Source organism: Thalia democratica, chromosome 3, assembly GCF_965202585.1.
Source record: "Thalia democratica chromosome 3, ktThaDemo2.hap1.1, whole genome shotgun sequence".
NCBI classification, from domain to species: domain Eukaryota; kingdom Metazoa; phylum Chordata; class Thaliacea; order Salpida; family Salpidae; genus Thalia; species Thalia democratica.
In genome coordinates this window covers 38412530-38484618 of record NC_139167.1, presented here as the reverse complement: position 1 = coordinate 38484618, position 72089 = coordinate 38412530, and the positions used below count along the sequence as shown (strand labels likewise).

The 72089-nt window shown below is 25.7% G+C and overlaps 5 protein-coding genes across 7 annotated transcripts; all 5 read left to right on the top strand.

The window, feature by feature from the left end:
- The first annotated feature begins 2583 nt into the window (after positions 1-2583).
- Positions 2584-12618, top strand: LOC145831722 (beta-1,3-galactosyltransferase 5-like). Its single transcript, XM_082939033.1, has 6 exons — positions 2584-2770; positions 3935-4090; positions 5233-5464; positions 9287-9532; positions 9842-10034; positions 11959-12618. Exons 1-6 carry the CDS (start codon positions 2599-2601, stop codon positions 12121-12123), a joined length of 1164 nt encoding a protein of 387 aa, XP_082795159.1. The 5' UTR covers positions 2584-2598; the 3' UTR covers positions 12124-12618.
- An 11916-nt stretch (positions 12619-24534) lies between these two features.
- Positions 24535-27754, top strand: LOC145831726 (PRELI domain-containing protein 1, mitochondrial-like). Of its 2 annotated transcripts, none has more exons than XM_082939038.1 (3): positions 24535-24788; positions 26496-26626; positions 27151-27754. In XM_082939038.1, exons 1-3 carry the CDS (start codon positions 24562-24564, stop codon positions 27405-27407), a joined length of 615 nt encoding a protein of 204 aa, XP_082795164.1. In that variant the 5' UTR covers positions 24535-24561; the 3' UTR covers positions 27408-27754. The 2 variants fall into 2 exon arrangements, with proteins under 2 accessions (XP_082795164.1, XP_082795163.1); XM_082939037.1 differs by having other exon boundaries at positions 27148-27754.
- Positions 27755-35174: 7420 nt separating this feature from the next.
- Positions 35175-47504, top strand: LOC145831234 (proton myo-inositol cotransporter-like). The gene is made up of 14 exons (XM_082938388.1): positions 35175-35224; positions 38990-39127; positions 39445-39640; positions 39860-40019; positions 40168-40294; positions 41793-41868; positions 42088-42196; positions 43619-43782; positions 44845-44959; positions 45377-45491; positions 45734-45854; positions 46141-46293; positions 46997-47140; positions 47307-47504. The coding sequence occupies exons 1-14, from the start codon at positions 35183-35185 to the stop codon at positions 47363-47365; spliced, it is 1719 nt and encodes a 572-aa protein (XP_082794514.1). The 5' UTR covers positions 35175-35182; the 3' UTR covers positions 47366-47504.
- An 8328-nt stretch (positions 47505-55832) lies between these two features.
- On the top strand, positions 55833-58323 carry LOC145831496 (uncharacterized). The gene has a single exon (XM_082938771.1). The coding sequence runs from the start codon at positions 55846-55848 to the stop codon at positions 57838-57840; it is 1995 nt and encodes a 664-aa protein (XP_082794897.1). The 5' UTR covers positions 55833-55845; the 3' UTR covers positions 57841-58323.
- A 392-nt stretch (positions 58324-58715) lies between these two features.
- On the top strand, positions 58716-70720 carry LOC145831329 (partitioning defective 6 homolog beta-like). 2 transcript variants are annotated; one of them, XM_082938542.1, is made up of 5 exons: positions 58716-59005; positions 60910-60942; positions 63439-63693; positions 68860-68985; positions 69552-70720. In XM_082938542.1, the coding sequence occupies exons 1-5, from the start codon at positions 58742-58744 to the stop codon at positions 69765-69767; spliced, it is 894 nt and encodes a 297-aa protein (XP_082794668.1). In that variant the 5' UTR covers positions 58716-58741; the 3' UTR covers positions 69768-70720. The 2 variants fall into 2 exon arrangements, with proteins under 2 accessions (XP_082794668.1, XP_082794670.1); XM_082938544.1 differs by lacking the exon at positions 60910-60942.
- Positions 70721-72089: the final 1369 nt, after the last annotated feature.

Here is a 72089-nt window from a genome sequence, read left to right as displayed (position 1 = left end):
AGCTATAAAATAGCCTTAAAATAGTTGTCTAACGAAACATAAACCAAAACACACTAATTGCAAAGCTTTCGTCCTACTTAGACAAGTGTTTTAAGGCTATTTTATAGCTTTTTTGTATTTGAAAATTTTAGTATAGCTTTGTCTGAAACAGTAGTTAATTGGATTTGTTTTCTGGACCCCGGTGTACGGTTTATCTGTTTTCTTAATTAAAACACTTTAACAAGTATTAATTGAGACAAATTTGCTTTAATTACCCAATATTTTGTTCTTTAAAAGACATACGTACTTATAATTTGTTTATCAGTTAATAATCTTTAATCAAGGCCAGCATAATCATAAAAAAATTAATACTATTTTTAATTAAATTAGTTTTTGTTGGAAGTATTCAATTGTTTGTGTATTCAAGTGGTAGTGTTAGCTCCTTTTAAAGCTCTTGAGTTCTTTAATAGAACAAAGTTGATTTGTGAGAGAAGCTAAAAAAGTGTCAGCAGTAAAAAATTTATCGTTATCATATTTGTTTAAACAGACGACTAGAATGCTTCTTCTAATATTTTAGCAAATATTGTTTTATAAGATTTTATTTGTTTTACATATTTAGCAAATTTTTATAAAAACTTCAGCTTTTTTACCGGTAACAAAAGTAGTTTAAGCATCCTAACGCCTTATAAGTTTCTAAACAAAAATTAAAAAAGAATTTTATTTTTAAAAGTAAATTAAGATTACCATACGAAAATTACGAATTAATCAAAAAGTTAGAAAAGTAAAATGCTTAGTTGATTTATTTTCATGTTAGACAATCAAGAAAAAAAAACTGTTTGTATGTAAAATGCACTTTTCATGAATACACAATATTATTTGATAAACTTTAATAAATAAAAGACGTGTGCTTTTACCAACTATTTTGGTACTGAATATTTTGTATTAATTATTATTTTCATGAAGTTAATTTGTTAGTAATAACTAACTTAGACAATACATTTTAAAGGTAAAACTTTACTCTGTTTCACTATCCTAAAAAATCAATAAAAAGCATCGATATGCTTTAATATGAGATTAGGTTGAAGTACTTATAATAGTTTTAACATTTTACAGATTAATTTATTTTGTGTTTGCTAAAATAGTCCTATACAAATAATACTTTTAGTTAGTGTCGTTAAGTATGTTTTGTAGTTAATAAAACCAGACAAGACTTCTTACATGCAAAATGTTACAAGTATAGATGTGAAAAAAGTAACGTAATAAACCGTATTTCATGACTTAGTCACAAAAAATTATATCCGGTTGTTACAATGTGTTTTGAAATAAAGATTTAGTTACTGTTTAATGAATGATTTTTTTTAACAAACGTAAACTTTATAACTTGTCTAATTTAAAATTCAAGTTTAGTTCAGCTATCGCTTGGAATTGCTATTTATGCTTATTAGCAAAAATTCTCTTAAAAAATTGCAGAGTTTGCTGGGAAAATTTAAACTTGTTTTTTAATACTATAACAAAAAAAAGTTATGACTCTCTCTACTTCGACTTTTATTTGTCAGAAATGCTAAGGAAGTATTTTTTAGTGTTTTGTTTTAAAATTTATTAATAATAACGTTAAAATTTTTTTATTAAAGTTTTATTGTCAAAGAATTTTTTTAAAGATATTCAGGTAAACAGACTTTTCGTTTAAAGAAGTAGAGTTTTTAAACTATATGTATAACATATATTTCAGTATATACAATATTTATTTTCACATTTATCAAAAACAGGAAATGTATTGTGGTCTATATACCAATGTCGGTGAAATAAAAAGAAAAACTTTAATGTCACTTTTGAAGTTTTTAGTTTTCTCTAAAGTTTTAAAATGCCATTTAAAAAAATTAAAGTACTGCAAATTAATATAACATAACATATCTTTTTTTTTATAAATAAAGTAAGGTAGTGAATTATAAATTATAGTAGAATAGTGCAGCTAATTAAAAAAATGTTTCTAATTGCAAAGTACTGCTCAATAATTATTCCAACTATCCACCTTAATTTGTGAACATCACTAGTTGTTTTAACTTAACCACTTGTTATGTGCATTTTTTTGTTTATTCTAAAAGTATTTTGCATTTTTATGTACTCAATTACAGTAAATTGGCTTTATATTTTTTAGTTTTGAAGTTAGCTATCAAGTTATAGTATATGTAAACTTTTCAAATTAAATCAAGTAGTTAAATAACAAAATTATTACTAAATGTTAATAAAAAATCTTTATTTTAAATATCTAACATCAGTAGTTGTGAATTTTAGTACGTATTTTTATAGTAATACTAGTATTAATGTTTAATGCAAATCAACTCAAAATAATGGTATTTTACATAAATTGTATTACATTGAATGCAAATCAACTCAAATAATGGTATTTTACATAAATTGTATTACATTGAATGTTTAACATATTGTAAAGTCTAAATATATTCTTGAAATTTTTAAGTATCTCAACCACAAATTAAGAATATGCAGAAATAAATGCATACTAAAATTGACTGTTTTGTAGCTAAAAATTTAGTCTTTTACTAATGTACTCGTCAATTTCATTTGTTTTTATACTTTTTCAGATTGTTCAAACCATTCTAAATGAGACTTAAGCAGTATGAAAAATTTTTGATAGCTTCCATATTTTTGACTTGTTTATATTTTTTCAATTATAGCAGACATTCAACTAAAAAAAAAACTAAAAAACAAAGTTTTAAATACGTTTTGGATAAGTCGGTAAAATATAGCCATGAAAAACTGGAGGTTAATAAAGGTAAGTTAATTTTTATATAATTTGATTTAAAACTTTTGATATTTAGAATATTTATAGGTACACTAATCACAGAGTTAACTAATAAAATACAAAACATAATTGAATTTTTCAAAACAAAAGATTGAATTTTTACTTCGAAGTATAAATTATTCATACATGATGTGAGCCGTTAGAATTTACCTAGGTTCTAAATGGTTATGAATAGTTGAAAATAATATAACTGTCCATTTTTTCAGCTTAAGTACTTAGTATAATTCTTATTTAATCTTTTGTGTAGATGCCAATATCGGACATTTATAAGGTTGACTATAATAAATAGTGAAAGCTTATAACTGTTGCCAGTAAAACGTAAGCTTACTTTATAAATATTTTTGTCTGAAATGTACTTTGAACTTAAACTATTTCAGTTGTATAGCACATCTGTATACAACAATTGTAGGTTATTAGGCTACGTTTTATGTTGAAACTTTTACAGTAGATATGAAATGATCAAAGCATGTAAATGTTTAACTTTTTTAACCTTTATCCATTTTTTTGAAATAAGCAAACAGCCTTAGTTTTTCTAGTTTTAAAAAACTGTATTTGATTTTGTATCAGTTTTAGTTTGCCAAAACGCTTTAAAAACTGCTTTCTTTTTTACTGCGTGACAAACAGAGAAACTTGCAAAAAACTTTTATATACTTTTTATTACTTGGCAAAAGCTAAATTTAATAACTTAAGTTGTAAAAAGTTGCATGAGAAAACATAAAGTACTTTCAAAAATACATACACTTAGAAAGATAAGCTGTATTTACGTTAAACGAGAGAACTAAAGCATAAATTTAGCTAAGTTTATATTATTCTTAAAAGAGAATATATGATTTAGTTTAAATGTTTTTGTGTCTGTTTACAATACTTATTTTATATTAGCTAAACTTTTAGGTTTAATTATATAAAGATGAAAAAAATATAGTTTAAAACAGGTTTTTTTTTACTGAAAGCACACAGCCATAAGTGTTTACAATTTTATTTACTTTAAAAAATTAACAGACTAGTATGACCAAGTTTTTTATATTTACAAGCAAAAATTTATTTGCCGTTTAAATGTTTTTATTAATGTAAAGCTATTTGTTTGTAAAGCTTTGTTAGTTTTTTTTTTCTTGTAAGAAAAAACACTTTTTACAGACTCTCAGTGTTTGGAGCTTCCAAAACTTTTGAATAATAATGAACCAAATAAAGAAGCTGTTGAAAAAACTAAATTTAAAACGATAGAAAATCTTCGGGATGATTTCAACTTTATTTTACTGCCTACGACAGTCATAAACAAAATAAAAGAAATAAGTTAGTTTTTCGTCTAGAATTTTACAGAATTTTTGGTTGTACCATTATACCTTTTATATTAAATCAAAGTTTTTATATTTAAAAAACAAGTTGTCTTTTGTACATTTGACCTATGTTTTAAACTTACTAAACATGTTATAAATGTTTTAACTTAAGTCTAAAAAATTATAAATGTTGTTGTAATAAATGCTGGTTGATACTTTATTAAGTTTTTACAAAATTCTAGTAAATGTTTAAAATATTAGTTTTCAAAGATTCGAAAACACTACGTTTTTTTAACTAGATTTATAATTTTTTATGTTACATGATAATTCAGAACCTTAGAAAATTTTTAATAGGCCATATCTCAAAAAGTAATAAGTATTTGAAATAAGAAAAAAAGCGGCTGTAGATCTAATAAATAAGTAAACTGAAAAAGGTTATTAAAAGAGAATTTTAAAATTACTGTATTTTGGAACTTTTTTAGTCATGTCTCTAAAAGTATTTAAAGTTTTGCAAAAGAAAAAGTGGTCTGTGAACATTAATTAGACTTACATACATATTTTTTATCTTTTTCAAACATACTTTCTTTTCGGGTTGAGACCATTTAAGTTTATTTTGAATATTTTAAATTCTCCGAATGTGAATTGTCTTGCACCAAATTTTATAAACGTTCGTAAGCGTATTTTATATTTACTTAACTCAGGTAAGTAACTTAACCTGGCGTCGTGGAATTTGACAATTGAGAATTAAAAAAAAAATGGAAAAACCTGGAATTTTTACATCTTTATTATTAAAATTTTAATTTGACACGAAAAATCTATCATATAGATAAAAAAAAATTGTCATCATCAAAATTTTTTTTGTTAAAAAACACATTCAAAGTAGCTTTATAGTATATTTTTTTGTTGTTGTGCTATTTTACACTGTTTTTTTTTACCTTAAACTACTAAAAGTAGACCAAAAAACGTGTACTTTCAAAAACCTGGAAAAAATTTCACAAAAACCAGTCCCTGTTAACAGCTTTTGCGTTAATAACTGCTCTCGTATGTTGGTATAACTAAAAAAATAATTTTGTAGCCAAAACAATTTAAACACTTTAAGGTTGCCAAGTTTCATAAAAAAATACCAAGCAACAAATATTAATTGTAACAACTTTACAGACGACGACTCGATGACGGTGGTTCACATGGTGAAGAGCTCGTCGGGCAACGTCGACCGCAGAAACACCATACGCGAAACTTGGGGAGGAACGCACGAGGTGAGAGTGAACAAATCGGGTTCTCGTCATTTCCCAGTCTTCGTAGTGGGGCTCAACGACAATTACGAGGCTTTGAGAAAAGAAGGTGAAGAACACGGCGACGTGCTGATCGTAGACATCAGTGACACGGCCAAGTTAGCATTTGTTTTGTTATATTTGTTTTTTTTTATTTTATCATGCAAGCGGTAGTAATTGGAAAAATTTAAGTAATGTTTGTTTTCCGTGTATAAGTATATATCAGTGATTATTGATTTTTCAAAGCAACAAATAATGTTACTTCTGTACGAGTACCAAAGTCAAAACTAAAGTGTTAACCAGAAGCAGGTGCGGTTAATTTTGTGCAGCAAGTTTATATAAAGTAAATAAACATTTATTTTTAATTTAATAAATTTATTTTTTTAAATTTTACGTGATTCCAAGTCATGAAAACTTTTTTTTGTTTATAAAAATTGTCTGTGCTAATCCAAATAAAGTGTCTAGGTAGATCCACATTTACTATGAACTTTAAAACACGGTCAGGCTTTTAGCTTTTTAAACTATTATTGTTTTAACAATGTTCTTTATTAATAAAATTTTTGAATAAAATTCATACTTTGTTTTATTAAATTTATAAAAAATAAGTTTAGAAACTTTAATATGTTTTACTATGAAGAACTTTTAACTGTTAGTTAAGTTTAGTGGTCGTATTAGTTTCAATGTTGTACGACTATAATTGAGGTAATACTTTATAATTACAAGGAAATATTCATAATAACATTATGATCATAAAACAAAACGATAGTAAATGATTGCACTTAAAATTTTTGTTATATAATATTTGTTGTTTATATTTAATTTTTTTGGGGAAGAAAAATTGAGATTGTTTAATAAAAATAATAATTTTAGTTTGTTAACCTCACTTTACTTATCACATCCTTTTTTAAAATCATTTACTTTTTAGTACAAAAATTTTGCTGATTTGACAAAACAAAATTTTAAAGTCAAACTAATTAATTTTTTTTACAATTTTTTTTTCTTTTCTTAATCTTTAAATTAGAAAACAAAGACTTTTATATTATTTTTTCTCCATATAACATAAAAACATGCTGGCATATTATTATTTGTACACAAAGATGTAATGTTTTTTTATCATTTTGTTGTATTAGTTTCAGTGTTTTATGAAGCTTTATTTTAGGTAATTTGAAAAAAACATTTAAACTAAGAAAAATAAAGAAGGTTAATGTTTAATAAGTTTAGTATTATTTTTTATAGAAAAGTTGTTTGAATAACTATTATTTAAAAGATAAAAGTTCTTTTAAGCTACATATGTTTCCTCCAAAAATAAAATCATAAAAACAAAAAATAATTACAGTTGATAGTTTATAAACTTTTATAAGCCACTTAAAACTTTCGTCTAAATAAAAATTAAAAAGTATGTATAAAAGTTTTTTTTTTTACAAATTTTGTAGACTTTAAAACTTTGATTCAAAAATCAATATAGTATGTTTTTTTGCGTTAAATTATATATTTTAAGAATCTATCGGACCTCCTCCTCTGTGGAGTACTCTTCAAAAAACTTAAAAATTTAAATTTAAAATAAAAAAGTAGTTTTAGCATGTTGTTAAAAAGTGAATAAGTAAAGCTGAAAGTTTGTGTAAGCTATTTTTTATCAAGTCTATGTGTAGCGACTGCCCTAATTCTCCACCCAAGCGCCGTACCTGGTATATAATTAGGTTAAAACGTCTGAATTATAGTTAGTTAAATGTTTTTAAATCAAATCTACAATTAAATTTTTTTCTGGTAAAAGTGACCAAAACTTAAAACTGTTGAATCTAGTTCAAAAATAGTTTAAATATAGTTAGCTAAACTGTCAAGCTATTAGTTTAAATGATTTGTAATATATACGGTTGTTTTAAAAAACTAATTTTAAGATATACACAAGCTTCTACTAGCTGTTCTAGTTTTATAAATTATTATATTTATAATTTGGTTATTTCGGTTTTTTTTTCATAAAACAAGAAGTTGCAATCACTTTAAAAGTTTTCAGTTTTAGGTTAAATAATGCCAATCAGTTTATTTAGTTTTAAATTAAAAAGCAATGAAAATATATAAATAAATAAAAGTGGTATTCATTCTGAAGGTTTAAAACGTTTTAAAGAATAATGATTTTATAAAATAGTATATTTTACTAATCCAAATAAACTTACGATGCTTCTGAGTATAAGTATAAAACTGTAGTGCAGTGTTTTACAACCTTTTAAAAAGCTTTACACACTAAATTACTCAAATATAAACTATGTGCACACCAGGCTATAAAGAGTTATTACTTTTTATTAGAAAAACATTTTTATTTATGTTTTGAGTGCCTCAATATATAAATTACAAGTTAAAAACTATTGATTTATGTTAAAATTTATTTTTCTTACAGAAAAAGGCAAAACACTTGTCATATAAATAAATAGTAAACTTTATGTGCACACTTAAATAATTTCTATGCACACAACTGTTTTTCATTACTTTAAAATAAATTCAAATATGTAGAGCAATTAAAATAAATTTTAAAACCGATAAAACTTAGTTAGTTTTGTTAAAGAATACTTATAACAATCCATGAAGTAAGATTACTTTAAAATTGACTCTATGAGATTTTTTTTGTAAAATTTTTAAAATTTGTTTGGAACTGGTTGAATGATATAACTACTAATTTAATATAACTACAGTTGCTTCAAACTTTGTTTGTTTTAGTTTTCTGTACAGTCAGCACCTTTGTGTCTAAAATTAAAATCTGCCGTTGTATTTCATTATTTTGATTTTCTTATTTTTTATTTAGTTGCATTTTTTTTTGACTTGATACCAGTTTTACTATGTTTAGTTTTTATTAATTTTGAATTCTATTTTTATCACTTTTTGTACAAATACTGTGAATTTTTATCTGCATATAAACTTCTTTTTAATTGGTAAAAAAATAGCCTTATCAGCTTTCATGTTTATACTGAGAGCTTTAGAGTTGTCTGAAATTACATGTTTATACAAGTAACATAACAACAAGCACCATTATAGTTTTAGCCTGCCTCATTTACTTCTACACACGTGTTTTTTCTAAATGTATAAAAAATTTAGTGCAAATTTTTTTTACTGAAAATATTTGAACCATAAACATCGATAGCAATAAAAAAATGTTAACTTTGTTAAACTTCGTTCAGTTAAAAAAAGTATTGTTTTAGAAATACAATTAAAAATGTTTAATGAATGTGATTTAAAAACTAACCCACGCACAAACTTAAAAATTAAGTTTTGTATTAGCCCACGACTTTCTTTTGTTATTTAGTACAAAATAAAATAGAGTTTATGTTTAAAACTAAGTTTACATAGTGTAGGAAGATAAATTAATATTATTTACTTTAGTTTTTAAATTACAAAACAGCTTAAAATCTATAAACAAATATTCTAATTAAATTTTTGAAAAATATGTTTTTTTAAATTATTATTATATTATATATGTTTTATTTAATTTACGTAGAAAAACTTTTAATTTTACTAAAGTTTGATAAAACATATCACCTACTTTAAAAGAATTTATTTTTATATCTACTTTAGTCAAAGTAAAAATGGATTTCGGCTAATTTTTTTATCTTTTACTCTACAATATTAAATATAATTCTCTACTACATTATAAAAAGTATTGAAATATATAATGAATACAAATCATCTTAAATACAAATATTTTTTTAACTAAACAATTAGAACAACTTGAACCTCATAAGTTTCAAACAAACTGGTTTTAAAGAACTTACAATTTATTTGGTTTTATAAATTTAATATCTATACAGCTATCCAATACATATTAAAATTGCGTACTAAAACTCTTTAAATATGTAGTGAAATATGAACTCAGTACTTGTAACTATTTTGCACTTTAAAAAGTTTCAAGTGTCTAAAGTATTCTTATGCTCTTGCTAAAAAAACTATTTTCGCAGGAACGTGCCACTCAAAGTGCTGGCCGGGATGCAGTTCGCGTCGCAACACCTCAAACCCCAACACGTTTACTCCTCCATGGACGATGACGTGATAGTGAATCCGCTCAATCTTCATCTGTTGCTGCGTCGCATGACGTCACGTGATGACGAGTCAGTTCTCAGGCCTTGTTACGAGCAGTTGCCCGTCGTGTGTGTTTACAGCTATCAGCCAGAAGACATCCCGGCTCGAAATCCAAATTCAAAATGGTGAGTTGACGGAGAGAAAAGTCTGTGCTGAAACAAAATTCTAGTTAGAATGTTTTTATACAAGTAGTTGTTTTGATCAACCTTTGGTTGTGTTATAAATTTTTGTATATGCTTTAAATGTATATAAAACACGCTTGAACCTAAAGTCGTAAAACAGTTTTTGTTTGGTGTTTAGTTTTTCCAAAGTTCAGCAGTTCAAACTCGATTATTTCATTTGATATTGTCAACTAATACAAGTCAAAACATTTATTTTTTCTAATGGCACAGCTCTGACCTCTATCTTTTGTTACACATGAATAATTCCCACAGGTACATATCGCACGACTTGTTCGGAGGCGAGCGATGGCCCCCCTACTGCAGGGGAGGCTTGTACCTGATGCCCGTCCTTATGACGTCACAACTGTACAACGTGAGCCGCACCACGTCATACATGCACCTCGATGACGTGTGGATCACCGGCATCATGCGGAGGAGAATCGGCGGAGGAGACGCGAACATTTATGTTAGTTTGTTTTTAAGGAACAGATGTTGCATGTTTTTGTTTTATGTTTTTTAGTTTTAAGATAATTTATATACATTTTTTTTTATAATAGTAATATGATATTTATATGTAAAGATTTTTATTGTCTCCTACAACGTTTCTATTACTACTTAGTTTTTTTAGATACGATTCATCTTTTTTTATCGAAAATGTTTCTAAATTTGTAAGAGATCTTTAGATTCTTTAAAAATTATTTTAACTTTAAAAACTTTATTTAAGTTTTAAGATAATATATATATTTTTTTTTTTAATAACAATAATATAATATTTATATATAAAGTTTTTTATTGTCTCCTACAATGTTTCTATTACTACTTAGTTTTTTAGATATGATTCATCTTTCTTTATCGAAAATTAAAGCTGTACAAATTTAGTATATTTTTATCAGATTTCTAAGTATACTTTTTATGCTTTCTGTGAGTTTATATATTTGTTAGAGATCTTGAGTTACTTTAAAACTTATAAAATTACATTTTTGTTTGAATATCATTTGAACCTTTTATAACTTTGTCATAAAAGTTTTAAGTCACATTAAAACTTCCGTTGTTGTTTAATAGCAATACCTAAAAATTTATAAAATTATGCTTTGTAGTAAAAGGTTCACTTAAATTTGGAAAAACAATGAAATTGTTTACTTTTGAAACTGTTAATAGAAAACTTAAAATTGTTTGAAAAATTGTACAAGCTTCGTGATTAGATTCGTGTATTTTAGTTAAGTTTTATTGCTATTTCTCAGTGGGTCCGCGATTAACAATAGTAACAAATTTTATTCATGAATTTTTCTTTGAAAAATAGAGATTAGAAAGCCAAGATTGCGGCGCATTTAGAGCTTCAAACCAAGTTTTAAAATTCCGTTTACAACTGAATATGTGCCATTTTAGGCGATTTAAAGTATTTTCATATATATATAAACTAGACTCTAAAGTAAAAAACAACCGTGAAGTCAAGAGCCTAAAAATATTGGTTTTGTACAAATTTCTAGTTCAGTACGATTTTGACCCCTGTGTAATGCGCTTTTAGATATCAGAACTAAAAGTTTTATATGTTAGTAAAACATTACTTTGTTTAAACAAACTTTTCTATCACGATCGTACATGTTTCTTAAAAAACTACTTTTCAAAATAATTAACAAACGGACGTGACCTTGACAAATACACGTACAACGAAAGCTGAAACAAATATTTACTTTTGTGTGCAAACAGGAACAACTGTACAGTACTTTTCTTTATTGAACTAACGTAGGTTTGTCTATGTTAAACAAAATAACACAAAGAAACATATGTCAGTTAAATAATGAATAGTACTGTGCAAATTCTTCTTACTAATGTGTATTCCAACGAACTTGTTTTGTCAGGATGTGTATTAACAAACTGTTAGCAAGTAAATTTTGATTATTTTTGTTTATGAAAAGTTCATTTTACTTGCGACTCTTATCCACTTGAGCACTTGTAGTGTAAGTGTCGTCTTTTTATCAAACCAGGCAGCTCCATACAGCCAGCGTAGAAATACTGTTCAAAGTATTAAATATGTCGACAGCGACCTTTAAAAAAAACTTATACAACGAAAGCTGAAACAAATGTTGACTTATATGTACATAGTTATTGAAAAAAACAATCTGGACAGTACTTTTCTTATTTAAACTAACGAATTTTTCTCTGTATTTATTTGTTTACCACAGAAAAACATGTTTTAGTTGAATGAAGAAAATCACTGTACAAATTGTTGTTACTCTTATGTATTCCAACGAACTTGTTTTCTTAGGATGTGTATTAACAGATATATATTTTTTGATTATTTTTGTTTATAAAAAAAAATTTACTTGCGACTTTTATCCGTTCAATCACGCTTGCAAATATCTTTTCAATAAAACAAGCTGTTCAACCAGGCGGCACCGTACAGCGAGCGCACGGACATGGAGCTCATCCGCAACACGGACGGCTTGCTGTTGAGCGACGCCGTGATGAAGCACTTGTGGGGAAACATCCACGACATGAAGGTGAACGTGGAGGAGGAAATGAGGAAAGAGTGGAAGCAGATCGGTGGGGAATAGTTGAGTTGGTTACTTTGTTTTTAAAATTTTCTCACGTTGTATGCTTGAAATTTTTAGTGCAAGAAGATTTTCTTGCAAGCTGTTAAACTTTTTGTTAAAAACGCTTGCTTTTTTTAAGTACTTCAAAGTGAACTAAAAAAGCCTAACGTGCTGACTAAGAAAACTAAGAACTTTTGTTATAAAGTATTAATTGCCTTTTTTAGTGTTTTATTTTTGTTTACATTCTTTTTTAAAACAGTCATGCTATTGTAGCACAACTAGCTTTTTATCACAATATTTTATTTTCATTAATTATTCGTAGCTTGTTTTAAAGCTTAAAAATATCATGTTACGTTCTGATTTATTTCTTGCATTTTAGTAACTAGACTTGATAACTTTTATCTAAAAATTCTAAAGTTTCTGAATTAAAATAAAATGTTATAAAAACTTTTTTTAAGAGAGAACAAATTGCTCATTTTTTAACAATTTTTAGCATTATATGCTGAAAAGTAAACTTTTAATCATGCTGCTAAATACTGTAACATCTCAAACCAATATCTTCGTGTTATTTTATGTAAAAACCTCATCATTTATTATCATGCTGATTTTTGAAAACTTTTACATGAATAATTGATGACTTATTACTTTTTAGGTATTGACTTGTTTCTTTAAGGTATTCTAACTTCAAAGCTAACAGATTATTTTTTGTAAAGTTTTTCATCAATAATACTGTAAATTTCGGTACTAAATCTTTTATTTTTCGTTGATTAAATTTTCAGTAGTTTAATATATCGTTTTTTTTTTAATTAATAGTACTTTACATACTAGACTTCAATGAGATTCTTTTTAGCAACTCCAATTTAATTTATTAACATCAGATCTAAACTGTGTTTTTGAATTTATTTAAAAGTTTCAATTATTGTGTTTACTAAACTAATAAATTGACTTTCCAATTTCATTGTGATTTTTGTGTATATTACTATTTTTTAAATCTTATTTGAAATAAAATTACTAAATTTTTGAATGTTGTTGTTTTTGTAATACTTTGTTTTGACTCTTTTTAACTAATTAAGTTTATATTTAGTTAAGCATTTTAACAGTAACTTTTTTTTTAATAAAGTACGTATTTTAAAAGAATTCATGATTCAGTAAAATTTTTAAGCTAAACTAGTAGCAATTCAAAAATCTTCACAAAAGATAAGACTTTTTATTGTTTAGCATTGTAACAGGAAGGCTCTGCTATAAAAGTTTTGTTTTACAAGCAAAAATTTTAAGAGCTTGCATCTAATAAAAAATTAACCGTTTTAAGTTAAAGTTTTACCAATAAAAAGAAAATTTTCAGTTACAAAGTTAAGCAAATAAAACAACATTTTTTGTTTTATTTTTACACAAACAAGTTTTAACAATCTTCTCCAGTTTGTATACAGTTGCAATAGTACATGAAATATTCATAAACTTGTGCAAAAATTGAATTCATCCAATTTTCAGTATCCTAAGAAAGTGTACTAATTATTTGACTTATATTAAGGTAAAGATATTATTATTCACGTTTATAAGCATAATTCATGCAAATATTTTAAATGTACGGTTTCCTTGTAAAGTTAATTCTCTTTTTTTGGTAGACTTTGAGATTCAGTTGCATTTTTTTTTCGCTTGATATAAAAAACACCTTTTTTAACTTTTTTAATTCATTTACGTTTAAAACAGCTTATGTTTTATTGCTATTGTTTTATTTAGCTGTTAATACACTGAAGAAAGTTGTTGAAATATAATTTTCAAAAATAAAATGTTGTTTGATTTGTATTAATAGAATTGATAAACATACAGAATATTCAGAATTTAAAAAGCTTACTTTATTTTGGTGATTTTCTACACAAGTTTTTGTTTTGATTTTTTTTTAATTTTATTTTGAAATTAAGCATTTATTTTCAAAACGAACTATGAGTGTTTCATTTTTTATAACACCAAGTGTTAGTTATTTTTTAAGAAAATATTGTACATTAAAGCATCAATAAAAATTAAAACACATGATTTATGTAAGATGAGTTTAGGTCTTCATTCTATAATTGGAAAAACTCAATTAGTATATTTTAGTGCTTGCATTACATAACAACAATACTTTTTACATTATGTATGATAGAATTAGATAAAATACTTTATTAGTATTAAGAACATCTTTGTTTAAAAGTTATACTTTTGCTTAACTATAATAAAATTTATATGTATTTTTTAAGCAGATGATAGGATATTTTAAGATATTATAAGTAATACATTGTTAATAGTTTCTTTTTTAGTAACTTTTCACTATTAAATGTACTTGCAAAAAAGTCCGAATACTAACGATCATAGAAACGTTTAGTTTATGTTTCTTATAAAACTTACTTTCGATAAAAATTTTGAGAATGCACTGTTTGTTTTTATCATGCGATTGTGACTTTTTTACGTTAACATTATTAAGAAAAAATTCCTCTTTGATTTGTTTGCTAAATGTCAAGCTTCTAGTTCCCATCTGCATTGTGATTGAATGTAAACATTAAGTTTTATTTTTGATTAGACATGAAGGTTTTCAAAGTATAAAAAAAATAATATTTGCTTCTTTCACAATTCAGCTATTGTTAAAGAAGTATTAAGTATCCTTCAACGGTTTTCAATCTTTTCACCGTATAGTAAAGTTTAAAAATTTTTTGTTTGTCTCTCGCCTTAAAAACTAGTTTTTTTTCCCAAAGTTTCCATGAATAAGTGCTTAGAGTTTTTCTAATGGAAACAAAAATTTCTTGAGTTAATGAAATTAAGATTTATTGAATTGTACCCTACACATGTAAAAGTTTCAAACTTTGTTATTTCTAGATAAAAATTAAGATACTTTGTACTAATTAGGAAACTAATACAGTACTAATATTCAGTGTTTTTAATTTAATACACTATAAGTCATGTTTCCTAATCTCAATTTCGTACTCGCCCTCTTGGAAGGCATTTAAAAAATAATGTCCCTAATGAAACATATCCTATACTATACAATTTGATAAGATATTAGGTTTTAAAATTAATTACCTATTTAATTTTTCGTCCCTTATAATTTATCACCCCCCGTATCCGAAATCGCCTCAGAAAAGATATCGACTTCTTAAGAAACCCTGCTCTAAATAGTCTAGCTTGCAACGCACAGAACTTTTTTACTAAACTACCGTAAATAGTTTATTTTCTATGTATCTATCTACAAATATGTACTTTTAAAATTAGTATGTCGAAAAAAAACATGTTTAGATATGAAATAGCTTTTTAAACTTTGCAAATCTAGATATTACGACATAATTTTCTATTTAAGTTTTGTTGGTTTACTTAGTAGCAACATAGATAATTATAGACAAGTGTTTAAACTTAATGCGCAAAACTATTTTAAACCTAAAACTTTTTAAGCTTTTAACTGTTTTTAAGGAAGTTAAAAAAAAGGCAAATTTAAAAGAAAATTTTTATTTATTTGTTAGTCAGGTAAAAAATGTGAATTAATTGTTTTACTAAAAAGAATATATTTTTCATTTTATTAAAAATTAAAAGTATTTTGTAGTTAGAATTTATTTCTGTAAGAGTTAAATTATTGCAAAATTTTATTGTAAATCTGGTCTAAGTTACAGCCTTACAGTTTTTAATATAGAATTTTATTTAATCACTGTTTACACAACGCCTTAACTGTAGTTTCTTGTGTGTTTCTCATTAGTATTAAAACTTGTTTTTAATTTGCAAGCGGAACTTGTTGAGCAACGAAAACAATGTAGAAATAAGAATATTTTAAATACTTTTAAACCTATTACCAGCTTTTTAAAACTTACAATATATTATACTCTAGTTTAGTTGTATGCTTATAGTATTCATATAAATGTACAGTAACTTTTCTTTTGACTTGTTTACTAGTAAAAAAGGGTGGACAACGTACAGTCTAAGATGTGCTTTTTGCACGAAAACAACAAACAAAATTAGTGTTTAAAAATTTTTCAAGTCTGCAGTTTTATCTTTTGTACACATCAATTCTAATTATGATATAATTTTACTTTATAAAGTATGTTTTTAAATATTATAGTCAAAACTTCTAAATTAAAACTTTTTTAACAAATCCAGCCCGCGAAACTGCTTTTCTGGTGAATCAACTCTTGCCGACAAGAAAAGTAGAACAATTCTTAATTTTTAAAAGTTGTTTAAATTTTTGGTAAACAAAAACAAAGCTTCTTTTATGTAAATAACAATAATATTTATAGTGTCATGCTTTAAATGTTTGGAGCGTTATCTCAAAAAACAGATTGTCATTTATTTATGATGGTAAAGAATTCTAACAAATAAGATTATGTTCTTTAAAATGTTAAACTAATCTAAACAGTTTTTAAGAAAAATTTAAAGAGTTTTTTTTTTGTTTTTTCTAACTTTTATTTTAATATCAAAAACCTCAATAACTTTTATATACTATGAAATATAAGGAATAAAGTTTTACAGTATTTACAAATATTAAAAAAAAACATTATTTTAACAAGGAAAGAAAAATAAACTTAATAAAAGAAGTACATTTAAAAAAAAATTTAAGAGGTATAAAAATATTAATATATTATTTAATAAAACGTAATAATAGTTATACTTTTAAGGTACAGCGATAAATTAAAATTGCTAAAAGTTTACAAAAAACTCTGTTAATTTTTCGTTAATAATACTTTTTTAATGTTAATTGTACTTAAAAAAAAACGGGGAAACTTAAAAAAAGTTGGGAAAATTTACGATCATAAACAACATTTAGTTTTTTTTATAATAAGAATTTTTATCAAAAGGTGTGATTATACAATGACTTTATCAGCTTAAGAAAGTAAACCTTTGATTTTTTCAAATTAAAAATTCTAAAACAACTTTTTTGGTTGTTTTACTTCCTAAATGCTGAAATATTAGTTTCATTTACATTTATCTGGATGTCAACAAAACTTTCATTACTTGTAGGAAGATAGTTTATCAGGTATAAAATGTTTTCATTTGTTTGTTAAATAGTTAGTTTTAGTGTTCCTCAACATTTTCTGTTTATTTTTATAAGGTTAGCAAAAAACCTGGAATCCTGAAAAAAACCTTGGTTTTGACAATTTAGGCTAAAAAAATATTGAATTCAAGAAATTTTTAAGAAAACAAAATATCTAATAGTTTTTAAACAAGAAGTGTTACTTATTACTAGGTAAATAAAAAATATATTTTATTAGTACCAAATACATTGTGTTTAAGTTTTAAATTTAATAAATTAATATTGTCAAGACACGCGATAAAAACTAGCTGAATTTTTAGTAAAATAAAACTTCTATAAAAAACTATAAACTATAAATACCCCTATATCTAAATAAATGCTAATTGTTAGTAAAAAAATAGTTTTTACTGTATGAATAAACAACTTAGTTTTAACAAGTACAATCGTTTTCTTTTCTCAACTTTTATAGATCGTTAATAGCTTGTTTAATTCAAATACAGTTTATCAGTTTTAAAAATCACAATAGTTTAAAAATAATTACCCGACTAATCTTTTTTTGGTAAATACTATAAAAAGTATTTTAATATGTGAATGAAAAACTCGGTAAGATGTTCAAAATTTAGTATTAATATTTTTTTATTCACAAAATCTAAGGGTTGTATAAATTAAGAATAGTTTTCAGTGTAAGAATAGCAAACTTATAATCTTTTAATAATTACCTTATTGTAGTTTAAGGGCATAGGGGGTTGGGGATAAATACCTTTTTTTTAAATTTGATCTAATTTTGTATAGTTTTTACTAAGCTACAAGATGCTTTTTACAGATCTTAAAAATTCAAAATAATTTTTGAGATATAGCCGGTCAAAGTTGGAGGCAACAATAGGATCCTTTTAGGAGGCGCAAACTAAAACAGCAAATAACTAGAAATCAATAAAAATCTATCTCCTCCTACGTTTTTTGAAATAACTACCTCAAATTTTCAGGAAATGTTCCTTGCAATATTTATAAAATTGTGTCGGATAACTTTTTTTTCAAACTAAAAAATAGAAATTTTATATAAAAAACAAAAACAGTTTTTTTTTTGTTTTTTTGTTATAAAATTTTTGTTTTTTTAATTTTTTTGAAAATTTTTTAGACATAGTTTTCTAAATATTGCAAGGAACATTTCCTGAAAATTTGAGGTAGTTATCTCAAAAAACGTAGGAGGAGATAGATTTTTATTGATTTCTAGTTATTTGCTGTTTTAGTTTGCGCCTCCTATAAGGATCTTATTGTTGCCTCCGACTTTGACCGGCTATATCTCAAAAATTATTTAGAATTTTTAAAATCTGTAAAAAGCATCTTGTAGCTTAGTAAAAACTATATAAAATAGGATCAAATTTCAAAAAAAAAAAAGTGTTTATCCCCCACCGCTCCCATGCCCTTAAATTACTTAGCGAGAAAAATTTTACCATAAATTAAAATTTATCATACAAAAATAATTTTTCGCGTATTAAACTTGTTACAATTATTAGTTTATGAATAGTTTGTTGCTTTTAATTTTCAAATGTTTGAACTTTAATTTACGTATTTTAAATCATATCCTGAACGTGTAGTGAAGTCATAAAAATTTTTTACACCTACTTATTTTGTAGTTCCGTTAAGAACATCCTGTTTTTGTGTTAGTAACAAAAACTAAGTTATACTTTTTTATAAAAACTAAGAAAATTTTTTTAGAATTATTTCATTATGAACTAAACAACGACATTAACTAAAATTTATTTTTGTTTTACAAAAGTTAGATTTACAGCAGAACCAAGTATCAATTTTAGACAAATAACAATTTACAATAAAAATTTACATTTAACCATACGCTTATCGGTAATACAATAATTTTCACTTAAAACTTGTTTATATTTTACACAGGAAAGTTGTTGGTAATGAATAACAATTTTTACATAGGTGTGCATTTTATTCTAGACTTGTTTGAACTTTGATTTTTTAAACCTATTGCAAACTTTTGAACCCAATTTATTATAACAGTTTAGAAATACAAATAAGCTGTTTATTTATATCTTAAAAATATCGTATTTTTGCCATTAATATTACATAAAACAAAACACAGTTTACTTTTTTTCTGGGTAATAACAAAAATTAGTTTCGTAAAAAAATGTGTTTTAAAACGCTTTGTTAGTACAGTAGTATTTGAAGCGTTATCTTGAAAAGTACTTGTTACAGTTCGGGAATGTAAACACGTTGACATATTATTCTAAACTTTATAACATTAAATTTTCTTTTTTATTGGTTTTTAGGTAAAAATGAAATCATATATTTGTTATTTCATACTATTAATAATAAAAACATTTTTAAATTATAAACTTTAAGTTATAAAAGGCTTAATTTAAGAAAACTTTTAAGTCTGAAAAAAAATAAATAAATAAAAATGTTAAAGCAAAGGCATAATTTTGACAAAGTTAAAAGGGTAGAAGATATAAGTAAATACATAAATAAGGTATAAATTAAGCTATTAAAAACACAAAAGTAAGTTGGTTGCTTTTTATAAATAGTTTATTTAATTTTAATTTATACATCTATATGACTAAAATCTAAAAATATTTTTGAAACAAATAAATTAACTTGTTTTATTAACTTTAACTAATTAACTTTTTGAAAAAATAAATCTAGTAACACTATTTTTTTCAAACTCTATACCTTTTGTAATAGAACTATTATTTTTATTGATACCATAAACATAATGATTTTGGTACGTAACGAACTATTGATGTCTATGTTCACATACTATAATACAATTTTTGTGATAACAAGTGCACAAGTAAACTAATCTTTTAACGTTTATTTTAGTTTTAAAGTTTTTCATTATCTTATTGTTTTTTTTTTAGTTGTTTGAACTAAAACACTTTGTGGCATTTAGATTTTATATAAAAGAAAAAAAAACACTTTATTAAAAAAAGTTTTTAACATTTTATAAGTTTATTAATTTCCGAAAATTAATTTACAAGGGTAAAATTTCTATCTCAACTTTAAAAACACAAAATTTTTAAATTTCAAAACTCCAGAAATAAGAGTTCTGAATAAAAAAAGAAAAATTGTCTGTTTCAACTTATAATTAAAATTTTGTATAATTTTGTGGAAACTTTATTTTAATGTGTCATATTGCCAACTATAGTGTTTTGTATGTTTTGTCTAGTATTGACGAATTAAATTCTAAAAAATAAAAGTTATATAACAGCTAGATTATTAGTAAAAAACTGTGCTTTAAAAAAGTAAGGAAAAGAGGCAGAAAGATTGAGATTTTTTTTGGCAAGTTTATTCAAAAACTTTTACAAATATGGTGTTTAGAAATTTAATATATAAGTCCTGGACAAGATGCTAAAAGGGGAAAGTAATACTTTAAGGTCAGTCTAAATTAAAAATTTTCTGAGTCATCTTTTTTTTAGCTCTTTTTGTTTTTTTATATCCTTATCCCTAACCCACCTTACCCACCATTTTAAATATTAATCAGAAAATGAAACTTTAATACTAATATTGAAAATAACATGTAAAAATCTTTTTTATGCAGATTCAGCAAATAAGAAATCAGACTGACATCTTACCAAAAGGGTTTTTTCATGCACCAGCTCCTAAAACTAAATATTTTGAGCGCTTTTTTTGTCGTTCAGTAAACTGTACAACTATATATATATATATATACCTTTAAGTAGGCTAGCCGTTAAAAGGTATTAATGTGGTGTGTTGTACGGCTCAAACTCGATAACCATAATGTTTTTTTGTATAATAATTGCTTAGACCAAACTTTTTGAGTACTTTTTTCGGTTTTCAATAAGCAACATATATTATAGGTATTAACAACTAAAAATGTATTTTCAAGTAAAATGAATATTTTTTTTATAAAGTCTTATCTATTATAATAAAATACAATATAAAAAGTAAGAATGTAAAATATCACAAAAATATTTTTACTAGTAAGTAACATAGTTTAAGCTGTAACTGTAGGTTTAATTTTTTATTCTCAAACTTTTATGGTGTTTCATATAAGTTTTTAGGTAACTTTCCCAAAGTTACAATTCAATAAAATCTTACTATCTTAGTTACATTAGCTAAAATATTAAGTTAACTTATAACACTTTGGTGGCTGGCATATCAAGAAAACATAATTGTATATGACAATATAATACCTTAGTATAGCTCAAAGCTACATTATTATTTTTTTTTAATAGCAACAGCTAAGGTTAAATATTTAAGTATCTTTAAAATGTGTACTATAAATAAAATTAGTAATTACCTAGGTTGATGTCGCACCAACATCAAGCTGAAATTATATTGTATTTTATGTCTGTTTTAACCATTATTTTAACCTAGAAGTCAGTGTTAAAAGCCTAATATGTTTAATCTAAAAAATAGACTACTTTTTATACAATTTGATCTTATTTTATATAGTTTTTACTAAGCTACAAAATGCTTTTTACAGATTTTAAAATTCAAAAATAGATTTTGAGATATAGCCGGTCAAAGTTGGAGGCAACAATAGATTCCTCATGGGAAGTGCAAACCAAAACGGCAAATAACTAAAAAACACTAAAAATCTATCTCCTATGTTTTTTGAGATAACTACCTCAAATTTTTAGGAAATGTTCCTTGAAATATTTAAAAAGTTCTGTCAGAACAGAATTTAAAAAACAAAAATTTTATACCAAAAAACAAAATAAAAACTTTTTTTTTTTTTTTTTATATAACTTTATATTTCAAATTCTTTCAGACACAATTTTCTAAATATATTAAGGAACACTTCCTAAAATTTTGAAGTTGTTATCTCAAAAAACGTATGAGAAGATAGATTTTTAGTGAAATAGTCTATTTTTGCTGTTTTAGTTTGTGCTTCCCTATAAGGAACTAGTTGTTGCCTTTGGCTATATCTCAGAAATTTTTTTTAATTTTTAAAATCTCTAAAAAGCATCTTATAGCTCAGTAAAAACTATATATTATAAGTTCAAATTGTGAAAAAAGTGTTCTACCCAATATGTAAATACAATTTAGGTTAAAAAATCTGAAATTAGTGGTAGAGAGTACAGCACATTTTTTTGGTTATACTGTAAAGTTCACATCCAAACATATGATTTGGATATGTTTTGGCTTCTTTAATAAAAATTCAATAAAAAAATCTAAGATTTTACATAAAAAAAGTTTGCACTCCAAAAACAATTTTTTTTTGAGCATACCTCAAAAATCACATTTTATGTTTTCTTGACTTAAATAGTAATAAAATCACTTTTACATGTCATAGACTTATAAATTCTATCTTAAATGAAAGCTCACTTATACTTAAAAACATACATTTAAAGACACTTAAACTGCTTTTGATGTATTATTCAGTTATTCTTTCTTTATATTGGGTAAGAAACCTCTACAATCAATAATGCATCAGCGTTTGTTGGTAAAGAACACAGAGAGCGAGAACACCGTCCTCTGAAACAAGAGCTTTAAGTTTAGAAGTTTTTCCTTGTGGGTATTACCATTTACTTAAAAAAGTTCTGAATTGTATAACACTTCAGATTTTATGACTTTCTAAAGTAAACTAACTCATTACAAACAATAACTTCTGTGTTCTTTACCTTAATAACTTACTTCATTTTGATCAGGATGATATTTTAAAATAGAATGCAGCTCTTTCAAGCTCACTACAGGCCCACCCTTACTTTTACACAGTTTGAGACACTTCTGCACATATTTTTCTTCCCATTTTTCAATTTTTTTAAATATGTTTGAGCTTTAAATTTGTTTGTACAGTTACACATTTTTGCTCAACCTCATTCAGAAAATTAACAACTTTATTAAAACTTTTTTCAGGTTTAGTTTGGAAAGAATCAGGTCCAAGTAATTTAAACTTGTTTCTTATACCTTTTGCTGTGAAGTGTTGGTCCAAATTTAGCAAGGAGCCTTTCCTTTTCTAAGTTATTGGTTGGGAGTACGTCTAGTTCTTGATCAGTTAATAAGTTGAACTCAGTAGCACATAGTTGATTCAACAAACAAAACTTTTTAAATCCTCATTCTTTACCTGATTAGCAATCAAAACTTGGGGGCATAAAAAGTGCTCATTAATGCATTGCTGAGATCTTCATGCAGTTTAGAGGAAATACTTTGAGAAGGTATCTTAAAAGCTAATCTCAACAAAGTGTAAAAATGCTAGTGTTACCTTAAGAGTAAAGTGAGAAAGTGCTTCAAGTTCAGTTCCTAGAAATTTGGATTCAAGCAGTAGTTTGACAACTTCCACATGCTGATTGTTTGTGTTTCATTTATAAGCATTTAAATAAATGGAAAGCTTTACAAAATAGATGAGGTAGAATACCCAAGTTTAGTAAACCTGCGTTTGTGATAAATTGCAAGTAATTTACTTGGTTCTCTTAGTTAAGAATGTAAGCAAAAAGATCTGTTTGATTTGTGCAAAAGTGAACCCTTAAGCAAAATTTACTCTTTGTGCAAAAGTGTTTTTGTGCTAACATGTTGCTTTGTTTAAAGGTGTCTTTGTTATGGTTAATTTTGCACAAGTTACAATTTTGCACAAAAGTAAAAAAAATATATATACATGAAAAAAAAAAATTGATTAATTAAAAAAACAAAACAAAAACTAGTGACCAAGGGTAAGGGTTAAGGGTAACAGTGATAGTAAAAATAAAAAAATAACTAATAAAAATTATCATTTATAAAAAAAAGAAAAATAAACAAACTAAAAAAAAACTACCAAAAGAGGGTAACAGTAATAATTGAAAAAAAAAAGTTAATAAAAAAAGAAAAATAATTAATATCAAAATATATATATATAAGTTACCAACTGACAGTAAGGGTTAGGGTAACTGTGATAGTAAAAAAATAAATAAATAAACTAAATTAAAATAAAATAATTAAATTAATAAAAAAACTCAAGAATAAAAATAAATAAAAAATTCAAGCTGTGCAAAAATGTCTTCGTGCAATTTAGTCCCCTCATGAAATTTTGTGCCCTCGTGCAATTTTGTTAACCCCTCACAGGTTAGTTTTTGTTTATACAAAATTTTTAGCCTTAAAAAGTGGCATGTTCGAATTTTATAACCTTTTTTGTCTTGATTTTAATTTTCTATTTAAGAGGAACAAGAAAATCTGTACTCAATAAAACCTGTAATTAAGCCATAAATTCTGTAAAAAAAAGCTGCAAGAAATTTCAGTAAAACATCTAGCCAACATATGTATGCCTTCTGTAGCTTTACTGCTGATAATACTAGAATGAATAAGTTTAGTTATGACTCAATTTAACTGATATAATTCATCATAATCACATACTTTTATGTTTACTGGAACTATTTAAGACCAAGTTTTATCTCTTATTAAATATATTAATAATTAATTAAATATAAATTGTTTTCTATTTTTCATAAACTTTTTTATTTTTAAAAATACTAAATTTCTGTAGAATTTAAGAAAAACATTAGTAATAAAAGCATATTATGAGTAATGAATGTAAATACAAATCTATTGTGGACGTTTTTAACTTTACTTGGAAAGAGGTAGTTTGTGGATTTTGGTTAAAATATCCCAATAAATTTAGCAAACATGTTCTTTCTGAAGATGTGATTGAAAGAAAAGTTTTGTCTAATGGAAATCTGAGAACTGTGAGATTGTTGGCAAAAACTAACTCTATTCCAAGCTGGGGAAAGTATATTTGGAAAAACAGGTGTGATATTAAACTAAAACATTTTTCTTAATAGAAACCTTGATTGTAGGTTGGTTTTTTTTTCTCATCCATAACTGTTGAATAATAAAGGAAACTACTTTTAAGTAATTAATATTTAATTTTTAAATTTATTTATTTACAAAGGCAACAATGTTTCTCCCCTAATTTTTAAATAAATAAATTTAAAAATTAACTTTGTCTCCAAAACCAAAATTGTCGAGATCTGTTGTGCCCAAGGAATAATGCTTGCATATATAATTAATATTAAAATTAGATTAATAAACTTATTAAAGTATAATAAAATTAAACTACAACTTTGTTTTAAGTCATGTTTTTATATCCTCTTTTTTTTAAGCTTATTGATTTTTTTTTCAAGTCTTTTTGTTTGAATTAAACAACATTTATTATATATAGTTGAATTCATTAATTTAGGTATATTATATTAATGATATCTGATAGGGTTGCCACTTTACCTGTAAAAACCTGGAATTTGAGAAATTTAAAAAAAACCTGGAAAAACTTGGAATTTTGAACAATAATAACCAAAACAACCTGGAAAAACCTGGAATTTTAACAATTTTCACATGTTCAGTAGTAAAATTTTGATTTGACTCAAAAGTCTATCATATAAATAAATAGTTTTTGTCATCATAAAAAAGTATATTTATTATAAAAAATATTTGAATTAGCTTTACAGTATTTTTTCAATGTTTTTATACAGTTTAACTCAGTTTCTTACCTTAAACTTAACTTTAAACTAAAAATAGATCCAAAAATGTGTACTTTTTAAAACCTGGAAGAATTTTGGAAAACCTGGAAAAAATTTGAAAAAATGAGTGGCAACCCTGATATTGGAGATAAATCACTTTTAGTCTTACTTTTTACATATATAATTAAACTACCAGTAAACTTTTACAGTTTATTAAAGTTAACAACAAAGTTTACGAAATAAAAGTTAAATAGTTTCTTAGGCTAAAAACAAAAAAAAACTATTTTATTAAAAGTTTATCTCCTCTTACACTTTTTGAGCAATATTTTGAAAATTTCTGAGTCAGAAAGTATGAAATTTATAAAATATGAAAAACAAAACTTTTAGCTTAAGCTTTTTCCTTTAAATAAATAAAATCATTGACTTTTTTACCATTTGTAAATAAAAGAAATTTAGATAAATTTGTTTTTTAAATACTGCAAGAAAACCTTCTTGAAAACTTGAGGTCTTTAGTTGAAAAAATAATAAAAGAAGATATATTTTAGTTTTTCGGATATATGACAATAAAAATACTGTGATCAATAAGTTTATTTTGGTAAGTTTTCACTGTATTATAATATTTCAGAAGTTAATTGAAGTTTCTGCTATCTATAAAAACTGAGTTATAGTTCAAACTTTAAGCTTTCATTTAGAATTTATGTTTAGTTTGTGAAAAAAATGTATATCTTCCTACACTCTTAATTAAAATCTTTATACAATACATACTTGGTTATGAGTAGTTAAATAGCATATTCTAAAATTATTTTATATTTTACTCAAAACTATTATACGAGTTTTTTATTAGCATAAATCTATTAAAGCAGTGTATTTAAATCTTTAGAAACCAATTAATTTAAGTAAAAATTTTATAAGCTTTTTACTTTTTATTAGAAATTTTAAAGTCCTTAGTTGTTAAACACAAAAAAATATATTTATGTTATGTAATAAAAATTTAACAGAAAGAACGTGGTTTACATTGTAGAAGAATCTATTGTTGATCCTTGCAGTGAAAAAATGCAAGTCTATTCATACAACATTTCTTACAAAAATGTTATGGAGTCTTGTGATAAACTGACTATTACTTCTACAGGTAATTTTGGTTTAAATGTTCAGATTGTTTTAAAACTTTAAAACAGTCTGAGAACAATTTACTGTTCAAATTTCTGTCAAAACTGTCATATTTACATAATAAATTAGAGTAATAAAGTAAAGTTAAAAACATAATTTAGAATATAGATTTATAATTTGTATATATTAATGTATCTGTTATTCAAAAGGTTATATAAAACAAATCATTACTTAATAGTTTGATGAAGTGTTGTTTATTCAAATTACAATAACTAACAGATAAACTTTTAATTTAAAGGTGTTTAAGGTTTTTTAATGAAACTTTTTTATTTTTAGTGTCTAAATCTAATTAAAAGGCGCAGACGTAAAAGTAGAAAGTCTTTTTTCGGAAATTTTTGTTAGGTCATCTATATACTTAAGTTAGAATAATGTATTTTTTTTACTTTTTAAGGACACCTTTAAAATTGATACTTAATTTCGCGAATAATGATTCCAACTCGAGCTTCAACAATCAAAAACTTACTTGTCCTTAATAACAACCAGAAGGTGTTAAAGACGAGAGCAGAGTTCTGCGCGAGGGCTGGATCAGCTCGCAATTGAAGGGGTTCCGCAGCGTCATCAGGAACTTCGGCATCCAGCGGTGGAAGAGCAACGGCAAGAAGGCCACCGAAGGCTTCATGCTCGCCCTGCAGGAGCAGAGAGACGCCAAAAACGACAGCAGTTCCCATCAGCCGCCACCGAAAAGCACCGTCAACGACCTTCTGAAAAACTCTCCCGTCAACTTTCTCAAAAGCACACAGTAAAACTTGCACTTTTAAATCTAAAAGTTAGTTGATGACTGATTGGTAGTACAGTTGTTTTGTTTTTTTCGATACCAGTGTCTACGTTTTGTCCATCATGTAATTCGCTTTTGTTTTAGTTTTAAATGTGAATTGCCTCATGCAGTTACTAGTCGAATGCTTTTTGGGCTAGATTTTAGTAAAATTTTACGTTTGATTTGTTATAGTAAATTTATTTACCATCGTAAATTAATTAGCAAATAAAATTTTATTTAGTTTATAATTTAAAGCTGTTTAAGCTTCGTATATTACTTTTATTATCTCAATTGTTTTAATAGTCGAATTTTGAATCAATAAAATTGAACAAAATAGCTAAATGTTTTTAGTAATTTAAGTCAAGTTAAAAAGTCTATTTTTGCTATTTTACTCAGAACTAGAGTTATATTTAAACTGTTACTAGTTCAGGGTTGCAAAAAAAAACTTGGATTCTTAGAATTTGACAATTTAGGCATAATAATCCTGTAATTTGAGAAATTTTGAAAAAAAACTGAAACACTTTGAAAAATTAAGTTTTAACCCTTTTTACATGTGAAGTAACGAAATTTTAATAAGATACAAAAAATCTATCATAAAGATTAAAAAAAGTAGCATTTAAAAGGGATTTACAGTACCTTTTCAATGTTTTCATACTATTTAATACAGTTTTTTACGTCATAACCAAGTTTATACTAAAAATAGACCAAAAATTCATTTTTTAAACCTGGAAGAAATTAAGAAAACCTGAAAGAACTTTACCAAAAACCTTTGGTCACCCTGCTAGCTTAAGATACTTTTTTTAAAGTATGACAATACAGAGTCAATACAATGCCATATAGTGTGGAATTTGACAACTTAGGAAAACAAAAACCTTAAGTTTTTAATAATTCTGCAAGTAGAATAATGAATTTTTTATTTGATATGAAAAGTACACCATATACAATAATTTTGTTTTTATATTATTTCCAAAATGAATATAATCCACATTATGAGTTGCTAATTCTATTAGTACTTAAATACTATTGTATTATTAGCGATCACTCAGTTATGATAGAAAACACTTCAATAAAAGAATGAACTAGTTTTTTTTTCTTTTTACTAAACTCAGAAACAGTTTATATAGGATTTGTTTATACTTATTGAGGTTAAATCTTTGTTTTTAACTGTTTTGATATCAATATAATGTTATTTATAAATTTCTCAAAGCTGTTTGCATTAAGTAATAAAACTAAGCTTTAAAACTATATAATAAAACTCCTATTTAAACTTAAAAAGATATTTAATAATTATGTATATTGAAGTATATTAATATTCCTCGTAACAATAAATTTCAGCAATTAACTATGTATAATGTAAATAATATTCAATATAAGTATACAACTGTTTTAAAAAATATTTTAATTACATCAACGTAACAGAGTAATAAAATAAAGAAATTAATTGTCATACAATATGTTTTTTATTTAGAATAAATAAATATTGTTCAATAATACTAATTACAATTACGTATTATTGATAGTTTTTAGTCATACTGAATAATTTGTGTTAGTTGTCGTTGATGGTATATTATTTATGCAAACACTATGCAGTTGACATGCTAGGGGTTTTACAGCTTTAGCAAATTTGACTGAAGATTAGTCACGTATACGCGTTAGTATGTACAACTTTGCTATGTGCTAAAATAATTATTCGTTATCATACACTGAAAACATATATACGTAGGAGGACTGTTACCTATATATATTAACGAATTGCGCATAACAATGTTTTATATACTTACACGTATACGTGACTAACCTTTACTAATATTTGTTAATGCTGTGAAAAGCCCAGCATATAGTTTGCATAAATAAACATAAATAAATTTAGTATTTGCATAAAAAAAAAAATTTTTGCATAAATAAATGTATTTCAGGGCGTGCCTAGGCCTTTTTATGTGGGGAAACACAACTTTTTGTTAAATAATGGAGAATTTTTTATAGTAGATTTAAAGAAAACACTCTTTAAAATGATGTAAGTATCTAATAATCTACTTAAATGTTAAAGTAGTTGATTGAACATAATATACGGAAGCATTAAAATGTAAAACAATTATATTTTAATTATGTTTAAACATGAATAAAAAACAGTTTATAAGTTTCAAACAGGTATCTAAAGGCAAAAATTAACTAATATTTGCTAAAAATGCGATTTTTTATTATAAATTAACTTTTGGTTGTTAGTTTAAAACAAAATAAGTTAGAGACAAGAATTAAAAGCCAAAAAACTAATATTTGTTAAAATTGTATATAGTGTAAGTACATATTAACTAATAGTAAAAACTTTAGACTACTATAAATTCAAAATAAAAAGTTTTGGATAATACGTGAAAAATTAATTATTTAGTTTTAAACAACTTTATTTAACTGATAAAAATAGAAATTTCACTGTAGAAAACTACTTTATTATTTCATTAAATTAAAATATTTTAAGCTGATTTTTAATGTCATGGCAGTGTAATTGAAATTAACTGTTTAGTCATTACGCACCTTGTATGTGTTTAAAACAGTAAAGGTCCCAGGACTGAACCTTGTGGCACTTTAATGTCAGTGATTTTACAGGATGAAATATTTTCCCGAAAGCTCACAAACTGTTTTTAATAAATTATAAAATATCTTACCAATTGATACATTTTTCCTTTTGTTCTGTATATAATATTTTTTGGAAAGTTATATTACAGTATCAAAAGCTTTAATTTGATCTAGTAAGACTGTAAAGTACACACTACTTCAACTCAATCAATTTAGACAGAACTTAATTTATATCATATCTTACCAATTAATACATTTTTCCTTTTATTTATTTTTTTGGGAAATGTTATTACAATATCAAAAACTTTAATAAATCTAGTAAGACTGCACACACTACTTCAACCGTATCAATTTAGACAGAACTTATTCAACAAATTAAACAAAATTCTTAGATAGTAATAATAGCCCTAAAAAAAGCAAATACTCGTATAACTGTAAAAGCAATTTGCTCCCAAGTACTAAAAGATTAACTTTTGTCTTTGTAAAACTCTTTGAGAAAAATTAATATTTTTTATAAATAGCAGATGCCCATGTGTATTTATTAAGTAACTGCTATATTTATATGTCCTAAAATCAGTTAACATATGGATTTGTATTAATGCAAAGAATTGAAATGTTAATAAATAATCTATCAGTTTTAAATTGATTCTAAGACGGTCAAACTATTGAACAGTTATTTATTTTGTGCACAAAAGATTTAAACACCTTCAATAAAACATAAGCTTATGATAGCGCTTATTTCTTATGAGAATAGTTTAAAAAAAATTGTTTTTTTTATCTTAAGTATAAAAAATCAAAGTTGATTCATATAATCTTCATTGTCAGTATACAATTTTTTTTTTAATTTTTAGAATAGTTTTCGTATTGAATTAGTGTTTTAGTTTATAAAAGTTTTACATAAAGGCTAAGTAATAAAAGTTATCTGTAAAACTTCATTTTAAACTAAAATTTAATTGTAATGATTATAAGTATTTTACTTGATATTGTAATGAAAAAACAACTAAGAAAAACAGTTGTTATAAGTTTTAAAACATCAGCAAACTATTTTGTAAGTTACCTTTAGTATTTACTGTCTTAATAACTACGAATACTATTTGCTTTTGTAGCAATAATTTCTCATCGTTAAAACAACTTGTAAAATAAAATTTTTTGGTTATCTTAAAATTAAGACATTTATAGAATTCAATCTAAAACAAAACTTATCAAACACCGCTTATTAGAAGATAAATTGTTTCAAAGTAAAAAACTTTAAATAACATAAAATAGTTTTACAAAGTTATAAGCATATATTCTAAAAAAATTAAGAAAATGTGTAATAAACTATTAAACTAAGGACTAAAGTTTGTTTCAAGTTAAAGTATCAGCTTACCATTAAAAGTGTTTTATCTTGAACAAACAGTTTCAATTATAATATAAAACTATACACAAAATGATTAAATTGAAAAAACAGTTTATAACTTTTTTTTTAAATCAAACAAGTTAAAAGTATTTTGTTTTCAACTAAAGTTTTCAGCTTGTCAAGTTCTGCCTTATCTTCTCATCCCTAAACTGTTTATATGTTCTTGTTAGTAATTATGTAATGATATTAACATTTCATTATCCTATTTTAAAGCGTGTGAATAAATACGGAATTTTCTGTAACAATAATATTAATGATAAGCTTTCTCAAAACGATTATACCAATTCCCAAAACAACTCAAGGTAGTTAATTTCATTCCGACGCGTATATATTTGCGTTTGTCTTTCAAATACGCGTTAGTTGCTTATTTAGTTGCTTACTTTATTCCGCGTTACGATTAAGTTACAATTAAGTTCAACGTTTTGTTCACAAGTTTTAAGAATCAAGAAAACGTCTACATCGCGGAGTTGATGTTAGTATTTTATATAACTTTACGATTGTTAATACTTTTTATAGATTTTATTTGTGTCGTGATTTAATAGTTTCTTTCTTCAGAACTAAGAGTTATTATTTAAAATAAAGTAAATTGCATTTATTCAAAGTGTGTTTTATTTATAACTTAGGAAATAGTTTTGTAACTTATAATTGTAGCTAATTGTAACTAAAACTGTCAGTTAGTAAGTTACTGGAGACCACGTAGTTAAGACATAAACATAACTAACATAAAAATAGCCTATTTGGTTAAAATTAAACTAGTTTCTATAAGCAGTTTCTGCATCATTAAATCGAGAAATTTTGTTGACTAAAACCTAGAATCAGGTCCATAATTCTAGATAAGAATAAGACTTTTTTTTAATGATACCTTTTTTGTAGTTTGTCTTAATTAGTATTAAGTTTTTCAGAGAACTAAAATAAACTTGAATATAAATCAAGAAAACCCCTACTAGTTCTCTAACTAGATACAAAGTGCATTAACTAAATTTATAGAAATTTAATTTTATGCACATTTAAAAATAAGTTTTAAACTCTAAATAAATTTCGAAGAACCCAACACCACAGGCACTAGCTTGATAAATTTCTTTAAAACTGCAGAAACGTTTGCAAATTGGCCAAAAAAAAAACGCGCTTTTGTTTCAATTCTTTTGCTGAAAAAGACTCTGCTTTCTTAGCTTTAGTATTTTCTTTACTTAATTTTGCCCTCCTGACAGACAATTTTGAAATGTAAACACTCTTTAGCACTTGTAGTATCTAAGAAATTTAACAAATTAATTACATTTAAGATTTATAAATTTAACTCAGCTCAGATTTTTCTTTTCAAAAAGCAATGCATTGTAAAAAAAAATTTTTTTTAAATCTATAGATTTTTTAAATGGGAAAGAATGTGAATTAAAAATTGTGATCTTGCGTTTTTAAAAACTCACTACAACGCGAAAAAAATAAAACAGGTAATGAGCAGGAGTAATTCGATTAGGAGCAACCCAAGCAGGAGCAACTCGAGGAGAGGAAACTCGAGCAGGGCCTGATTTGTTTAAATTAAAAAAAATAACTATCAAGTAAAACTATTAAGAAAACGTAATTCTTTACATTAATATTTTTTTAAATAAATACTTCAACTTTTTTTTAACAAATATTTTGTTACATTGACAAACTGATGTAGTTTTAATGTAATTAGGTCTTAAAACAGTTAAAAATAAAAGTTTTAAATTTAGGGTTTTTTTATTTTCTGCAGCTCCTAACATAAATACCATGCAATGCCACTGGTGTGTAACAACATAAACTGCCTTGTATATGGTTGTCATTATTTTATATTAAGTCTTAATTTCATTTATTAATAAAGTTTAACATAGTTGCATACTTTAATGGAATGCAAAATAACATGAGAGGTTGTATAAATTGCCCTGTATCCCCTATTACGTCATCATGCGTCGTCCCTATTGTTTTTTTTTTGTGTTTTGGAAATTCTTAATTTTTTCGAGCTAGCTACGTCCCTGCAACACCATATTAAAAGTTTTTTAAATTTATAAATTTAGTTTAACTGTTCAAAATATAGGTTTAATTGTTTGCTAACAAAAAATCCTAGTGAAGTAACTTCACTGGAATATAAATAAAAACAAATTATACAGTAATCTTCCTTTATTCTACCAAAATATGTTTCTGTGTGTCAACGAATCAACACACTTCAACTGGGTTCTGTAAAAAAATAATTACTGTAATGAGAATAGAACACCTACTTTATTTTATGCTTCTATTCTCTCATTACAGTAATTATTTTTTTACAGAACCCAGTTGAAGTGTGTTGATTCGTTGACACACAGAAACATATGTTGGTAGAATAAAGGAAGATTACTGTATAATAAATTTCATTTAGTTCTGGATACATTTTTGAGTTCACTTATATAAGTTTTTTATTATGTTTTTTTGATGTTTTGTTTGGTCTTCTTTTAAGTGTTGTAATTTACAACTTGTAAACTACAACTTATTAGCCTCTGTTGATATACTTTTCAAAAAAACAAATTCTATTAAATTTTTTTTTAACTTAACTAAAAGTTATTTGCTAAACTATAAATTTATAAATTTCGAAAAGTCAATAAAGGTTCAATTTTTTTTTTCACTTGTTACAAGCATCAGTTATGCTTTACTTAATTTAATTAAGATAACCAGTTATGCAAAAGTCTAAGTTGAACAAACCTGGCTTTTTAGTTTTTATGTATAAAATGCTTTCAATTCTGGCTTACCGATTTTAAAAATTATCTAACTCTGTTCAATAGTTTTAAAAGTATATACGAAGACTTATTTAATTAGTTGTATAAAAAATTGTTTCAAGTTAAAACATTGAATAAAATGTTTTGGTTTGTAATAAAAGGTAAAGAGCAAAGTTTAAGTTAGTCAATTAATTAATAAGCTTTTATTAATTCCATCAAAGTAAACATATTACAATATCCATTCCAATAATAAGCACGTGTAAAGTTTGTTTTTGCGTTTTCATAATTTTTAAAATTGTTAATTTATAGCAATGAAAAACGACTTATAAATATATGCGAACCTGATATATTCATTAACAGCAATTAGTAACAGAATTGGACTATGAATTGATTTACATTTAATATTAACATATTTCTTTCAAAGTATATTTTTAATATAGTTTTCTATTTACTTATAAAATATTGAAGTTTATATTAAAATACTAAATTTTTTTTAAACATTTGGATCTTGGTATATTTTTTAAGTTTTTGATCCGGATCAGAATCTTTGAATCTGACTGGAACCGGATAAAGTCAAAAAAAGGATGAGTCTGACCAGATGCGGATTTGAATCCTTGATCTGATAGATCAATAATGATTTTTTTTTGTTAATTAATTAGAATATTTAAAAACACATGGCCCACGGATGACTTTTTTCTGTTTATTTCGGCTGACGACCTTTTTCTTATAAGTTGGTTGCGACTGATAGAAAATTGCTAACTTCTTGACTAATTTTTAGTTTTAAATCATAATGCAATTTTTTTTCTTTTATTATATATCTAAACTAATACTTTTTTTCAGCTTTTTTGTTTGTTTTAAACAACATAGTTTACAATAACATAGTGTTTTAATAACATTGTGCGTAAAAATTACTAATATTTGTCTAACAAGTCTAGATTAATTTGTTGGACAAATGAATTTTGTAAAACACTTGATTTGAGGGACTCCTAGTTTAGCTGAAGTAAAACTTGGTTTTATGTTGGGTACTTTTTACAAATGAAATGCTGCTAAAGGATGCTACTCAATAAACAACTGAACTGAACTATCAAAAATATGAATGAACCTGGTGAAAGACTGGTCGTAAATGGTAATGAAGTAAGTATCAATTTCGAAAGCTTTAACTGTTTTGACCATTTCAAAAAGTTTTTTAAAATATTTCGTCTTGTTTATATTTGAAAGTTTTCAAAAGTAATTTTCTACTGTAAAAAAAATCATCACAGTTTTTGCTGCAGTTGGTTTTTCAAGTTAAAATATTTTTTATCTTACAACTAATATAATCTAATTGTATTTTATCCAAGCTTAATTTAATATTATTTAAAATATAGAATAAAGCTGCATAGTCTATCCAGAAACTTTTTTTTATGATTTTCTAAAAAGCTATGGAAATTTAAAATATTTCTATTGCTTTTCAATTTAACACGTTAATAGTTTCTTTATAATTTGTATCTATTTCTGTGATTTTAAGTTGTTAACAATAGGGTGGCCATTTAACCTGGAATCCTGGAAAACCTAAACAACCTGGAATTTGAAAATTTAAGCAAGGATACTAAAAATTGATACTATAAAAAAACTCTGGAGTTGGAATGATTTTAATATGTGAAATAATCTTAGATTAGATAAGAATTGACAGTTATATAATCAGATTTTTAATTAAAATATACATTTAAAGTAGCATTATATTAAATTTTTGGTAAATTTAATATTTTTTACGAGCATGAACTTGGCTTGAATAGCTTTTTTTGTAATTTTGTTTTTTAATCAAACTTTAAAACCAATTATTTTCAATTTCTTTAATGCTTACTTGGAACTTTTTTTTTTAATTCTAAAGAATGTTCTTTTGCTTAGCTTTTTTAAATAATTTTTATTGAATTGGGGTTTTAGTTTTGAAAAAAATAAAAAGTTTTCAAAAAATATAATAAAATTATAAAACTTAATTATATAAGTCTGTTTAAAATAAAAATTATCTAAAGGATAATTTACTTTTGCCAAAAAACCATGTAAAAAAAGAACCAAAACCATGCATATTTGGAACTTTTCTGAAAAATTTATTTAAGCATATGTTATATAAAAAAAAAAAAATGAAAAAAAAAATTATTACTGTCTTAAAACTAAATTTTACAAGTATGTTAATAATAAAAAAAATTCAAAAAAAAAATCAATTTTGGAGAAAAACGTTGCAAAGTAAAAAATGCTAAAAAACATAAAATTTCAAAGGGGCCCCCGTACAAAACTAAAACCCCAGTTTGATGAAAATTATTGTGAAAAGCTAAGCAAAAGAACGTTCTTTAGAATTTAAAAAAAAGTTCCAAGTTAGCATTAAAGAAATTGAAAATAATTGGTTTTAAAGTTTGATTAAAAAATAAAATAACGAAAAAGCCATTCAAGCCAAGTACACGCTCGTATATTTTTTACCTAAAATCTAAGTTTCCTGAAAGAAAACTTGTACTTTTCAAAACCTGAAAGAGAACCAGATGACCTGGAAGAAGTTTCTAAAAAGCCAGTGGGCACCCTGTAACAACAAGTTTTGAACATAACATTTTAATCATCAAACCAAAACTCTCAGTAGACTAATACCCAGGTTTTTTTTTTCTAAATTTAAGTTAGCAAGTTTTTGCTTGTCTAATGACACATGCAATTCATGGCTTTGTCTCTGATGACTGCTGCTCATATTTTCTTTTTAATGATTTTTTTTTACTAAAACAACTTTTCAGAACTAACTTATTTTTATTTCAATAGTTTATTCTTTCATTATGTTATTTAAAAAAACATTTTCAAATTACTTACATTTTCAAATACTTTTTTTTGGGTAAAAATAAAACACATCATTTTTATATGCACCAAAACAATATTATAGCTTTATTTTAAATGTATTTTAATTTAACCAATAGTTATGTGTATAATTATTAAAAACCATAAAAAAAATCTTCAATCAGGAACTAAAGGCTGATTTAAGAAAATCAACAAACGTATTCAGATCCTAACCAATTTTTTAATCATTATAATTTAATTTAGCTTCAATAAAAAACATTATTGTGACAAATAAAAAACTTAACCATAGTATTAACAGAACTTTAAATCAAAATTAACATTCAGTGTGAAGGAAAATTAGTTTTATAATGACTTTTAATAATCTAAATTGACTGTACTTCTTCAATTTTATTTTTTTTTCATTACATAAAGTTTAAAACATCTATTAGCTTCTATTATTTTTAAATCAAACAAGTTACTACAACTTTTAATTATTTTAAGTATATTTAAATTATAACTAAGGCACAGGCTGAGTTATTACCGAATGTTTTGAAACAGACAAACGTTTTGAAGCATATAGAACTTTAAGTGGTATGTTATCATTCTTTTCTGAATATCAAAAATTCTCTACACTCTTTGGGACATGCTCTTTTATCATTTTTATTAGTTGTCTTTTTGTCAATCTGATATAGCTTGCTTTACAAAAGCAGCTGAATAGGTAAATTATTGTACTTTTATTTTTAAATTGCATATCTGATCTTTACCACCTGGTGTTATTATTGGTTTTGACTTAAAGAAAATCCTTGGATATGATGCATAATACATTGCTCTGATCAATTTTTCTTTTCTGTTTGTTTCTTTTCTAAAATTTCTGCACTTTAATTTAAAAATGAGAGTTCTATAATCACCACACTTTTCTTAGGTACCAATGTCTGTCCTTTATCCAAATTTTTCAAATGTAAATTTATTGTTTGGTTAACTGTTTCTTGAGGGTACCAATTTTGTTTAGTAGTTACTTGGTCTGGTTTAGTTTATTTAGTAACAACTCTGGGGAACAAATTTTATGTGCGCGGTGACACAGAGTTCTGATTATATTCACTTTTATCTTTAAACTACAATAAAATTGAAAATTCAAATATCAACCAGCAAAGATTTTTTTCTATACACCAAGGTCAAAGTTCTATTATTTTTTATTTAACCTGTACATATAAAAAGCAAGTTTATAATTATTTACTTTTTCCATCTTAAAGTTGATAAAGTTATGAGCTTTATTAAAAATATTGAAAAATTCATCCATAATTTTAATACTTCTGACCTACACAAATAATCACAACCATTCCCCTTGTCCGAATTAAGTTGTTAAAACCAACTAACTATTTCAGGTTTTGATGTACTATAATTATATGCCAAGAAGATAAATTAACTTTCGTAGCAGTTTCTTCATCAATAAATCTAGGTTTTAATATACAAAGTTGTTTGTAGAAGCATTCAAATCCTAAAAAATCAATTCCTTAAGGTTTTTGTTTTAAACTATAACTGTGAACAATAAAATTTAAGATCTATACTAGCTACATCAATGTTTTTTTTTTGTTTGTTACTTAATATTTCTAAAGTAAATAGATTACATAAAAGATCACTATATTTGTTAAAAAGTTGATTAAAAAAAAGATAACTTGTTTAGTCTTTTTATCAAATAAAGAATAATTAGTAATAGTTTTGATAAGTTTTATACTTATAGACTTTAATTTTATTCGAAGTAGCTTGGTCAATTTTGTTTTCTTAAGTAGAACAACAACTATAATTATGTTACGTATTTTGCCCTAGTTAGTAAAAATAAGTTTACAAGATAATTTTTTTTATCTTGAATGTGACTTTTATTTTAAACAATTATTTGCACATTTTGTATTATATAACAGTTTTACTGTTTCATTGTTTATAATTATCATTTTTTTCTGTATTGTTAAAATTAAAACAAATTGTTTTCAGTTATCAATATTGTTAATTGTATATAAAAACTTTTTTAGTAAAATAACTTTTAAACTATTGTTATCATTTTTACTTTCAGATTTTTGAAAAAAAAGTTTTATACCAAATTTATAAAACTATTTACAGGATAAACGAGGAAGTTTCGTTTATATTTTGACATTTTTCACTGCGATTGGAGGCTTTTTATTTGGATATGACACAGGGGTAGTCAGTGGAGCCATGATCATATTAAAAGATCAGTTTTCTTTGTCAACTTTTTGGCAGGTCAAGTTTTAAATTCAAACAATATTAGTTAAGTAATAAACAAACTTAGAATTATTTTCTAGTAAAACTTTTTGAAGGTGGTTTTAGGCGACTTTGTAAAAAAAATTTTAGTATGTACTTAAAACATAATATAATAAAAGATTTTGTTTATACAAGCTTTGAATATTTTATTTTTAAACAATATATTACATAAGAACTTCATTTCTTTCTGAAAAACTTGTTGTAAAATAAAATACAAGTATGTTTAAATATTAAAATTAAAATCTATAGTTTAATAAAAGTATATTTTTCTAAATCAAATACTTTTATACTTGCAGGAACTAATAATATCTGTAACAATAGGAACAGCAGCTTTGTTTGCACTCATATCTGGAGTTATCAACAGTGTGCTGGGTAGAAAAGGCGCAATGCTAATTGGAAGTGTCATTTTTGTGAGCGGTTCTTTGATTCTTGCACTTGCACAAAGCAAAGAAACGTTGCTTGCCGGAAGAGCTGTTGTTGGTGCTGGTATAGGTGTGTTTATAATAATTGTTTTTTTACTAGATAGATGTTTTTTACAAATTTTTTCTATAAAGTTTAACTGTAGTATTTTATAACTAAACTAAAAACAGAGTTTACTTTTTAGTTTCTTTTCAAAGCAGCTTTAAATATCTTAAATAATATAAGTTTTTGATACAAGTAAGTTATGCTAAAACTTTTAAAGATACGTATCAAATTTTAATTTTGTTTTAGGAATAGCTTCTATGACAGCACCGATTTATATAGCTGAAATATCTCCAGCCGATATCAGAGGAAAGTTAGTAACTTTCAACAACGTAATGATAACATTCGGACAGTTTGTAGCGAGCTGTATTGATGGGTTTTTCAGCAGCAACGTTAAAAACGGTTGGAGGTACCTTATATTTCAATATACAATTGATATAGTATGCGTACAAAAATATGATGAGAGTATTGAATTCTTTATTACCTTAAGTTTATTTGAAAATATTATTGTGTTTTTTTTAAACTAAGTACAGTGAACTAATTTCAAGTTTACTCAGATACATGCTCGGACTTGCTGCTGTCCCAGCTTTTGTGCAGCTCGTCGGTTTTATGTTTCTACCCGAAAGTCCTCGGTGGCTTATAAGTAAAGGCAAAGTTGAAAAGGCCCAAGCTGTTCTGTTCAAAGTTTTATTGTTTTAATACCTATTGCTTAATTAAGCATTAGTTTTGTTTTAATTATTAATTAAAGTTATTAAAACTTCTGAGTAAAACATAAACTAGTTTAAGCTGTTTAGCAATTTAATTCATTTTGCATATAAGAGGTACAAAAAGTTTTAAAACTTGTTTGCTTTGTTCAAATAAAAATACTTTCACAAGTTAAATTCAAAAATAATGAATACTATAACTTCAACTAAAAAAAAAGGCCTAATGTTTAAAATTACTTTTTAATCAAAGTAGCTAGATTGTCTTACCCAATGTTTCTCTAAATATATATAAATTTATTTACTGTGCACATAAAGTTTTATGAGAAATTAAAACTTTTAAACAGGTTTTTATATTTGTACAAGTGTTAGGTTAATTTTTAAACTAATTGTTAAGTTATTTTCTATTAATTATTTGAATTGTACTATGAAAGAGTATATTTTGATAAAGCTAACATTTTGGCTGTAATCTACTGAGTACCTGTTTTTTATTTGATGGTATACTACTGTGCACATTTAAAAAATAACTATTATAAAATGTATTTTTAGCTTCTCAGGTTCTTTAACTATTAAATAAATAAAAAATTCTACATATAAAATTTAAAGTTTGAAAAAATAAGTAATTTAGATATGAAAATTAAGTAATATTAAATTTCTTTCAAAAAAACGTAATAAAAAACATGACATTGATTGTGATTGAGGATAATCAAAATTATTAAGATTTAAATTTATCCTAGGTAAGAACTTAAGCTAAAGTGGTATCAAGTATAAAGCTAATAATAGTGTTCAATCTATTTAATAAACTTGAAAGTAGCTTAATCTTGTAGAAACTTTTATTTTAAACTTAAATTAACTAGTTGATACAAATACATTTACTACAAAGTATTAAATACTAGCTAAAACCTGAATTCAAAACATAAAAGTTTCAAGTTTAAAAAAGAATTTAAAAATCTAATATGTATAATTTGCAGACATTGTTAGTAGATATAAGCTACTGGCAAATTACTAATTTTGTAAATTTCAAAATGTTCTATTATAAGAAGTTTTAGTTTTGTTGTACTTTACTTGTTGAGACTTTGCTGAAAAAGCTAAACATTAGTAGTTTTAATATGCCATCGTTTTTAACTAGAACTAAAATATAACATAAAAGAATACTTCATAATATTTATATGTAACGATTGAATACAATTTTTTATTAATAGATAAATTGTTCTCTTTAAAAGTTTAGCTTAACTTAGACTTTATTATATTAGAATTAATCATTTCCTTAAATTTTATAACAACATAACATATTTACTACTTGCAAAGTATTTTAAACATTATTTCTAGTTGAAAATATTAAATTTATTGTTTCAATTTACTAATAGGATTTTTTTTTTCTACTAGAAGGATAAATAGTTTTATATATAACTAATTAGTTTCAGCATAAAAAACAGATGTAAAAGCTGAGATGTGTGATAAAAAATTAAAATTTTCAACAGATATCTGGGTCCAGTAAAAGCGCTAAAAACGAAGTGGAAAAAATAAAAAGTGTTGAAGCGAGTACAAGCAACCAAAGTAAATCAAATTATTGTTATTGTTGTTGTGTAAATGTTTTTATATAGCGTAGGCTTAACGTAATGTAATAATTAGTCATGATTTTAAAAGTCACGAACGAAAGCCTTTACATAAATCAATGTTGACTATAAAAGGTATATACAAGAAAGTTTTAATGAAACTATAACTTTAATGAAAGATCATAATTTAACAAAGGTATATTGTTACAACATAAAACAGATGTTGTCACATTGTTGACGTTGTTAAAAGACAGCACTGTTAGAAGGGCTCTTTTAGTTGGATGCGTCCTACAGCTTGTCCAGCAATTATCCGGAATTAATACCGTCATGTCAGTTTTTTTTATTTATACAAAAGTTATCTTTAATTCTTAAATAAAAAAATAAGATTTGAAGTATTGTGAACTTACGTTTAATTTTACTGAGTTCGCAAGTTTTTTTGAAGTAAAAATTCTTGTAGATGAAATTTTTTTATTGTTTTCAAAGAAATAAATTAGCACTTTTTTTTTACTTAAAATTTAAGAATATTAAATCTTCCTACCGCTATTTACAATTAAGCAAAGTTTTATAACCTCATTTTTACTAAAAGCAGTTTTAGATTTGTTGAATAAATAGATTAGCTTAAGCTATGTTTTAATTTATTTAAAATTGATAAATTTGTTTTTGTCTTTAAGTAATTTTTTAATCTTGACTACTTATATATTCTAAAGCTCAGTAAATACATTTTATTATTTTTTTTTTCGCTAAACAAAATGCAGTATTTAGTTTTAGATTTTATAAGTTATTAAAGTTTAAAAAAAAGAAGTCTGATTAGCTTAATTGGCATTCTTTTAAAATTTAAGTGATCCTGTATTTTTCTATATTTTAAGTAAAATTTATTTTTTTTTATTTGAAGTCCATTAATTCTCTGTTATTCTTTCTCTACATATAGTTATTTTAAACAATTAGTTTTATTTATTAAAACATGTTGATTCTGTTTGTACCTCTATTTTAATTTAAATAAAAAGTATATACACTTTATAAAAAAACAATTTGCTAAATTGTTGAACTATCGAAATAAAGTTATTAAATTATGTCTATATAGCTTGTTTTTTTCTTATTTTACAAAAAGTTCAAACGTTATTTCTCTGAGTATTTTTAAGTTATAAACTACACTTACTGTTAATAAGTTTAAAAGTTATTGAATTTTTAAAATTAGATTTGAAATTATGAAAAATATTTTGAAAGACCTCTTCAAGTTTCATAAAAAAATCGATTAATTATGTTATTATAACTTATTTAAAGTTGATTTTTGTACAAAGAATTTGAATAATATTTTTTTGAGTTGTGTAAAAACTTCATATATATATATATATTACTGTTTTGGTGTTAGCTATTGGCTTTTTTTAAGTAACCTTCATTTTCACCTTAATTTAGCTTTCAATTTCTCCTTAATTTTAAAAAAATATTCCAAAAAACCTATTCATGTTAAACACTTTGTATCTATCAAAATTTTACGCTGTCCTAATAAAAAGGTCTTATGACCATTTCTATATTATTTTTAAGCTGAAATTTAAATAAATTATGAAATTTAGCATTTGTATACCCAAATGTGTATTCTAATTTAAGTAGTTATCTTTAGATGGAATACTTATTGTATATAAAAATTTGAAAACATAAATAATTCAATTTCAAGTTTAATGTTTATCAAGTAAAAAAATGCTCCAAACACAGTCACAACTTTATTAAAAGCTGAAATGTAATTTCGCCATCAGGTACTACTCGGCCACCATCATACAGATGTCGGGGGTGAGAAGCAACGAGACGGCGATCTGGCTGGCGGCCGTCACCTCGTTCGTCAACTTCCTGTTCACCATCGTCGGGGTGTACCTGGTTGAAAAGGCGGGCAGGAGGTCCCTGACGCTCGTCAGCCTGGCAGGTACTCGTTTGCAAGATTTTGGTTGACTTTTTTAAAATGTAATCTGTTAACTGCTTTGTAGAGGTTAAAGCTTAGTAAGGTGTGTTTTTTAAGAGTATGTCGTTGTGTATTCTATTGTGTGAACAATTAATGCTTTACCAAGTATTACTTCTTGTTCGATAATTTTTTTACTACAATTTTTTTTTATCCTCTATACATTTTTAGTCTACCATTATTATGTTACAATTCTCAAGCGACATGTTGTATAGAAAGTCCTAAGTTGTACAGGCTCAATACAGCTTAAATTCAGTGTTATTTATGGAATTTTTCTTACCTGTACTGTCAGCGAAAACTAGTTACCTTTAGCATTAGACTATCAGTGGATAAATTTAAATTAATGCATTTTGATGTTTTTGTTTAAAAGTATAGCAACTGTTTAGCAAATCAGCAACAAATAATTTATTAACTGTTACTAAAGTTTTTTAATAAAAGTAGTACATTTTTTTGGGTTTTGTATAGATAGTGCAACACAACTTCAACTAAATTAGGTTATTGAAATTGTAGAAATACCTTTAAAAAATTTGATAAAACTAAGGTTTTATTTATTATTTTATCAATTTAAGCATCTAACTTTGTTTCAATTTTCTGTGTTTAAATGCTTACATCGAGCTTTAATTTTACTAAGATGAGTTTAGTTCGTTCGAAAGTGTATAAAATAATTAGTTGTCGTGGGTTACTGTAGCAAAAAAAAATATTGTTTAATTTAACTGTGCGAAACAAATATTGTTAAGAGTTTTTTTTTTTGAGAAATTTTAAGATGTACTGGTTAACTGATAGAAAAAATTAGTTAATGGCAAAAACTTTATAGTTTTTTATTGTATTTTCTTTTTATTTTTGCGTAAAGTAAACATTAAATATGAAAAAGATATATATATTTTTTTAAACTAATAAAAGATAATTTTCCCTTTTAACTTATGTCCTTTCAATTTAATACGAAAAACTAAAATAACAAACAGTTATTAAAGTTATATTTCATTTTTTATCAACGAAAAAATTTCAAAACTTTTTACAAATAAATTTTAGGTGTCATTTTGTCACTATTGTTTTTATCTTTGGGATTTCTTCTTTCAACGGTTTATTCGCCTAAAGTTCTGAACAACTCGTCAGTTTCAAAGCAAGATGACTGCCATCAGTTCAAGTTGTTTTTTATTTTATTTTACTACATCAATGTCAGATCGTTGTTTTAAGATACAGTTCATATTCCTATTATATTGTAATATTTTTGTTTTTTAACTTTTATCTATACCATGTCATAAAGCTTTGAAACACATCTTACAGTTAACGTTATGCAACCCATTAGTAACATACTTTTAATCTTTATTAAAAAGTAAGGTGCCAAAATAAATATTAAATACTAATTTTTTACGACTGTTGTCAATTACAACGATAATCAGGTTATAGTTTATTTGTTTGTTTGCTTTTATATATACAATATAAATAAACTTTTAATGTAACTAAATTCATAGAAGCAACCTTTGTACATGTTTTTTGATATCTCAAAAAAGAATTATGCCAGTTGTTTTGCGCTGTTATCATTTTTATTTTATTTTACCAGTTATTGTTCCGGCTGCATGCAAAATCCTGATTGTGGGTTTTGCTACGTTGAGTTCCCACAAAACAAAACAATTGAAAATTCCTGGTGCTACCCCGTTAATAGCACTGATTCACAAGTCAGTTTGCAAAATGTAGTTTATACAACAACTGTGTTCTTTATTTGTTTGCATTAAAAAACTAAGTCTAACAAGTATCCATTAGATAACTGGTGATAACCAAAGCTGCTTATTAAAATAAACAAAGGTGTAATATATGTAAATTGTAAATTAAAAATCGATATTTCTTAAAAATAAAAGATGTGTTTAATTATTTTATTAGGTTTAAATTACTATTTTTTAATTTGAATGTTTTTTATCAGTCAGCAGCAAGTGGATTGTGTTCATCAACAAAAGAGTATTTTGCATACAACTACTGTCCCACCCAGTATTCGTGGATGGCGCTTGTCGGCATGATATTATACCTCGCCTCCTTTGCACCCGGTTTGTTGCTTGTCTGTCAATAAGACGTATGTTTGTTATTCCAAAAGAAAGCTAAAACTTAAACTATTTTTTGAATTCTACAAGTTTGCTGTTGAAGTCTAAAAAAAAATTAAATATAATGTTTGGACTGGTTTTTAAAAGTTTTCAACTGTGGTAATATAATCATAGGGAGGAAATAATATTGTAATTCACATAAAAAAAACGGTAGTAGATAATTAGAAACAACTTACTTTTCTAATCAAACCTGTGTAATTTTTAACTTAATAATTTAAAATAAAATGTTCAGGCATGGGGCCGATGCCGTGGACGATAAATTCCGAGATATACCCGCAGTGGTCCCGGGACGCGGCCACGTCGTGCAGCACCGCGGTCAACTGGGTGTCGAACATGGTCGTTTCGCTGACCTTTCTCAACATCACGCAGTCCCTCACCTATCAAGGTGGTGTTTTGTATTTTAAATTTTCACTTGTTTGTGGGTTTTTAGCAAATTTTAGGTAATAAGGATGCTTCCCAACATTGTAAACTGTTAAATTTTACGCAACTAATTCCGTAATATTGTTTTTGCAAAAGTTTTATGAATTATTTTTAGTTTTATTAAAATTCGTTTTTGTAAAAAAAAATAATTATGTTTTTGTTAATGTTACCAAACAAACTATTGTTAAATAAGCGTACATCAAAGTACTATTTTCATTTAGATGTTTTGTGACATTATATTTTAAACGAGTTCTTTAAAAGACTTGATAATTTTTTACATAATATGTATATATTTATTTATTTGGTTATATAAAAAACAATAAGTTTATACGATCGTTTCGTATATGAGATATATTACCTCATATACTCATCAGTAAAGCTAAAGTTTATTAACAGTGTTTAACAGAAATTTAGAATTGGGAAAGTTTTATAATTGTTATGACGTAGTAATAATGAAGGTTTTCGTACAGTAAGTTTTTTGCTTCAGTGAAAATTCTTTGTTTAAAAAAGTCTATAAAATAAATCAAGCATCTAGTTTTAGCAGATACACATGCATCACTTAGATTCATTTAATATAGTATAAAAATAGTAGCAATGTATCCTTTTTGTTAACTAAAAAAAACATTAATGAAAATTCTTAGAGTTTAAAAAAGACTTATTTATTTTAGGTGCATTTTTGTTGTACGCTTGCCTGGCAGCTTCCGGCTTCACCTTTCTGTTTTTCTTTCTCCCTGAAACCAAAGGAAAACAATTGGAAGAAATCGAAGAAATGTTTAAAAACAACTGGATTGTTCCCTTCAATAAAAGCAGAGGTTACTATTTCATTTTAAACAACTTTGAACTTTACTTGAAATTTTAGTTAACGCTGATCAATTATTACATCTGTATTTTGTATTCTGTCAGAAAACGCCAACATTTATTTGAAAGCTTCAATAGAACCTGTGTTTTATGATTATTTAGTTTTGTTTTAACTAACAGGTTACACCTCTATATCACAAGAAAATATATCTGAAGATAATGGCGAAAGTTTTTCATAGTATTATGCATTATTTTGAAATATCTTTTATAGTTCCTTATGTGATTTTATTCTTTCTGTATTTTTTTAGAATACCTTTTTCAAATGTTTTTTTTTTAATTTTTAAATTGTGCAATTTAATTTTGATCACATGACCTATACTGTGCTAATAATGATTCAAGTAAATGTATTTTTATTTTTATAATATTGCTATATTTTTTTTAGATTTGGATCGTAATTTTTTCATAGCGTTTTGATTGACAAAACATTTTATAGAAATTGTATAATTTTTGTTTAATTTGTAATATGTTTTTAAACATTTTAAAACAAAATAGTTTTGTGAATTCTTATATAAAAAGGATTGTTTGCTAACAGATTGTATCATTTAAAGTCTAGTATTAACTATAGTTAAAATGAATTTTATTGTACTTATGGAGACAGTCTACAAACAAAAAAGGGTATAAATAAATACTTTTGAAAGACTGAAAAACTAAATAAAGAAAATATTAAAATTTTTATTATCTTTAATTTGTTTTAATTTAACCACAAACATAAAACTAAGTTTTGTTTAAAAATAGCTAAAATTTGCTAAATATTTGCAGTATTCAAATCTTTTTTTTTTTTTGTTATCAATTAGATTTTGTTTTGATTATACGAATTACTGTGCATCCTCGATAATTCGGCCATTCTGGGCAAGCTTTTTTCGCAATTACGGCCGTTGGCTGGATAAAAAAACAACATTATTATTTCTTTAAAAAATCTACTTTTTTTTTAAACAACGCATATAATAAAACGCACACTAGGATTTTCTTTTAATTTAATGTATTATTTTAACAAATTCAAAAAACTTATCAGAAAAAATAAAAAAAACTTTGATGAAGTTTGAATTTAAGTTGACAAAAACAAATCACACCGTAAACGATTTATATCACTTTCAAAGTGGAAATATTTATTATAGCTGAATTAATTAAATCTAGTCATTGACTAGACCCGGCCGTATAAGTGAGGATGCATTTCATTTAAAATATTAAATAAGTTCGCGGGCCGCAGTTTTTGTTTCAGTCACAGTTGTAGTTACGCTACGTATAACAGTTTTTAAGGTTTAACCTCGTATTTTATTAAAGCTACGTATCAGTTAGCAGAGGATACTATTTTAAAAGATTTTTTTGTCAAAAAAAACTTTAACTGATACCTAGCTTTACTAAAATACGAGGTTTAGTCTTAAAAACAGTTGTACGTAAATTTTGCATTAATTTTTAAATAAGCAACCTCATTTTATAATAATTGGCGTTAACTGGAACAGTTGAAAAAGTGCTAGCCTATTTATTTGTTCTATGATTAGTAGACGTATAAAAGTTCATGCTTTTGAAAACATGGACATCATTAGTTTTTTTTTTGTCTTACAATCAAAGTTAAGTAAAATTGAAAACATTTTATTACTGATCTAACGGATAAACAAATTAGGATCAAGCCATAACCGGATCTTTTTTTTTTTGAATTTAAAACTTAGTCGGACTCGGTTTCAGTTAATAATAATCAAAAACAAAAACGTTTTAAAAGTAAAATTTTACTTCATTTTCTTTCTTATATTTTTTTACATACAATAGAGGTAAGCATATCTTCTAGTTGATTTTCAGTTTTAATCAGATAATTCTTTTGTTATCTATTCTTGTTAGAATATAAGTCTCAGCCAACTTTGTTATTTTCGGATAATTGTACAGTTATTTTTTCTTTTAAACTTATAAACGCAAAACTATTTTATTACTAAATTAGAAGTAATATTTTGTACGGAAAAATAGAAATACATTTTTATAAAAAGAACTCAATGTTAATTGTTTTGCACATATGTTGTTTATTGAACGATAAAAATAACGATTAAATAGTTTGGTCTAAGGACCTAGTGCACAAAAAAAACTTTCGGTTATCGATCGTACACCGCATGTAGTTTTTAAAGTGAAAATACGTCAAATGCCATTGATTTTTGTTTGGCGGACCAGGTCCAGTCTACAGGCTGTACATTATCTACCAGTAACCATGGTTATGTTCTATCTAATAGTTAAATCAGATAGACTGTTTTCAACTTATAGTTTTCAGTTTAATCAAGTTTTTTATATAATCAGGGTAGACAATATAATTACAATCCTGCAGGTAGAATTTAACCTACAACTACATGTACTAATAAGATCTACATACGATTTTTAACTTATTAAATATGTGGTTTTTGAGATATGATCTCTAAAATATATTTTTTTAAACTTGAATTGGCGGAATTTTAAGTTGTCATTATCTTTAGAGATACAACTAATATTTAAAAATTCATGAATAAGTAAAAAAGCCTTAAAGTTTATTAACAAATAGTTTAATAACGCTGTAATATTAGGTTGTTGAACAGGAAAATGCAATTAACGCTAAAGATATGATTAAAATACTTTATATATAGAAAAACATTAAAAATATAATATTAAGCATATAAGTATTTTTTAAAACATCAAGCACATTTATGAAGTTCTAACTAGGCAATTTATGACGTAACAAAATTAGATAAAAAGCTGAAGTTAAATTTTGAAATTTTTTGTTTATAATATTTTACAAATGAGGCAAATAATACAGCATTACTTCAATTTATTTTAAACATTTCAAATCTAAACCTTACCCGCAACTTGTTTCACCAAAACATATAATAAATAAAGTATAAAAAAAAAATTACTAGCTAAAACCAAGGACATGTTTAGGCTGGTTTCTTGTTTCCTGTACAACTGCGGAAAAAAAAAGTAAACATGTAAGTTTTAACTATTCAACCAAAACGTTTTTTAATAAATTTTTCAAACTTGTTTTAGTAGAATCGCTTGTGCATTCTTTTCTTAATTTTAAGCATTGAATAAAAAGAAATGTTAAAAATGCTTTGTTGCAACGTGCAAAATCTTGTTATAATTTTTTAAAGGCTTTACATATTTGATGTGCGCAATTTTAAAACAGCTGGTACTATTGAAAATTTATTTTTTTTATGGTATAATAAAAAGCTTATAAATTTCGAGAACTTATTTGTAAAACGAAACTTTTAAGTAGTTTATTATTTATTTTAAAATTATATATCGTAGTTTTTCTTATAACTACATAGTTGTTAAAGTTCCTCTGTTTTTTTACTTTAACTTTCCTACATTTATCTGAAACAAACATATATTTATCTTTTTATACGTAGTAAAAGAAAATAATTTTTTACTCAAGTATATTCCTGTACATCTTTTAGTACAACTTGTTTTTTGTTCAACTTAGACTTTCCGGTTTTGATTCTTAAATTATATACAAACTGACTATGTCAATTCAAACTACGACATTAATATTATTATAGTGTTGTTTCAACATTTTTTTTAAATTGGCACGTAGCGTAAGTTATTTTGTAAGATTTTACCTTTAAAAGATAGTTTACTAATATCATTGTTAAAACTAATAATTTTTTTTTGATAGTGAAACTTTAAGTTTTAAAATAAACTAACATATTAAAAAAATATTTAATCTTGTTTTTAAGCTCTATTCTTAAGTTAGTTATCTATTTATTGTTATTAAATTAAATTTGTATTAGTTCTTGTATTAAAATAACAACTTGCTTTTGCATTTTTCACGCTTTTATAGAACTTAAGAGTTTATTAAGTTTTCATAAAGTCAATTAAATGTTAAATATACGAGAAATCTCTAAATTAATTGAATTACTTGTTTATAAAAGATTTCAAAGTTCTTTTTTAAAACTTATAGCTTGTTTTGCTTTATATTCAAGTCAATAATTGATGAAAACTAACAATATTCTCTAAGCCAGGGTTTTCAAAAGTGGGCCAAGTGGCCCTCTTGGGGGCCATGACAGATGTTTAGTGGGCCACGAGCAGCAAAGAGGCCAAAGGAGGGCAACGAGCAGTGAAGGATCCACAGGGGAGCCATGAGGTCATAATTTAAAATTTACACTAGATATTATGGAGTTGATGATGAAGAGCAAAAAAAAGGTCTTAGATATAGAGAAGAAAAAGTGCTTTAATGGTAGTATGAGTAATATTGTCGAAGGGAGTCATAGCTTTTTTAATTTTTTCAAAGGGGGCCATTTGAAAACAAGTTTTGGAGACTTTGCTCTAAACTAAATTAGTTAAATGCAGCTTTTGCATATGTAATGTACTAATAAGCTTACTCAATTCAACACTACAGTAACCTCTCGGATCTTTACGCACTCGTGACGTTACGCACTCTCGTTTAGTTACGCATTTCAGAATTCTATAAAATTCAGAATATAAAAATTTTAATTTTTTTAAATATTGCACAAATCAGGTTTAATGTATATTTCTAAATTAAAATATGTTTTTGAATGCTAACACACCTCTCTATATCTTTAGACTTTGTAAATTTATGTTCCTTGACTGATTGATAAACATTTAGTTATACCTCAGTATATCAGAAATTTTGTTAAGAATAAGAGATTAAATCAAAATTTTGAAATAAACATGACTGTGTTTAATAATGAAAGTATAATGAAATAATGAGAGTTTAAAACACAAAGAAATAATACAGCAGTCTTGCCCTATATATTAATAAACACCATTTTATAATTGTAAAGAAATGCTTAATTATAAATTGAATTTGCAAAGTAGAATAGAATATAAATGTCACATATAAATAAGGATAAAGATAATTTCTACTTATTATTAAAAAAGTAAAATTATTTCTACTCGTATTATTATTATTTTATAGAAATTCAAATCCTTTTTTTAATATATGTATAGTTTTATCTGTTGTTTTCATATTTATAAATGAAGTAAACAAATAGTTAAAAGTGGGAAAGTGCCCAGTCTGCTTTTAACTAGAAGCAATATTAAAAAACAGCCATTATAGTGAGTATATTTGGTACCTCTCGTTTCTTTACGATCTCTCATATCTTTACGCACTTTTTCTGTGGACACAATGTGCGTAAATAAGCGAGAGGTTACTGTACTTGTAAAACATGTTGAAAAAGATAATTATAGATAATTGACTATAATGCATTATTAATAGTTTTATTTTAATTTTACAAATAACAATTTACATTATAATAAATGAATTCTAAAAAAATTAAATATATATGTACATCATTTAAAAAAATGTTTTATAAATAGGTACATACTATAAAAATATTCATTTATTTAGCAAAAAACAAAATGCTACCTTATTTAAAAAAGCCTAGACACGCCTCTGAAAAGGGTAATTATTAAGTCTAAAAGCAAACTTTTACAAGAATTTTAGAAATATGTAGAATGTACCACTATCAACACAACTTTAGTTTTATATGTAGTTATTACTTATTAGAATAAATTTTAAATTTGTTCTAATTTTAAATGTATTTACTTAGTGTAAAGCTATTGCGAAAACAAAAAGAAAAAAGGTAATTTCCCTAAGTAATCTGGAATAAACAAATGAAATTTTTCAAATTACTTGGATTTTGCTACCTGTAATATAATAACTGATAAAATTGGTCTGTTATTTCTAGATTTAGACTCAATTTAAAAATTTTGGAACACTTTATGGTTCTTATTTAAGTAATTTGTTAGTTTTGTACTTGTTGAGCCCATATTTTATTTTTAAAATTTAATCTTATTTTAAAGGTCTACCTCATATCTCACAGTTGTTTCTTACCATATTTTGTAAATAAAATTAGTTTTACAAGTAGAAGAATACAATATAAAGATTTCATAAAGTTCCTAATGGAATGAACAATTTAAAAGACAAAAAAAAAGTTATATTATAAAGTCAATAAAATAGAATTGTGTTTTTTTGTATATGTCCTGAATACTGAGTTTTGATATTGCAAAATTTAACTCTAAGAGTTTTTATCCTTCATGTTTTAGGTTATTATACAAAAATTTATCATTCTACTCTTTATATAACAAAGTAAAAATATATTTTAAATAAAGTTATTATTATTTTTTAACTTGGTTCTATTTTTTTCAAGTTAACAAAGTAAATATTTTCTTGTTAGTAAAGCATTTTTTAAAGTTTTCAGATTAATCACTTATGAAATAAAGGAAAAAGTAGATTTGTAAACTGTATAAAATTATTAAAAAATTGCAATAAACAATATATTATTTTTTGTTTGTTGTTGAATTTTCTATTAAACCAATTTTAGTTTTGTATTTGACTAAAACTTATATGTTCCATAAAAAGTATTTTATATTTTAAGTACTGGACCATTTAAAATTTTATAATAAAGAATGTTACAGCCCTTTAAGCCTTAATGATATATTTTTTTGTGAAAAGGATAATTAGAGGTTATTTTCTGATGATGCTTGTTGTATCCTGTACAATATCCTGCATATGTTAATAACAGTGTCATCATTAGGAGTTTAGTTAAGTTGATAAATGACTCAGCCAATTAACTATTTTAAACAGACCCTAAGAAGGGTAAAACTTCTGCTTGTGAGCATGATTTTATCATGAATGAAATGTGATTAAGTTTTTAAACTTACACTAGATATTCTGCGATCTGAAATGTAAATTGTAGAGTAAAAAAGTAAGTACTATAAATCGAAAAATTTAAAGTGATGTTGTAACTAAAACTACAACTGTGGCTTGCAATTTTTTTAATAATAAAATTTGGTCCATGACTATCAAACTCCTGCTGACTTCTGACTTAAAATATGATTTTATCTTTTTAATAAAACTTCAAAATTTTGGTGTTATGTTTTTGAACAAAGTTAAATTATAAACTATCTAAGTGTAGTTTTATATTTTAAGAAAATTTAGAAGACTTAATTTATTTGAATCTTAAAACATGAATTACAGAGTTTTCATTTAATAAGTAATTGCAACTAATAAGAACTTTAAGTCAACATGAAAATTTTCTTGTAATTGTCAATATCTTTTTAAGTATAAGTAGAGTGTAATACCTCAGTATAAGTTAATTCTTTCAAGTATAAGCCTAATCTAAAATTAAAAAAAAAAACAACCCTGTTTGTAGGTTGTGCTTAAAAGAATCAACAGTTATTATGTATGCGTTAAAAAACGAAGGTTGTTTGAATAAAAGGAGTGAATTCATATTGTCTTGTCGACATATGAAAAAGCTCCTCTTAAGATACAACAAATTTTGAAGTATTTTATAGTCACTTAACTGTGGTATATCAATTTTTGTACTGAATATTTGTAATGTACAATGTTCAGTTCTCCTGTCAAATTATTTTTGTTTTTTTGTTAACTTTTGCATCTTTGTTTACCAAAGTGCTTTTTATTTTTAATTTTAACTGGCTGAAGATTAAAGACAATCTTTTTTGTCTTTATGAAACATATGTTCCAGTATTTTTTAAATCGTACATTTCAATAAATTATTTAAAAGCCCTTCAAGTGGGCTCAGTAGAAGGTGTTCAAGTTTGAATAATAACCTTATTTTATATATAATAAAAAGGTTTATTTCAAGATGTAAAACTTAAAGGAATCGAGTTTTGTGCTTATGCACTCATCAGCTTCAAAAAAAGTTCAAACCTTTTTATTAATATAGCTCTTAAGGTGGGCTCAGTTTGAAAAATTTTATTTATCAAGTTATATAACTTAACTCTATATATATATATATATATATAGAATTAAGTTATTTAACTTAATAAATTAAATTTTTCACACTGAGCCCACCTTGAGGGCTTTGTTAATAAAAAGGTTAGCCGACGGCAATAGCCCGATATGTAGGCTGTGTCTCAAAGAAGCATCAGCCGTTGTATATGCACTGAAAGACAAAAGATGTTTGAACAAAAGAAGCGAGTTTGTATCGTCTTGTAGACATATAAAAAAGTCGCTTTTAAAGTTTAACAAGTTTTAATTTCATCTTAAAATAACCTAAATTTCAATTTGCATCTTAATTTTATTTTTATCTCTTCCAATTATCTGTCCTAATATGTAGTTACTCACTGAAGTTATATGAATTTTCGCTAGTTTATTGTCTGTTGGTAGATTAGTTTTTGCACAAGCCGTTTTGCACGATTTTTGATAGTTTCAAAATTACGTCATAATCTATTTATGCAAAATTTTTTTTTTACCTTCATTAGTGATTTTGTTTTGTGCTTTATTTTAAACTTGTTTTGAAGCTGATGAGTGAGTAATCACGAAACTTGAGTTCTTCGAGTTTTGCATCTTTGAATAAACCTTTTTATATATATATATATATATATATTAAATAAAGATTTTGACCACAGTAAAATAGCATAGAATGTACTTAATATTTATTTAGCTTCATATTTGGTTGATCCGTTTTAGTTTTACTTTGACTATTCTTTTTCTATCCTAAAATTTTTAAACTAAATTGTATGCGCTTTATTATCATGTGTTTATAATTAGAGAGTACCTTTAAAGTTAAACTAACAAAAAAACAAAAAACAAACTACAGTTAATTTTATTTGTTGTACATTTTCATTATTTTGTTTATCTCTTATTTAGTTATTTATTATCAATTTAACCATAATAAAAATATACAAATGCTATTTTTGATACCAGAGATTTTAATATGAAATTATGAAAAAGTTTGGAATTTTAGTTTTTTTTCTTAGTTTGCTAGACTTAAAAGTTGTAAAAACCACAGTTTACAAGTCAACTACTTTAAATAGTATCAACTTTTTGTATCAACAAAGCAGAAAAAATAAGTTTAAACCAGAAAGTTATGCTGACCCTTTTGAATTTGAAACTTTAAATCATGGTCTTGTACAATATCCAAATGATTTTTCATCAAAAATCATTGGTGTCAGTGTTTATAGTTCTCAATCTGGTTTTATAGAAGCTATGTGGAACAACATAACTTATGTAAAGGAATTTATTAAACTGACTCCAACAAATACATCATATATATTTATGTCTCTAGAAAAGCAGTCAAAGAAGAATGTAGTATTTATGAAAAGTCAACTGGTGAAGTCTATGGAACAAATGATGTACAGTGATGCTCAAACTAATAGCTTTTTGTCCAACTGTTATTTTGCTATTAAGGAAGTAAGTTTTATGAATAATTGGATATATGATCTGTTGTCTGATTGGTCTTGTGAAGGACATGGCTGTGGGTTTGATCAGGTGGAAATTTCTTCTGGTATTCCTTTAGCAAATCATTTAAAGCGCTTAGATGCAAGATACGACTGGGCTTTCAATCACAACTGGAAGCCTGAAACATTACAACTTGTTTTTGAAGGTGATCCTTGCAACTGTTCTAGCAATAAAACTAAAACAGTAGTTTTAGTTGATGACACAGAAATTGATTGTACAGTTGCCCAAAAGGTTTTAAATTTACAGTCCTATGGTGCTGCTGGAGTTCTTGTAATGGCTGATTATAAAAAGCCTGTTAGAGAATTAAATTGTTATGGAGAGGACTGCAATTACCAAGTTAACATTCCTGTCAGTAGCATTGAGCATGATTTTATGGTTAGATTTTCAGCTAGATACTTTGATGTGAAAGTAAAAATAGTTTCTAGTCCTAGTCCAAACTTTTTTTTTGCTATTGACAGTTTTGGAAAGTTAGCGGAGTTTGGTTGGGCTCTTTATCCCTCACTAGAGTTTTTAAGCTGGCAAATGGTATGGCTAGATTATGAAAAATCTTTAAATGAGAAAATAAGTCATTTGAATGAGTATGTAGTTCCAGTTTTTAACAAAACTACTATGTCTGGACACAATGGTACTGGAGAGTTTAAAGTAAAACTAAATGATGTTGAAAAGTATGATCAGCTGTACTTAGAAGCATCGCTTGGTTGTGAAGGAGAAAGAGATGAAGATTGTCCTCCCTGGGATCATGTAGCTTCTCTATACGTTTGCTGTGGCAATAACTTGTGTGGAACAGAGCTTGGCAGGTGGATTACCCCTTTCAGGCGCAGGAATGGTCGCTGGCTCACTGATGTTTCACCACTATTGCCTATACTACATCCAAATTCAAATCAGAGCAAAGAATCAGTGTGCACATTTGAAATGAAAAGTGATGCTTGGTGGGCAAAGTCATGGCTACCTTCTCTAAATCTCAGATTTAAAGAAGTAGTGCCAACTAATGGAAAACCTGTTTATGTGGAACCACTATTCACTGGTGGAGTTTTTGACTCAATGTATAACTTGAAATACAAGCCACATTATTTTCTTCCACCTAGCAATGTAAAAAAAGTTGAAGTTTTTTCTGTTATATCTGGGCATGGTTCAGATAACAACCAGTGTGGAGAGTTTTGTGTTACACAGCACATTTTCACTGTTAACCACAAGCAACACCACAACTTGACTTTCAACCAAGCAGGAACACCATTAGGGTGTACTGAGCAGGTGAAAAACGGGGCTGTTCCTAACGAGCATGGCACCTGGTTGTATGGTAGAGGTGGCTGGTGTGACGGTATGCCGGTCAAGCCATGGGTGTTTGACATTACAAATGAAGTAAACTTTGGTGCACTTAATTCTGTAATTTATAAGGGGTTGTTTAAAAACAAGGATCCAGATCCAACTAGCAATCCTGGTTTAATCAAACTTACCTCTTTTCTGGTTTTTTATAATTAGGTATAAAAAAATGTTGACAAAGCTGCTAGTTTTGATAAAAAGTACATACATATTAATTGATCTTTGAATTTAATTAACTATTTATACTTACAAATTTTATTTAGTATTTTTTTTTACTTGAGAGATTTAAGTAAATAGATAAGTGCATTAAACTGGTTTGAAATTTTTGGTTGTTATGTTAATATTTTAGCTTAACATTTTCTGTAAATCTATTTCAGTTCATCAGAAACTTTAAAATTGTTAAAGAAGTTGAAAAAAACAACATTTGTTCATTGAACTTTTCTATTAAAATCATTATTTCATTATTAACCAAAAAAACTACAACAAACATTCTGTATATATTTTGTTTTCTTAGTAGTTTTGATTAACTGTAGCATAAGTGCTAATAAAATATGTTTTAATTGCTTTACTTAGTGTGAAAATTATAAGATTCATGTTTATAATTTGATTTAAAATTTAATTTGCTTTATTTTTATTAGTTTACATAAAATTTTATTGCAACATTTTAGCAAAATTTTCTAATCATTCTATTTGTTTTTATTGTACTAAATATTGTCTGTATATTCTACTTTAACCATTCAATTTTTTTTTATTTCAGTAAGTAAGCTTTGGTTGTATTTTAGCTTTTGTTATAACTAATATCATGCAATTTTATCAGATTTTAATATCCAAAAACTAAATCATATTTTTTAAACATTTAGTTTTAAAGTTTGATATCAATTTTTACTTGTCTTTAAACCTTTTGAAAAAAAAAATTTTACATCATATCAGATACAAAATCAATAGCAGCTTTTACTTTTTAAAATGAAAATTAGATTAATTTATTCAAACACTAAAATTTTAATGCAACCACCTAACATCATATTTTCAGACTCAATTGTTTAAGTTTCTGTTAAGCAGTATGATGAAGAAACAAGAATATCCTGAGTCTTACAACGGGCTCTTGTCCATCAAGTCCAAGTTTATGGCAGAGTTCAGGAGGACGTCGTTTCCACTGGAGGAGACCAGCTTTGACGCCTTCTTCAACCACATATCAAACCTGCACAAGGTGCATGATGTCGTTCTCACTTACACAGATCCTGTTCACGGTGATCTGTTGCCCATAAACAACGATGAGAACTTCTGCCAGGCTAAAAAATCTTGCAAGCAAGCTCAGTTGATGAAGGTTTGTGAAAATTAAGAATTAAAAGGATTTTTTTTTTGGTTTTAACTAAATTATATTCAGCATGAAGCTATGTTATGAAGCTAAGTATATAAAAAAGAAAAATTGTACAATAAATCCTTATGTATAGTAACCTTACAGTTTGTTTTTTTATTAGGATTTTAAACTTCACAACTATTTATGCTTATTACTATTTAACTTAGACAGGCTGTTTTTGAAGTTGATTCGAGTTTTTATAAACTAATAACTATTATTTTAGATGAGATAGTTATTATTTTAAAACAGTTTTTATAAAGTTTAAGTAATTCTTACTATCAATATAAACAACTAATTAAGAATGAAATTTATAATGGTTACAACCAAACTTTTGTAATTTAATTTTGTAAAGCTGAATTATTAATTTAGACAGATATTAACTTTAAAAAGTTAACATTAGTATGCAAAGGAAAAATAAACGAATAAGAAAAATGAGTTTAAGTGGCATTTCTCTTTATTTAATTTTAACTAAAAATTGAGTCAAAAATAAAGTTGTTAGTTACTGCTATTTTTAATAGTAAATATAAAGTAAGAAAAACAAATTAACATAAACTTATTTCTTTTTTTAACTCACTACAAAAAATTTAGCAAATATATATATCTAAAGTTTTTTTTTCAGTTTTTTGTTTTTAAACTTTTTAAGATAGTTATATAGGTATTATTGAAAAGTATACAGGTTTTTATTTAGTATTGTCAAGCAAATATTTTATTTTAGCTTTAATTTTACTGGGTTACCAAAAAACCTGGAAAAACCTGGAATTTGGTAATTTAGACTAAAAATCCTGGAAAAACCTAGAAGTTTAGAAGTTTTTAGAAAACCAGAAAAAACAAGAATTTTTAACAACTTTAACATTTAAAGTAGTAAAATTTCAATTTGACTCAAAAAATCTATCATATAGATAAAAAAATTTTGTCATCATGAAAATTTTTTTATAAAAAAACACATATAAAGTATCTTAAAAACTTTTCAATTTTTTATACTATTTAACACAGTTTCTTACCTTATACTTAATTTTAAACTAAAAATAGACCCAAATATGCGTACTTTTAAAAATCTGGAGGAAATTTTGAAAACTTGGAGAAAATTTGGCAACCCTGGACTTGGTACTTTATCATAAAAATTGTAGTAAAATATAAAAATTTATGCTTGTAATTTATGTTTTCTTACACTTTTTTATTATATTTTGAAAGAGCTGATTAAAAATAAAATTTAACATTTAAAACTTTCACGGTATAAAGTTATAACTATTTACAGTAAAAATACATTAAAAATTAAAGCAAGATTATTTGTTACATAGTTTTGTACTTGCTGGAATATTCCTTTCTCCTAATTTATAATTTTTGGTTTATAAGTTTCCTATTTCTACAAGGTTTTAACTTAAATGTGTATAGTTATTGACAAGACAAAACCTATTTATACATTAATAGTTAATAGAAGGTAAGAAATATATAGAGATGATAAAAGTATCAATACTATTGAGTACAGAAAAAGTTAAAAATATACTTAAGGTTAATAAAAAAGTTTCATTTTTTTAAAGAAATACATAATCATCTAAGATATTTTGTTATTAACAAGATTATTATAACCTTTAAGAGTGTGACTAAAAAAACAAATTTAAATACATATTTATTTTTTATACTTGGTAAAACTTAGACTACATATATTAAAAGTTTTAATTCTATTGGAAAAAATAAAAACTTAATAAGTTATTTTGGTATATAGAAACAATAGTCATAAATATTTAGATTAGTTTTATAATTTTTCACTTTTTACTATTTCCTATAATAAAAAGTACTTAAAAAACTTGAAACCTTTTTAATGCAAGTGTCATAACAAAACGATCATTTTGTTATAAAATATATTTTACCAGATAAAGAAGTACTCCAAAGTCACGTTCATACAGGTTTTTGCATGTTTAACAATAACATACTTTAATTTTCTTTAAATAAATTAAAATTGTGTCAGTCACTTTTGTAATTTCAGTGTAAAACCGAAATATACAAATTTATGTATACAGAGTTATTCCAGCTGAAGAAGTATTATTAAGTGATTGAAGCTTTTAAATTTGTTATTATATCGTTTTGCTTAAACAAAGAAAATTATTATTTTGTGATGAAAGAGACAAATGTTTTAAAAACTAGTTGTTTTGAAATTTTTAAATTTTTACACAATCATTTTCTAAAAAAAATAAACAATTTTTACAACAAATTATGTAAGCAAACTTACTCTAATAAAATCTAATAAAAAAATTCAAACTAAAGGATAAAAAAGTTTGTTAGGTTTTTATAAAAATAAAATAAACCATTTTCGATCCAAAGTAAATGAAAAAAAAAATTCAATTTAAGTTTAAAATAAAATACTATCTTTTTCTATTACAACAGTTACTTAAAATCAGGAATGCTTTGTTGTTATAATATTTCTAACAATATAATAAACTACTTCAGGATTGTCACACACTAATACTGATAAAGCTATCTCATGCTAATTCGAAAAAAATTAAATATAAGGCTAACTCTGGCTAAATCAAGCTAGTTAGAACTTTTTGAAAATTTTAAAAAAACATTTTGGCTGACTCAGGCTTGTTGGAAGTTTTTTTATGCAAAAACAAGGCTAGATAAAATATTTTGTACCTCTTAAGATCTTTGTTATCTTATGCTAATATTTTAGTTTTAAAAGCACATTATTTTTTTAAACTTATACAAGGACTCAAAAGTTCAGTACCTGAAGCTTAAGAAGTTTTAAAGTTTTATTTAACTTAAAAGACCATTTTTAACAGACAACTATTCAAGTTTGCAATATTCTTTGTTTCACTGACGTTAAAAAAGTTTATTAACAATATTTGGCTTAAAATGGGCTTGCTGCTATAGACACTTTTAAATTTGACACGCAAAATTGTCTAATAAAGTTCTTCCCTTGCGGTTGCTCTTATTGTTGCTTTAATTGGTATAATACTGGATACTTAACGCCTTGTTAGCTTACGCCCGGTCTTCAAGTATATAAGTCTTAAAATCTGGCTGTATTAGGTTAATCAATATGGCAACACCTTTAAGTGATCAAAGTGAAACTTATAAACTTAATTCTAAGAATAAAAACATGTGTTTATATTTGTTTTTTACCAGGGTTGCCAAAAAACCTTGAATTTGACAGTTTGACCAAAAAAACCTGGAAAAGCTTGGAATGGGAAAATTTTTGAAAATGTTCTGGAATTTCGAACATAAATAACTAAAATTTGTGAAAAACCTGGAAATTCTAAATATTTTTACATCTTAAGTAATGAAAAGTCGATTAGGTACAAAAAATATATTCTAAACACAAAAAAAAAAAGTATAATTAATTTGTTTGGATTTTTTTAACCCTAAATTTAAATTTATACTAAAAATGGACTTAAAAACTTCTATTTTTAAACCTGGAAGAAATTTTGAAAAACCTTTGGCAACCCTGTATCATATAGTACAGCTAATATTTATTCAATGGAATATCAAAAATTAAAACCTTATTCATATTAAACTTTTGAAATTACTGATATACGGTTGAAAACTCTTCAAACAAAAAATAATCAATTCAAAAAGCTCTAATTCATTTATCAACACTTAATGAAAATGCATGTATATACACATTGACTATTTGATATATGACACGCTTAAATTTTTTGAAATAAAATGTTACTCAACTAATCTTTAAGGAATCTTATTTTAAAAAGTAAAGTTATGTTGTTAACTTTGTAATCTTGAACACAATTTCAAAACGGGAAGGTTTTTTGTAATTTTGGAAGCTTATATCTTAGAAAAAGATTAGATATATGTCAATGAAGTTTCTACATGATAACTTAATTGACTTTTTTTTTTTAATGTAAACTAGATAATATGAAGTAATACAAAAAACTGTAGTTAAGTTTAAGTACATGACTAAAACTATAACAAACAACAAACATATTTAAAAAAAAGTGATTTTACTAGTAAAGTAAATGATTAAACTTTAATATCTTAGTTTTTTATATTATTTTTAGAAAATAGAATTCTTACACTTGAGAGATATTTATTTTATAAATTTTTTACTACTTTCCTGTTTAAAAAGTTAACATTTAAACTTACTTAAACTTTATTTACCATTTGTTCAAGCTTAGAATTTACAGTAATCTTCTATGTACAGTTCGTATTTTAAAAATAAATAATTAGTGTTTTTCAACATGCAGAAAAATGTTTTCACACAATTCTTAACACATTTTTAACCAGTTAGGCATTTAACACTTTACGTTGCATAATGATTTTAATTTAGAGTAACTACATCTTTACTCCAAGTCTTTATATTCTGTTTATTGATCAATTTTTATTTCAGTATATTTACTAATTAAACTCAAACTTTTTTTAACCTGGTTTATAAATAATGTTTTATATTATAGATTTACATCCACCAGAGGGACAACTACGTGGTGAGCAACGGGTTTCCGGGGGGAAACACCCGGAGGCGAAACAAGAAGAAGATAGAGATCAGCCAGCCGGCGGACTTCAGGCCGGTGTCGGCCATCATCGACGTGGACATCCTGCCGGCCACGCTGAGGCGGGTGAGGCTCCACAACCCGTCCGGTGACAAGTTGCTCGGCTTCTACATCCGGGACAGCGTGAGGCTGCACGTGAACGGGGAGAAAGCTGAGAAGGTTTTGTTTCGTTTTGTTTTTTTGTTCTGATGTGTTTTAAGGTATAATTTGTTATTTGAAGTTAAGAAAACAATTTTATGTAACATATGTCTACACTAAAAGACTCAAGTTTACAAACTTTTAAGGTATTAGCAAAATTAACTTAGTTTTTACTATATTCTTTTCTACAGCTAAGTAAACCATAAGTAAATTTTGCTAATACCTTAAAAGTTTGTAAACTTCAGTTTTATTGTGTAGATCAGGGGTTCCCAACCAGGGGTGCGAGATGGCTTTTTATTTTTATATGATAAATAAGGAGATTTTCACTCTCTGATAAAGTTTATAAAGTAAAAAGTACATTTTGTTATAAAAAGAAGTTGTTGCTAATTTTCTTAATATATTAATTTATTAATACGTCATATAGCAAGAGCGCTTTTCTAGAAGTAAATTCATTTTACTAATTTCATTTAATAGCTGTTAGTTTAGAATTAACATTTGAGTAAAGCTTTCTTAGAGTTTTACACCTGCGAATTTTAATCATCTATTCTTTAATTTTTTTTTTCTTAACTGGCCATTAATTATTTAAAACAGTTTATGAACTAGCTTCTATTTTAATTGAAATACTTAGATAAAAATTGGTATCTTCAGCAGGTTTTTTATTAGCTGTTAAGAACGGGTTCTGTTAAGTCTATTACATTTATAATGTAATCTTTTATTAAGCTTAGTTGTGCAGAAAGTGATGCTTAAAGATTTAACATCAGTAAATTGTAAAGTTCACAGCAATTACTGTATGTTATACCAGTGCTCCTGAACCTATTTCTAGTGGCGGAACCCTTTTCCAAAGCTCAACTTTTCCGCGGAACCCCTAATTTAATTTTACATAAAATGTTTAATATAATATTTCCCGCAAAAACAAAAGAATTTCAGTGAAAAACAAATTTTTAACAAAACTATATCATTGTTAGAAATCATACCAATTGTAGTAGTATTAAGTCGAGTCAAACTCAAAGTGCGCCAGAGGCATTAGGTATTTTATGATTCTATAATAGATAAACGAAAACAAACATAATTAATTGCAACGTCCTAAAAATCTTTCCTTGCATAATAAAAACAAAATGAGAGCTTCAAACAATAAGGAAATAAAGATGAACCTAATCAAATTCACAGATTACTGTAATAAACGGGTAAAATGCTTAACGAAAAATAGATAAAAAACATTTAGTGCGAAACTTGAACTTGTCTCTTAGCAACAAGCATATCAATGCGCGGCTGGATTTTGAATAGACTGAGACAGGCAGATAAGGTTGGAGTCAGCATACAGTTCCTTTGCTTCGTTTTAATGTTTGTTACATGGAAAAGCCGGAATTGCAAAGATAAGTGGTGGTGAATGGTAAAAGAAATTTTACTGCACGCTTTGCTAAGACGGGGTACTCTGAAATTGCACATATACAAAAGTCTAAAAGCTCCTGCCCTTTGAAACTCAATTTTAAATTGCTATCTTCAGTTAGTTGCAGCAATTCGTTTTCTGTATATGTAGGAATATTCACTTTTTCTGAAGCAATATCACACATAAAAGGATTCAAAATCCATAAATTTCCGATGCGAACATCTTGAGGAAAATAATGTTTAAACTAATATAAAAAAAATAAAGTATCAAGGTAGTTGTATATTTCGTCAGAGAAGTTGCATTCTATGCATTTTTCATGGGCCTCATCAAACCAGTGAAACATCGTAAAATTACCATTGCTAACCATTTTCTTCTAAAAATTAATTCTTAATTTAAACGCCTCAATCTTGTCTGTCATGACCAAAATGGAGTTTTGCTTCCCTTGCATGCTTAAGTTCAAAGTGTTCAATTCTTCGAAAATATCGGTGAGATAAGCTAGCCTGGCCGAAAAAACATCATCTTCAAAGAACTTCACTAATTATAAGCCTTCATCTTTAAGAAAGGTGAACACCTGCTTCTATAATTCAACGAAACGAACCAGTGTCCTCCCTTCGACAGCCAGAAAACTTCGTTGTGATAAAGAAGTCGCAGATGGTCAGCATCTAAACTTTCACATAGGACTTTGAAACATCTGGCCTTTGTGTCACTTTTCTTTATAAAATTAACAGTTTTAATCGACACTGAGAGAACTTGTTGTTAACAAAAAGGAAGATGTTTTGTTGCCAAATTTTCTCTATGTAAAAAACAATGCATTCATTTAGGTTCAATTGCTTTATCCTTATTTTTCCTCACTACACCATTTTTGGACCCAGTCATAGACGCTGCACCGTCAGTACAAATGCCGACACATTTATTCCACTCTAAACCCTTGCTGATGAAATAATTTTCGACACATTTCATTACTTTAATAGAAGTTGTTTTTGTGGGTAATTCTCCACAAAATAATACATCTTTGTTTAATCCTTCCTGCCCACAATATCTAACAAAAACGCGTTACCCCTGAAACAAAAACGGCTTGGCTTTGCTGCTTACGTCAGTGGACAGTTGAAGTTTTATAATTTTTGTTTTTTTTTCTTTAAAATTTCTTTTTTAAATTTCGAAAGGCTTCGCGGAACCCCTAAAAGGCGTCGCGGAACCCTAGGGTTCCGCGGAACCCCATTTCAGAAGCACTGTGTTATACCATTTAAGAAAACTTGTTTTTAGCTACTGTGAAACTAATTTTATAGATCATGAACCGTTTTCTCAAAATGCAGTTTGAAAGCAAAACTCTTGAACAATATTGGTGTTGTTCAATGAATATGTTTCTAAAACTTGGTGAAAAAGCACTAAGTACTCTCATTCTATTCGCAACGACTTACTTGTGTGAGTCTGGATTTAGTACTCTTTTACCAATAAAAGCTAAATCAAGAAACAGTTTGAATACACAGGCAGACATGCGAGTTGCCATCAGCAACAAAATGCCACGTTTTCAGAATGTTTTGTGCAATAAACAGGAACAAAAAAGTCATTAACTTTAGAGTAGATTTAAAATTAAGTTCTTAATCTTTTCAAAATAATATGGATGATTAGAGTTTTAATAATTTGTTAAATACCTTGTGAGTATAACGACAAGTCATTTAGGATGTTTTTATTAAATATATGATATTAGTTTAGTTTTTGTTAATGTTAATTGAAAAACGAATTATTTTTTATATAAATAGATTTGTTTTTTTTTCGTTTAATTGAAAAGTAATTAATTTTTTTAGTTAGTTTAAAAATGAGCAGGTATATTTACAAGTGATGAGCTCCAAAATCACTTGCTTCAAAAAACATTTATCGTTGCAGAGGTAAGAGTGAGTTCTGATGTTTTCTACCTTAAAAAAAAAAAAAAAGCTTGTTCAAATATAGTTTGTTATGTTTTCAAGTTTCTAAGTATTTTATTTTTGTTAATATAGTACACTATCATAAAAATTAAAATACAATTTATAGTTAATGAATTCAATGATTTTATTATCAAATTACTAATAAATAATTATAGCATATAGTGTTTGGGGTGCGAGATCAAATTAAGAGACTTTAGGGGTGCGGGGCATCAAAAAGGTTGGGAACCACTGGTGTAGATGTATGTTACATAAAATTTATTTTTTTAATTTCAAAAAATAAGTTATACTTTTTACTTTATTCTTTTCTACAGCTAAGTAAACCATAATAATAAACTAGCCTACCGTTTTAGTAGGTTAGACAAATAAAATAAGAATATGAAAAAAAACTTGAAATGTTTCTATAAATTTCAAACTTGCATATTGATCTTTTAAGAATCAATATTTTTAGTATGATCACTTCAAAAGTATATGCACGTCAAAACTATTGATTATTAATAAAATGAATTTTGGCTTAACAGTATAATGATTGATGTGATCTGTATTTGAAAGTCGTGTCTGAAGTTTTATGACAGTTTTAATGATAAAAGAAAAGTAAAGATGTTCTAAAGATTAATTGATAGTTTTGGTACTTAATAAAAAAAATTAAGATATAGTAAACATATGTGCAAACTTATATACACAGTCTAAAAAGAATGTGGTCTTTTATTTATTTATTATTTCTAGTAAATTAGTAGCTAAATTCAAGGTGTAAATTGTTGAATTATAAAAGTATTACTATTTAATTTTGATGGTGTGTAAAAAAAAAAGTTGTTTAAATATAAAAACTCGTCAATAAATGTAATCCATTTTTTTCCAATAATTTTTCAAGATAATATTTAGTCGCACTTTTTTTTTTAATAAAGGATTTTAATAAATTAAAGCTAAGTTTTTCTTTTTTAATTAGATACATTCTATTCTAATCTTAGTTATTACTTATTACTTATTCTTTTTAACTCTCTATATTTTGCAAAATAAAAAATAAGATGTATTTGTTAAGTAACATAACTTTTTAATTCTAATTAAGACTATACTATTTTAATAATTTTTTTTTGTTATGTTGAAGTTGTTTTTAATTGTTGAACTAAAACTTATTTTATAAAGTTTTTAAGATTTACTTTTTGCAAAGTCTTCCGTAAAAACAATATTATATATGATAAAAGTTTTAAGTTCCTCTATCTATACTAAAAAAATTACTTTTGAAAATAAATGTTTATGAACTTTTAAAAACTAGCTCAAAAGTAAGTAATTTACAAAATTGATGTCTAACTTGTAATTTTCTTTTATACAATTTTGTATGTCATAAATAATTAATTTTAAGTTTAATAACACTTAAATTAAGTTCACATTGTATTTTTTATGACAATTTTAAAGTTAATTGTAAACATAATGAAATATTAGTTGCGCTAATAAATAAAATGAAACAAAAAAAAAAAACGTAGTTTACCTATCACTACACTTAACGAAAAATTTTTAATTAGTTTTTACATTCCTAACTTGTGGTGTACGGCTCGATAACAGAACGTTTTTTATGTATTTTGACCAAACTTTTGAGGATTTTTCGTTCAATAAAGAATATTCATTCTACATTTGTATTAATACTGTTTCTAACTACTTTATGCATGCTTTTAAAAACGAATAGATAGCTTACGATTATATCTTTGACACTTGGGTAAACATCACATTAAATTTGTAGTTTGCTTCTACTATAATATGAATATGGAGAACTTGTAGGTTGTTTATAGTATAAATACTTAAAGTAAATTTTAAGTTATAATTGTCTTACATAACAGACTGAAATGAGATAATAAAATTTTTTTATGTTCAATAAAAAATTATCAGGTACCCGGAATATCGATCCACTATCTGGTGCCTGGCGGGTTGGCTGAAATGACCGGTTTGCTAGCAGTTGACGATGAAATAATCGAGGTGAACGGAATCGAAGTTATGGGAAAATCATTGGATCAGGTTTGCAAATTATTTTGTAATCGTTAAAATTTTTTTTTGTTAACAGCATTAAGTATCCAAAACTCAGTTCACTTGACAGACAAAACTTTTAAAATGTAATAAATTGAAAACTAAACTGCACAAAGAAACTTTTATCAACAGCGTTTGGAAGTATCACTTTTTTTTTGCTGATCTATTCAGGGTTGCCAAAAAACCTGGAAAAGCCTGGAATTCAACAATTTAGGCTAAAAAACCTGGAATTTTTAACATGTTCAGTAGTAAAATTTTGGTTTGACACAAAAAATGTATCGTATAGATAGTTTTTTTTTGTCATCATCAAAATTTTTTTTACTAAAAAATCCATTTTAAGTAGCTTTACAGTATCTTTTCAATGTTTTTATACTTTTTAACACATTTTCTTATCTTAAACTCAACTTTAAACAAAAAATTAGACTCAAAAATTTGTACTTTTAAAAACCCGGAGAAAATTTGCCAAATAGAACTGGCAACCCTTTCTATTAAAAACACTAATATCAACTCCAATCCATCATTTATTCTATTTATTAATCCAATCACAAACACGACAGGTGACGGACATGATGGTGGCGAACAGCGCGAACCTGGTCATCACGGTGCGGCCCGCCAACTCCGTACACTCGGACAGGTCCGCCCACCCGAGCATGAGGAGCATTTCTCCCTCCTCCAAACCTCCTCCTCCTCCCCCCCAATCGCACGTTCCCTCCGACGACGACGAGGACGACATCGTGGAAGACATCACCGCCTCCTCGCAAATCAGAATATAACGTTGCTCACAACACGGCAAACTGTGTAGGGAGCAGAGTGACGGAAACTCTTTTTTTTTAATCTTACTCTATTGGTTTATGAACTAAAAATGTTAAAATATGACATCAGTATCTCGTGTTGATGTTGCTCTGCTCCTACCATTTCGTCTTCATTGCTGACAAGTGCGCGTTATGATTGAATTATCAATTTAAAGACGTTTGCGACGCATTATTGCAGGTTTATGCTGCAAGTACGAGTTTCGCTTGTAACTCGAAAGAGTTTAATGTGTATATACCTTCAGACTTTTACGATACATTACACAGTTGTTTAATATTTTTGCTTTCATATAGTTGCGAGCGCACACAGTCATTTGCACTGAAAGTCTGTTAAAATTGTGAAAAAGTTTCAAAGTGACCAAACCGTTTACTACAACTGCAAAGCATAAATTTAGCATATATGTTAAATAAGTATATATTCAATAGAAACCGTTTGTAACTTATTAGATTGTTTATCAATAACGTTTCAGATCAAGTCTCATATACAATCAAATTTTGTGTGTCTTTCATTAAACATCATGGGCCTTTTTCATTGTTTGTTGTTGCTTAAACGTTTGCTTCATATAAGTTTGCAGTTCTATTTACATTCAAGTGTCTTTAACGATGTGTCACATTACCAATCAAAGTTTATCTGAAATTGTGCGTAGAAATGAAATAAGAATTCACGGTACTTTATACACTCAGGTGCGTTTTAATATTGATAGATTTTCATTGACAAAGTGTATGCAAAATGATTATGCTCTACATTTTATATTTAATTTTACAAAATAACATACAAGTATTATTCAGTATACTAATCATGTATTTAGAAAGTATATAACTACAAGTTTAATAGTTTTTTGTTATAGTTCTTTTTCAATTATTTTGCGTATAACTTTTTATAAGCTGCAGTTTTTTTTTTTTTCTTACTTAGAGTGTCTGACATTATTTTGATATTATACTTTTTTATCTAACAAGTTCTATATTTTTTGCAAATTCTACTTTTGTAAAGTGTGCTAATATAAGTTTTTTAGCAGGAATATATTTTTTTTTACTTTTATTTTTTAATCCTAATTTTTCTTCTCATGAACTGTTAAAAAACATTATAAATTGTAATTAATTAAAAAAGAGTTGTGATTTCAATTTTTTTAAGAAAAAAATATAATATATTTGAGTATACAATGTACATTAATTAATTGAAGCTTTTTATTAACTCACAACTTATTTTCTTATTTATGATCACTTATCTTTGTATAAAGTTTACGTTTAAATAAAACACTTGCTTGAAGGTAAAATTAGTCATTTTGTTTCAGTAAATTTTTTAAAATTAATTCTTATCGCTTTTTAAACTTACTATTCGTTACAAAAACATTTATAGAGTCAGTTGTCATAAATGTAGATTGCTTGAACGTGCTTAAGTTATTTTTTGCTGACAATGAAGCTATAAAGCTAAAAAAAAATTTTTTAGACTTGTTTGTCATATATTTACAGTTTAGAATTATTTATAATATATAAAAACAAATTATACAGTGATCTTCCTTTATTGTACCAACATATGTTTCTGTGTGTTAACGAATCAGCACACTTCAACTGGGTTCTGTAAAAAAATAATTACTGTAATGTAAGAATGAAGCATAGAATAAAGTAGTTGTATACATGTTTTCATTAAGTAAAATAATTTCTACAGATTCTTACAGGTTAATAGTTAATGATAGATATAATACTTAATGTATACACCTACTTTATTTTATGCTTCTATTCTTACATTACAGTAGTTATTTTTTTACTAACCCAGTTGAAGTGTGTTGATTCGTTAACACACAGAAACATATTTCGTTACAATAAAGGAATATTACTGTATAATTTGTTTTTATTTATATTCCAGTGAACTTGTTTCACTAGGATCTTTTGTTAGCAAACGATTAAATATATATTTTTAACAGTTTAAAGTATATATTTTTTCTTATGACAGACTAGCTTGTAAACATAAAGTAGTCATTAAGCATAAATGAAGTATATATATCTACTGCTTATATTGAATAAAGTATCTAACAAATATCGCTCAAAATACCTACCAAAAATACATACATACTAAGGATACTTAAATTTTTCTTTTAAGTTGAAATTAAGTATATGTTAATAAAAAAATGGTAACGTTTTGATTTATAAAAATTCAAGTTAAAAGATAATAGTAAACTGTAACCAACATACAAAAACAATGTAGGGTACTGGTAATTATCAGTTCTTTAAAATACACATCGAGTCGCGCTGAACTAGACATAGGGAGTAAATTTTGTATAAAATAAA

Excerpts from the sequence above, each read along its gene's own strand:
- LOC145831722 (XM_082939033.1), top strand. The coding sequence starts at position 2,599 with ATGAGACTTAAGCAGTATGAAAAATTTTTGATAGCTTCCATATTTTTG. Across the intron at positions 2,771-3,934 it reads AAAACTGGAGGTTAATAAAG|ACTCTCAGTGTTTGGAGCTT; the intron begins GTAAGTTAATTT and ends CACTTTTTACAG. Across the intron at positions 5,465-9,286 it reads GACATCAGTGACACGGCCAA|GAACGTGCCACTCAAAGTGC; the intron begins GTTAGCATTTGT and ends CTATTTTCGCAG.
- LOC145831726 (XM_082939037.1), top strand. The coding sequence starts at position 24,562 with ATGAGTAATGAATGTAAATACAAATCTATTGTGGACGTTTTTAACTTT. Across the intron at positions 24,789-26,495 it reads AAGTATATTTGGAAAAACAG|AAAGAACGTGGTTTACATTG; the intron begins GTGTGATATTAA and ends AAAATTTAACAG. Across the intron at positions 26,627-27,147 it reads ACTGACTATTACTTCTACAG|AAGGTGTTAAAGACGAGAGC; the intron begins GTAATTTTGGTT and ends AATAACAACCAG.
- LOC145831234 (XM_082938388.1), top strand. The coding sequence starts at position 35,183 with ATGAATGAACCTGGTGAAAGACTGGTCGTAAATGGTAATGAA. Across the intron at positions 45,492-45,733 it reads TTAATAGCACTGATTCACAA|TCAGCAGCAAGTGGATTGTG; the intron begins GTCAGTTTGCAA and ends GTTTTTTATCAG. Across the intron at positions 47,141-47,306 it reads TCCCTTCAATAAAAGCAGAG|GTTACACCTCTATATCACAA; the intron begins GTTACTATTTCA and ends TTTAACTAACAG.
- LOC145831496 (XM_082938771.1), top strand. The coding sequence starts at position 55,846 with ATGAAAAAGTTTGGAATTTTAGTTTTTTTTCTTAGTTTGCTAGACTTA.
- LOC145831329 (XM_082938542.1), top strand. The coding sequence starts at position 58,742 with ATGATGAAGAAACAAGAATATCCTGAGTCTTACAACGGGCTCTTGTCC. Across the intron at positions 59,006-60,909 it reads AGCAAGCTCAGTTGATGAAG|ATAAAGAAGTACTCCAAAGT; the intron begins GTTTGTGAAAAT and ends ATATTTTACCAG. Across the intron at positions 68,986-69,551 it reads TGGGAAAATCATTGGATCAG|GTGACGGACATGATGGTGGC; the intron begins GTTTGCAAATTA and ends CAAACACGACAG.